Here is a 72,089-nt window from a genome sequence, read left to right on the forward strand (position 1 = left end):
CTAAAACTTGTAAAGTTTTCAGTTTCCTGATTGCATGTAAATCTGTCCTGTTTCTGTCTAATTTTAAGAAATTGTTCTATATTTGTTGTTCTCTCTCATAATTTAGCTAATTTTTAATGAACTGTCTTATGCTGCTCTCTTTGTTTTTATCTTAATTATTCTTGATGTTGATGTACTATTTTGATTTTGTACTATGATTTGTATGGTGTATGTACGTATTTGTTTTGATTATTTGTCTTATGTAAAGCGTCTTTGAGTATCTTGAAAAGCGCTATATAAATAAAATGTATTATTATTATTATTATTAATATAGCTGTGGTACAAGCATCTAAGCTTAGAGGGACTTTCCAACATGCTTGAGTTTAAACTGTTCCCAGTCCTTCATTTTTAGATCTATAAAAAGTGTTACTGCTCCAGCCTACAGACGACTGCATCAACAACATGCTGGGAAAGATCACGACTGGAAACCAGAGACACATGATGACATTTTTCAACATGGGCGTGATGTTACATGACATATTAATGAAGCAGTAACTTAAACCTAAAAGAAGTGTTATTACGGATGTATTCAATGTAATTTTTCTTTTACTTGTTACGTTAATACTTCATTTTATGTTTTTATCTAGTTTTGCCAACTTTATTAATTTCATTTGATTGTCATAAAATGACAGAAAGGAGGGAATGTGAAGGAAAATGTTAATTAATACATAACAAAGAATGCATTGCTTGCAATTAAGTGACCTACAAACCCTGTTGCTCAGTTTTACGACTTACAGATCCTGTAGTAGTTGTCTTCAAACAGTTCCTGTTTCCTATCTAAGTTACATCTGTCAACGTGTGAACTTTCCCACTGTCCCACAAGGACATACATTCTATGTATATAAGTGGATCATTCCCTTTCTCGGGATCGCACTGCTGAGGTTTCTACGTGAAAGGCTTGCCAGTGTGATCCTTATCTGCAGATAAGAATTAAACCTCTTTTCTACTTACAATCCAGTCTTCAAGGTATTTAATAAAGGGTTTTCCCACCACAATCCCAATCTGCCCTCTGTGCTAACTGACAAGCTTCCAGCTTTAGAAGGCACCACAAAAAGTGAATGGGTGGCTAAACACATTTCTGCTTTACATGCATCAATACGGAGAGCACTGCAGAAACAAATACGTCAAACAGATGAGAAATATGAGATGGGTGACAAAGTGTATTACAAGAGTGTGGATTGTCCAGAGTGGAAAGGACCAGAAGTTGTAATTGGTCAAGATGGTGCAGTGGTGTTTGTCAGACATGGGGGAACCTGTATTAGAGTACACCACTTCAGACTGAGAAAAGTGAATGCAGAGAATGAGGATTAATGTGTCATAGAGGATGATGCAGAAAGCGACACAAACATTCTGCAAAGACAAATGGCAGGATCTGTGGACAACAACATGGAGGGCATGGACACTGTAGCTGAGGCGCAGCAGAGTTTTAGGCAAAGTGAGTACACAGGAGCAACCACTGAGGTACAGCAGGACGCAGCACAGCACACAAATGACAACATAGATACATGCAGTGGTACAGAGCAGATAACTGATGTTCGACTTAAAACAGGACAAGTTATGAAATACAGAGATAGAGTTAGTGGAGTTTTACACACAGCAAAAGTCTTAGGACGGGCAGGCAAAGCAACAGGTAAATACAATAACTAGTACAATCTGCTGTTTCTAGAACCAAGTGATGTGGCAGGCAGCATGGGTTCAGTTGACATGACTAATGTAGAGAGCCTCCAAATAGAACATGCTGTAATTGATGTTAATGCCGCAGACATAAGTGAGGATGTATGGGTAACAAAAGATCTATCATTTGACCTCGCCAGACAAGAAGAGATCAAGCATTGGAGAGATAACAATGTGTTTGAGGAGGTTAGAGATGAGGGACAAAAATACATACAGTGGGGTCAAAAAGTATTTAGTCAGCCACTGATTGTGCAAGTTCTCCTACTTAGAAAGATGAGAGAGGTCTGTAATTTTCATCATAGGTACACTTCAACTATGAGAGACAAAATGAGAAAAGAAAATCCAGGAAATCACATTGTAGGATTTTTAAATAATTTATTCGTAAATTATGGTGGAAAATAAGTATTTGGTCAATAACAAACAAGCAAGATTTCTGGCTCTCACAGACCTGTAACTTCTTCTTTAAGAAGCTCTTCTGTCCTCCACTCATTACCTGTATTAATGGCACCTGTTTGACCTCGTTATCTGTATAAAAGACACCTGTCCACAGCCTTAAACAGTCAGACTCAAAACTTAACCATGGCCAAGACCAAAGAGCTGTCGAAGGACACCAGGAAGAAAATTGTAGACCTGCACCAGGCTGGGAAGAGTGAATCTACAATAGGCAAGCAGGTTGGTGTGAATAAATCAACTGTGGGAGCAATTGTAAGAAAATGGAAGACATACAAGACCATTGATAATCTCCCTTGGGGTCAAGATCTCATCCTGTGGGGTCAAAATGATCATGAGAACGGTGAGCAAAAATCCCAGAACTACACAGAGGGACCTGATGAATGACCTGCAGAGAGCTGGGACCAAGTAACAAAGGCTACCATCAGTAACACACTATGCCGAGAGGGACTCAAATCCTGCAGTGCCAGGCGTGTCCCCCTGCTTAAGCCAGTACATGTCCAGGCCCGTCTGAAGTTTGTCAGAGAGCATATGGATGATCCAGAAGAGGATTGGGAGAATATCATGTGGTCAGATGAAACCAAAATGGAACTTTTTGGTAAAAACTCAACTCGTCGTGTTTGTGGAGTCCGTGTTGCCCAGCGACAGCCCCAAAACATCACTGCTCTAGAGGAGATCTGCATGGTGGAATGGGCCAAAATACCAGCTACAGTGTGTGCAAACCTGGTGAAGACTTACAGAAAACGTTTGACCTCTGTCATTGCCAACAAAGGTTATGTTACAAAGTATTAAGTTGAACTTTTGTTATTGACCAAATACTTATTTTCCACCATAATTTACAAATAAATTCTTTAAAAATCCTACAATGTGATTTCCTGGATTTTTTTTTTCTCATTTTGTCTCTCATAGTTGAAGTGTACCTATGATGAAAATTACAGACCTCTCTCATCTTTCTAAGTAGGAGAACTTGCACAATCAGTGGCTGACTAAATACTTTTTGGCCCCACTGTATCTACCAAGGAGACACAAACTGGTCTAGTTCCAAAAGCACGGTTAGTGGCTAGAGGTTTTGAAGAGTTAGAAATGTCAGAGCTTCAAAAGGATTTACCCACATGTGCTTCAGAGTCACTTCGATTACTCTTGGCAGTTATTTGTCAAAGACAGTGGTCACTTCATTCCATGGACATAAAGTCTGCCTTTCTACAGGGAATATAGCTGTCACGTGACATTTACATCAAGCCTCCCCCTGAAGCTGACTGTAAAGGGACAATATGGAAGCTCAAAAAGTGTGTGTATGGTCTAGCAGATGCCTCATTGTACTGATACAATAGAGTAAAGGAAATAGTGCTGAGAGCATGAGGTAAAATTTCTAAAGTTGGCCCATCTGTTTTTTATTGGATAAAGATTGCACCATAACTTGCCTGTCATGTGGATGACTTCATATGGGGGGGCACACAAGGTTTCGCCACAACAGTAATACATCATCTGAGATCTGTTTTTCAAATTGGACGTAAAGGGAACTTCTGTTATGTGGGAATAGATTTTGTAACTGTTGACAGAAACGTACAAATACACCAAGAAAACTACATCCAACACATGCAACCCATACATATGAACCCACCACGAGCCCTGCAACAAGATTCATCCCTCTCAGGTCCAAGATAAGTCAGATTCTCTGGGTTGCAAGACAGAGCAGGCCAGATGTTATGTTTGATGCTAGCAACTTGGCGTCGAGCTTCAAAACTGCTACTGTGCAGACGGTTCATGAAGCAAACAGAATAGTGTGCAAATCCAAGAAGGTGGTTCTGAACTTCCAACACTTGGGCAGAGACAGTGCTCTTAAAATAATCGTGTTCAGTGATGCCTTATTTGGACATTTTTCAGATGGAGGCACTCAAGGAGGACACTTGATTGTTTTAATAGGAGAAGATGGAAAGTTTTCACCTCTTTCTTGGCAGTCTAAGAGAGTCAAGAGAATTATACGGAGCACACTTGCTGGTGAAACATTGTCAATGTCTGATGGAATTGATAACGCTATTTTTCTAACTACACTGTTCTCTGAACTCACTACTGGTGATGCTGAACATGCTCCACCAGTAATCTGTGTCACAGATAGTCATTCTCTTGTTGATGCACTGAAGTCCACAAAGTCAGTCTCGGAGAAAAGACTCCGTCTTGAGATAAGCAGCATCAAAGAATGTGTGCTATGGTATGGCACAAAAGAGCAACTTACAGACTGCCTAACCAAAAAGGGGGCATTAGCTTACAATTTACTTGCAATGAAAACTTGATTAAAAGGAATCAAACTACATAACTGTTTAAATACAATGTTATTTTTTTATATGCAGTATATCTTGATGTTTAAAAGGTTTAACTGTTTAACCGGAATTTATTGTTATTTCTTTTTTTTTTTTAAGAAATGAGGGAGTTTGATAAGTTCCATATTCATATAAAGTAAATGTTTTCTAGCACATCAGTACAAAAGAGAAGCTTTTATTGTGAAACTGCAGATGGAGTTTTTCTTTGACCCTGCACGGTTGACTGGGGGGGGGCGTTTATTATGTGAGAACGTTGTACTGGAAGTGTGCGGGCTGTAATAAAGTTGTGGAATAACTTTGATTGTTGGTCTTTTATCGAGTAACACAAAGAACCTACAGGTGTATAGAAAACTGTACATTTTGGCCTGTGAGAGAGGATTTGCCGTGAAAAGACACAGTGAGAGAAAAATAGAACAATGGCTGGTTATATTGGAAAACTGGACGCTTTTGATAGCTCAGCAGATAACTGGATGATGTATATTGAAAGAAAGTTCTCACAACAGTATTTTGAGGCAATGAAACTATGCAGAAACATTTGTGTCCTTAGCCCCTATTAATTGCGCAGCGTTTCTGATTCCACAAACTAAATTAAAGCAAGGGAGAATCTGTTTCAGTGTACGTGGCTGAACTAAGGAAATTTATCGGAACATTGTGACTTTGGTGATGGACTAAGTGACGTGTTAAGAGATCGCTTAGTATGTGGACTTTTGAATGAAAGTATTCAGAAAAGGCTGTTAACGGAGGATAGACTCAAATTTCAAAGAGCAGTGGAAATCGCTGTATCAATGGAAGCAGCTGCTAGAGATGCTACTGAGTTAGAGTCAGGAGTAAAAGTAAGCGTGCACAAAGTTACTCAAAACGAAATGGGACAGGACCAAGTGAACTGTGTTATCGGTATGGCAGAGGCTCACACACAGCTGCACAATGTCGCTTTAAAACAGAAACATGCAGGAAATGTAACAAAGTGGGACATATTCAAAGAGCTTGTCGGTCAGTGATAAACAAACAAACTGTTAAAGACAAAAATAAAATAACCAGACCAAATACCACCAAAAATACTGATATGCATGCAGTGGACCAGAATGTGAATGAAAATGATGAGGATGTTGGACTTGGTAGTCTAGACATTTACCAGGTAAAAACAGACAGGAGAGAACCAATATGGCTAACTCCAAAAGTGAATGGAAAAACACTGAGAATGAAGCTTGATACTGGTTCAGCTATATCAGTCATTTCACAGAAAGATTTTGAACAATATTTCAAGAATACAGCAATGAAACCATCTGACATCCAGCTAAAGGCATACACTGGGGAAAAGATAACACCTGTCGGCATTGTAACAGTGACTGTTAAATATAAAAACCAGCAGGCTATGTTAGATCTATATGTAGTCAGATCAAATGGACCAGCACTCTGGGGCCGTGACTGGTTGAGACAAATAAAACTTGATTGGAGATCCATTCATAGTATGTGCACCACATTCTCTACAGAGGTGTCTACTGAAAAATAACTACATAAAGTTTTGGATGATGCTGCCGATGTTTTTCAAAAAGGCATAGGTACACTCAAGCACATCAAGGGCAACATTGTTCTTAATGACAATGCTACACCAAGGTTCCGCAAAGCCAGACCCATTCCTTATTCTATCCGAGAGAAGGTGGAGAGAGAGTTGGATCGCATGGAATCTGAGCAAATCTTGTCAAAGGTAGACTGGAGCCCTTGTTTCAAAGAAAGATGCAACTGTCCGAGCATGCTGAGATTTTAAAGTTTCCATCAATCCCGTGCTGAAAGCGGAACAGTATCCACTTCCCAGAATCGACGATATCTTCACAGGACCTGACGTTGCTTCAGCACCTGCCCTGTGGCAGAGGGCAATGTTACTTAGGAACACAATGTTACTTAGATGACATCACTGTTACAGGTGAAAATGCAGAAAAACATCTCCAAAACCTGAAAACAGTACTAACAGAAATGTTAGTTTTTTTGGGGACTGGTATGATGGTCGATGTTTTGAAGCATGAAGGAACAGAGCAAAGTTCTAATGATCTGTTAAAAATGTGAGTGAAGGTGGGTGCCAGTTTTTTTGCCAGATTGCTGCAGTGCTTAAGGGTGGATGGAGAGATTCCGTCTGGCCCAGGAGCTTTTCTCACCTTTTGTTTCTTAAAGAGTCTGTTAACGTCCCGCTCGTTGATGGTTAAAGGAGCCGGGGACAGAGGTGAGAGAGCCAGGGTGGAGGAAGAGGATGAAGAATTAGCTGAGAAAGGCTGAGAATTGTCCTTATTGTATTCAAATCTGCAGTAGAACTCGTTCAGGTCGTTGGTGAGTTGACGGTCATTCAGGAGAAGGGGGGTCTTTCGCACCTTGTAGTTAGTGATCTCTTCGAGGCCCCTCCAGACTGAAGTTGGGTCGTTAGCAGCAATCTGGCTTTTCGGCTTTTCAGCTTTTCTGAATATTCCTTTTTTGCTGATCGGATACCTTTCTCCAGCTTGTATTTGGCCTCTTTGTAGAGAACTCTATCTCCACTCCTGAATGCTGACTCCTTTTCCCTCCGAAGCTGTCTGAGTTCAGCCGAAAACCATGCTTTATTGTTGCTGTATTTTACCCGTGTTGTAGTAGAAATACAGCTGTCCTCACAGAAACTGATGTATGATGCTACAGTGTCTGTATATTCATCCAAGCTGTCCGTCGCCTCCTCAAAGACAGACCAGTTTGTGGATTCAAAGCAGTCCTGTAGCAATTCAATGTCTTCACTGGTCCACTTCTTCACTGTTGTAATGACAGGCTTGTTAGTTTTGAGTCTCTGCCTGTATGTGGGAATGAGGTGATGGTCGGAATGTCCGAGAGCCGCACGCGTGACGGAGCGATAGGCATTTTTAATAGAGGTGTAGCAATGATCCAAAATGTTCCCTTCTCTTGTAGCACAGGTGACATGTTGCTTGTATTTCGGCATTTCTTTTGTAAGATTTGCGCTGTTAAAGTCTCCCAGGATGATGAGCAGTGAGTCCGGGTTCTCCCGTTCTACTTTCATTATCTGATCGGCCAGCAGTTTCTGCGCATCTCTCGTGCGCGCATCCGGCGGAATGTAAACAGCGACCAGAATGAATGAAGAAAACTCTCTGGGAGAGTAGTACAGTCTACAGTTAATGAAAAGTGATTCTAGATGAGGAGTGCATGATTTTAACAGTACCGTTGCATCTTTACACCAGCGTTCATTGATGTAAAAGCACAGTCCTCCTCCTCTTGTTTTGCCGCTGAGCTCCGCGTCTCTGTCCGCTCGGTGCAGCTGAAAGCCGGGGAGATGCAGTGCGCTATCCGGGGTCAGCTCCGAAAGCCAGGTCTCTGTAAAGCACAGTGCAGATGTATTTGAAAAGTCCCTGTTAGTTTGGTTGAGCAGGAGTAGTTCTTCCAGTTTGTTGTGCAGAGATCGCAGATTGGAGAGGAAAAAAGACGGTAACGGTGTTCGTACTCCACGTCGCCTCATCTTTACGAGCGCTCCGGCTCGTCTGCCTCTCCGCCGCTTTCTTGCCAGGTTGAGTAAAGCAAGCGCACCAGTTGTGAGGATTTCCAAAAACTCTGAAGGATTTTGAGAAAACTCCGGAATAAAAGTTGGTGAAACATTGTCTCTGAAGATCAGTAACTGTTCTTTGCTACAACTGACCGAGTTGACGCACAATAAATAACATTAACAAACAAAAACCAACACAAAACATAGAGAGCTCTCACCGAGGCAGCCATCTGCGGCGCCATCCTCAAATCTCAGCTTTTTTGTTGTTGTTATGATCCAGAGTTACCACTACAACTCGCATGTGATGCTTCACCATATGGAATTGGCGCAGTAATGTCACACTTTATGAGGTATGAAAGTGAACGCCCAATCGCCTTTGCATCCCGTTCCCTTACTGCAGCTGAGAAGAATATACATACACATACACATACACATACACATAGACCGCGAAGCGCCGAGTCTTGTTTGGGAAGTTAAACGATTCAATCAGTATCTGTATGGAAAAGAGTTTACCCTAGTAACAGATCATCAACCTCTTGTATCAATTTTTAATCCATGGCCATTATTTCTTGAAGGGCACAGTTACAAAAGAACACATCGTCATGCAAATGCAGATGGACTGTCTTGTTTACCTATGGGAAACGACATGCCTGAGAAAGTTACACTGGAGACCAATCCAGGTGATATGTTTTCTCTTTTGCAGATTGAAAGTTTGCCAGTAACAGCAGAGATGATAAGAAATGAGACTTCGACGAGATCCCACATTATCTCAGGTATACGTGGCAACACTAAATGGCTGGACTGAACAACAAAAATCCCAATTCAGTCAGTTCTATCAGCATTGTTCAGAGCTAAGTCTGGATAGTAGTTGCATCATGTGGGGACTCAGAGTTGTAATTCCCTCAAAGCTGAGAGCTAAAGTGTTGGAGGAACTACATTTAGAACATTTAGGCGTGGTAAAGATGAAGGCATTGGCCAGAAGCTTGTATGGTGGCCTGGTATAGACCAGCAGATAGAACACTCTACCATGCTTTGCTCAGGATGCCAGCATGTCCAAAAGATGCCAAAAACAGCACCCTTACACCCATGGGAATGGCCTGCACTTCCATGGCAGAGAATCCACATTGACTTTGCGGGACCATTCTTGGGCCACACTTTTCTGGTTGTGGTAGATGCATGTTCCAAGTGGCCAGAAGTCTTCATAATGTCTTCTACAAAAGCCAGTTGTACAGTAGAAGTACTGCGAGAGCTGTTCGCGAGAACTAGTGTTCCAGAACATCTAGTGAGTAACAATGGACCTCAATTCATTGCTGAAGAGTTCCAAATGTTTCTGAAAACAAATGGAATCCGACATTTGACATCAGCACCATATCACCCTGCGACTAATGGTTTAGCAGAACAATTTGTGCAGAGTCTGAAAAATGCACTTAAGGCCATGTCTGGAGAAAGCTTGACATTGAAGCAAAAGCTTGCTAACTTCTTGTTTGCATACAGAAATGCTGCTCATTTAACCACCCATGATTCACCTTCAATGTTGTTCCTAGGTCGTCCTCTACGTTCACATCTTGATATTCTAAGACCAAATCTTAGACAGACCATGCAAGGAAAACAGTTGCAACAGATTTCGAATCATTCAGGGAAAGAAATGCATAATTTCTTAGTTGGACAGACTGTTCTAGCCAGAGATTCTGGACTTCTGGAAAAATAACTGCACAAACAGGACCTCTTTCTTACACTGTTGAGGTGCAACCTGGAGACATCACATTGATCAACTCAGAAAATCATTGATGCCAGTGAATGAATCTGACTCATCTGAGGTTTTGACAGTACCGCCTGTTGTTTCTGAAGTTAGTGTTCCACCAGAGTCAAACACAACAACCGTGGTACCAACCTCAGTTTCACCACCTAAGTTGACTGAAAACGTTAGTCATGAAAGACGCTATCCTGTTAGAGAACGAAAGAAAAGAAAGAAAAGAGTATATGCTGCAAAATTGAATGCTAGTGTGCATTGTATCTTAGCAGGGAGGAGTGTTGTGTATTTGTATATTTATGTTAATTTGAATATTGAGACTTTTACTTTGGAAGTAATTGCCGTACTTGTAGATTGATTCACAGAGTTGAATGTTCACATGTGAAAGTGATTCAGTAAAAGAACAGCAGCAGCAATGCTATCTCCTTGTCCATGTTTATTTTTATTTATTGTGTTTGTGAAGGATTAAAAGTGAATCCATATAAAAGGGACAAACACAAAGTCCATAAAGACATGGGTGCTTCCTAAAACATAAGTTGATGCCTAATCAATCTCCTATGTTTTTTGGCCCATTACCTATAATTGTGTGTCACTTATTGCTCAGAATATCTCATTTTTGCTAGTAGGTTAGAAATTTAAAAATGATTGTAAGACCAAATTTGCTTTTAGGTCTGTTACTATTTTACTTTATTTCATGTAAATATCATAACAATGTGTCTATTATATTAATACCAGTGATAACACAGTTGGTAACACATCATCAATTCATAGTGATACTTAAGTAAGTCAAGATGTCTTACTTTACAGTAAGAAGGGAGGAATCAGGAATCAGGTAAAGGAAACAATGACAAAGGAGCCAATGTTAAATATTGGGATGCAGCAATGAATTGCTGAGTTGGGTGCGGAGAAAAGCTAAAAGCCTGCTTACAGCCCTGACCTCAATCTAAAGACTGTAGGGATCAGTTGAAATATCAGATGTGAGCTAGGTCTACTTGTTCGACATTAGTGCCAACATTTAATAAAACTGGCATAAATTTCCACAGACAAACTACTGAATATATGTGGAAAGTTTATTCAAATGAATGAAGGCTGTTGATGTGATGGTCCATCTTCAAATTAATATCCATGGTTTGGAAATGGGATGTTCAACAAGCTTAAGGTAAAGTGTCAATATGCTTTTGGCCATATAGTGTAATTTTCTCTGAAGCCTTTTACATTATATGGGCTTACTCATTAACATGGAGGAAAAAAGATAAATTTATGTTGTCTAAAAAAAAAAAATAATAAAAATAAATCTGTTTTTAAACCTCCACTGTCGCTGGTTAAGCTGTAGCATCATCCTCATGCTTAATGACCACCTTTGTCTGTTAAAAAATAATAAATAAATGAAACAACGAAATGTTAATTAACATTTACATCATAGTAAAGAAAATAACACACCAGTTTTTGGCATATCTGTGCAGGCGAGTTTTGAGAACAACAACTGGTAGTCAAATCAAGCCATGCCTGGTGCTTGGCCTCCTTTCCCTGGAACTCCTGCTGGACCCTGCTCATACAGAAAACACAAGTTTATTTTTTAAATTTGAATTAGTTGATTTACTATGACACAAAAACAATTGTGAAAACTTCCTTCCTTCTGTACCTCAAAGAAAGATTGGAAGGGATTTGCATATTTCTCCCTCTACAGAGCAAAATATCATTAAACAATTCAAGTAATCGGGAGGCATTTCAGTACGTAAAGGCCAAGGGCGCAAGCTTAAGCTAAACGCCCATGATCTTTGATCCCTCAGATGGCACTGCATCAGGAATAGCCAATATAACCACATGGGCAAGGGATTACTTTGGCAAACCTTTGTCAAGAACTACAATATGGAGTTACATGCACAAACTTAAAATGTTACTGTGCAAAGAAGAAGCCTTATGTTAACCATGTCCAGAAGCGGTGTCAACTTCTCTGGGCTCAGAGGCATCTTGGATGGACCATCACACAGTGTAAAAGTGTAAAGGGTCAGATGAATCAGCATTCCAGGCCTTTTTTGGAAAAAAATTGATGCTGTGTGTTTCGGACCAAAGACGAAAAGGACCATCCCGACTGTTATCAGTCCAAAAATAATTTACACTTCTGTGATGGCAGCATTATTGCTGAAAAGTACATTGAGATCTTAGAGCAACATATGCTGCCTTAAAGACGTCATCTTTTCCAAGGACGTCCATGCATTTTTCAACAAGACAATGCAAAACCACATGCTGCTAACATTACAAAGGCATGGCTGTGGAAGAAGAGAATACGGGTACTGTGTGGTGAAAAGGAATGGCAACATTACAAAGTGGTAAATGCTTTACTGTCCCAACTTTTTTTGGAATGTGTTGCAGGCCTAAAATGCAGGAATGGAGGTTTATTAATAAATGTAATGAAAACATGAAATATCTAAGGTTCATACTGTCTGCAATGAAATGAAAGTCAATGTAAGAAACAATGTAAGTTTTTTTATTATTTGCATTTGCATGCTGTGCCAACTTTTTCTTTGGCACAGCATTGGGGTTGTACTTTTCAGCAGTCATTGCCTTTAAGGTCACATAAGGCTTAACATAAGGCTTCTTTTTTGCACAGTAAAGTTTTAAGTGGCATTTGTACATGCAACTCTGTATTGTAGTACTTGACAAAGGTTTGCCAAAGTAATCCCTTGCCCATATGGTTATATCAGATATTGTTGAGTGGCGGTTCTTTATGCAGTGCCGTCTGAGGGATTGAAGATCACGGGCGTTCAGCCTAAGCTTGATATGCAAATCCCTTCCAATCTTTCTTTAAGGTTCATTGTTTTTAAACATTTCAAAAATGTTCTCACACATTTGTTGACAAACTGGAGATCCTCATAAAAGACTCAGCCTTTCCTGGATGCTGCTTTTGTACCAAACCATGATTACAATCACCTGTTGACATCACCTGTTTGGAGTCACATGATTATTTAGTTTTTTGACTAGCCCTAAATTGCCCCCATACCAACTTTTTTTAGAATGTGTTGCAGGCCTAAAATGCAGGTTCACACTGTCTGCAATTAAATAAAAGTCTAAGTAAATGTAAGGAACACTGCCTATTTATTTTATTTGCATTTTTCATACTGTCCCAATTGATCTGGGGTTGTAGGTAGATGGAGTAGTGCACATGTAGGGTCAGGGTCATTGCAGCTTGAATATCTGTTAATAAGTATAATGTAAAACCCCAAATTATAAAAAGTTGGGACAGTTTGAAAAATGCAAATAAATTGAAGTGGTAGATAACAAAAACTAAACAGTAAAATGAGGTAACAAAAACCAAAAAGTGATGTGATTTTAAATAGGTGATGTCAACAGGTGATTGTAATCATGATTTGGTACTAAAGCAGTATACACAAAAGTATAAAAAGAGTCTTAGGAAACTCTCAGCTTTAACACGTGCAAATTGTTACCCCCATAGAGACACCAGCAATCATAGTCACCTGCATTTCGGGAGCCAGGGTGCTTGATAAAAAAACAAAAAACTTAAAAGTGCTGGCTAATGCTAACCATAGATTTACAAACATTGTTATGGCAGTTGTAGCCTAGTGGTTAAGGTACTGGACTAGTAATCAAAAGGTCGTGGGCAGTTGTAGCCTAGTGGTTAAGCCCCACCACTGCCAGGTTGCCACTGTTGGGCCCTTGAGCAAGGCCCCTGACCCTTGATTGCTAAGACTGTATACTGTCACAGTACTGTAAGTCGCTTTGGATACAAGCATCTGCTAAATGCCAAAAATGTAAATGTAAATGTTATTCACATTGTAACTAGTGATGTGGTTTGAGGCAGTGTGAGGTTACGAAGAGTAATGTTAAAGAGGTGTGTGATTTAGCTAGGACGATGTCCGGGGCAGTATTATGCTCTGGCCCCTTACCAATCTGGCACAGTGGTGAAACCTACGGCAGTTTAGTGTAGCTGAACAGCTGAATGTCTAAATGGTACTCAGAAAACACAGTTGCTTTTATAGATAACTGGTCCACTTTTGAGGGAAGGCCTGGCCTTTTGAAGCGGGATGGTGCCCACCTTTTGCAGGAGGGTGCTGCTCTTATTTTTTGCAGCATAGATGACAGCTTTATGGTGTCAGTGACTATCCAGAGCTGAGACCAGGCAGCAGACAAACAGGCTAAACTGTTGAAAACAATTGTTTGTATATTCTTTTTGCTAATTATAACTTTAAATTTAAATTATTCTCCAGGCCACCCAAGGAGAATGGGTCCCTGCTGAGTCTGGTTCCTCTCAAGGTTTCTTTCTGTAATTTTAAGGGAGTTTTTTCTTGCCACTGTCACCCTTGGCTTGCTCAACAGAAGTTTTTGGTTTTGGAAGTTTTGGTGATCCTGGATTTTGTAAAGTTGCCTTAAGACAATGTCTTTTGTAAAAAGTGCTAATACAAAGCAGAAGAAGAGTCTTGCCTGCAGCCCTGACCTGTCCCCATAAAGAATGTGTGGAAAATGTTTTAATGAAAAATGCAGCATCAACCATGTAGGATCCATGTAATCAGACAACAGCAACCAAGGACTGCTAAGCAGCTGAAATCTAGTATAAAGCAAATTTCACTTACACTTACAAAGTAAATACTACAATTAGTACCCACAGTTTTAAATAAATTAAAAGTATCTTTAAAAAGAATATTTATCCAACACAGTGTAAACATACTTCTGTCACAACTTTTTTGAGGCTCCACATGCTAAACTTGCTTATATTTAGAAAATACAGTAGACCCTTGACCTACGAACCGTTTACCATACAAACATTTTGGGTTACGAGCGATGTTTTTCAACTTAACGTACGAACAAATTTCGGATTTCGAACCAAAATTCTCGAAACACGTGACATCACGAACAAGTTGACTCCGACCGTCTCTCTCTCTCTCTCTATATATATATACAGTGAGTGAACATTCTGACAATAGACGGTGTTTTTTCGGTGTTTTCTTTATATTTTGTAAAATTCTATATTAAAATGGCCCAAAGAATGTGCAGAGAAAGCGTAGTGGTGAGAAAATGAATCTATTACTATTTGGTGTGTTGTATAATTACTCCTGCCAGTAGCTGTCACCGTGTATCAGACAGAGGGGACAGTGAGTGAGAGAGAAGTTATTCTTTCGTGCAATTACGCCTACAGAATACAACACTATTAAAATAAAGAAGAAAATAATAGAGAAATATGAGGGTTATTGTTGTTTCTGGTAAATACATTTTATAAAAAAGAAGGAAAGGTTTATTATGGTGTATGATACAGCACAAGTACTGTACTGAAATATGATGCGAGTTTTTTTTATGTACAGTACAGTACTGTGTATTGTTGCTTATTATTGTTTATTACAGTAATGTCTGTTCTATAATTTGAGATTTAAGGGAAAATATACTTGTATTTATAACAAAAAAGACCATTTAAGACATTAGAAAGGTTAGGTAAGGGGGTGGTTTGGGAGGTCTGGCACGGATTAATTCCATTTACATTATTTCTTATGGGAAAAATAGGTTTAACTAACGAACATTTTGACTTAAGAACAGCCCTTTGGAACCAATTAAATTCATAAGTCAAGGGTCCACTGTACAATTAAATTGGTTATTAGGCCACTGAATAACATTAAAAGATTGCCCATTGCCATTCAGTGTAGTTTTGACTGTATGCTTTTGCTCTATGCCAGGTTATTTGGTGAACTGATGAACTGCATAATCTGGCCCTCAACTCTTGCTGCCACCACCATGTTTCACTGTAAAGTTGTTATTAACCAGGTGATGTACACGGCATGTTTTTGACCAGGCAAAGTGAATGCTGTACTGCTCAAAAAAACTTATTGGCTTACCAAACCTGGAAATGTTTTTCTTACATTGCCAGAGTCTGTTACATGCTGTTTAGCAAATTCAACAGTCTTAACTGTTTTGCCTGTACGTTGTCTATCCAACAGATTTTGCTATCTCAACTCAAGACATTTGCAGTTCTTTTTGCAGCTCTTTTTTTTTTGCAGATTTTGTCCAGGATGCAAAAACCTTACTGCATGATGGTTTAAAGTTATGGCAAACTTTTTCCATTTTAAAATGATTGTGATCACTGTGGTTTTGGGAAAACCCAATGCCATAGATATTGTTTTATATCTTTGTCATGACCTATTCCTTACCATCATGGACATTAACTAGCAGTTCCATGTACTTTTTAGCCTTGCTTCTGTTCAGACATGCAATGTAAATAGCTTGTTATTACAGACCTTATAGACCCATGTGTGTGCCTATATCAAATTATTTCTCATTGCAACTGGTAGACTCCACATTTGAAGGATAATATAGCAAAGGGGCTGAAAACTTCTGTGAACTTACAGGTAAAGTAATATTAGGCCTGGAAAGGAAAGTTTTCCGGTGTGACACGTGTATTATGGGGGCATTGTGGCTTTCAGTTTCTATCAGAATTGAAGTATCTGAGAGTCTCTCTGTGTACAGATTTTCTATGGAACTTTAGAGCTAATGCTGTTTGCTAATGCCCCCAATTTATGACTACATCAGAAGATATAGCCCATCCATTTGTTAGGTCTATCAGTATAGTACAGACTGTTCACAAAATAACTAAAAATTAAGTGAAATATAATCCACAACTGTTGCACTCAGGTGGTGCAGTGGTGTAACATTATACATGTCCACATAAACACAATTTGAGGGAGGAAGGTCAGATGGGGTCTCTTCACACTGCTGCTGCAATATGTGATCTCCAGGACTGGTCTGGGCTCTTATGTGTGTAAAGGGGTAATCACATGGAGCGTAGCATTTCTCCATATGTAGAGCATGTGGTGATTTGGCTTTGCTTAATCAGATCTGGGTTTGTACAAGCGGAAGCTGATTAATAATTGGTAATTGAAAATGGCTAGACTGAAAGTTATAAAGGGGGGGGGGGGGGGTCCAGAAAAAATGATAATACACAACAAGCACAAATTAAAGATTATCTAATGTAAATAGAACATTCACCAGAGTTTAGTTAAAAGGAAAAACATGAAATTACAGCTTGAAATTATAGTTTGTATGCAAAACTACCTGATACCGGAAAATATTCATCTTACATTATTTTGAATGTAGGCAACTCAAGTTTAAAGTAATGTGAGCAGAAGCTGTCCATCTTGGATAGTAGTGTTGCCATTTTTTCCAATTTGCTTTCCTGTAAAACAAACAAACAAAAAAAAAGTATAAAAACATTCTCTGATCAGCCTTCAGACATCAAAAAAGAAGGATGAAATATATTTTACATTTCTTTGCAAATCTTAGTGTTGAACATCAGATATGGAAGTTCTTGGCTATATAATATCATACACTGGCATGAGTTCATAAGCATACTCTGCCAAAGATAAATATTTACTCAATAATGCAGTGCAAAAGCACTTTATGTGAAGGCTAATCATGCATGTTTAGCCTCTGGCAGTAAGACTCCAAGCACTGTGCTAGCATGCCATCTGGCTTGAAAATGCTCTTGAAAGGTGTAATAACAATCAATAGGATGACTTTTATTTCGAAGGTGAAGATTCAGAGGCAATGGGTTTTGTGTAGTGTAGCTTTATGCATCCTTCACTCAAAGGGTTGCCATAAGGTTGGAAGCATATCATTGATTTTATAGAATTGATTTTATAAACCTGTTAGCAATGGTTTGTCGCTGAAGATCCTGAACCTAATAATTAGAGGAGATGTCCACATACGTTTGTCTATATTGTAAATACTCAAGGTCTTAGAGCACTGTAGGCAAGGTGTTTCAGTGCTGAAATGGCCCATACTGGTTAAAAAGCAAAGTGTAGAAATATCACAGTGGGGACATATATTTGAATGATTCTGATCAGTAGATTTGCAGCTGGAATTGGTTAATAGTTTGCACTTTTGACACCATGATTTCATGCTCCTTTAGTGCAACAGACTGCAAAAAGTGATTTAGTATAGTAGTTTCAGAGCAATCTATTTCTTTTAAATGTTTTATTTTTAATAGATATAGGTCATTGCTCTACTATTTCAAAAAAGTTACAATTGTTTGAATGCAAAAATTGTTAGTTCATTTATACTTGATTACAGTTTTGCCATCACCATGCTTTGTCTGCCAAATGCAATGTCTTTGCAGTCTCTTTGTTTTGTAGATTAAAAACCTACCTTATTCATAACTACTTGGACATTTGGACCTGCATTACTGAATGAATTATGAGTTAGCTGAAATTGTTTATTGGTCCTGTTATCTTACAAACCCATGGTTAGTTTTCTTTGCTTAAATAAGATGCAAGCAACATGTTACTGTTTTACAACTGCTTGTAGCATCTGTTTAGGATATTGGTGCTATTTAGGGTTAGATAGAAGTTTTTTTTGCCACCACCTTTGTATTTAGACATTGTTAGCTGATTTTAATAATAAAAAAACATATATATATATATATATATATATATATATATATATATATATTTATATACTACTTAAAGCTTGCTTTTTAATAAAAAGTTAAGTCCTATATAAAACTTGAATTCTATTAAAAGAAAAACCATAATAATCGGCCCAAAAGTTGACTTTCTGAATTTGTATACATGGCTAGTTTATCAATGACTTAAAATGTTTGAATACTAGTAAAGTAAGAGAGCAAATCTTTGCTAATTATACGCTGTACATTGCTATATAATGAAATGGGTGCACAGCAATAAAGTGTTGGCTGCAGATGACCCATACTGTGTACAATGGCAATTCTTGCTCTAGATTATTAGATAAATAAACCTTTAAACAAAATATCAGACAAAGCTGGCAGTTCTCACTGTGATTTTGCACAAGGTGCAATGTAAGAAAATACTCTGACTATGGGGACATCACACACACGCTCACACACTCGCACAACTAAATGGAATTAGAAGTAGCTACTGGTTTGTTTTTGGAGGAGGAAGTACATGGAAAGAAAATGTTTAACTTTAACACATAATCGCAGGAATTAATCAGAACTTGGGCACTGGTGCTATGTGAAACTAACATTATGTGCTGTGGCACCATGCTGCCACAGGCTTATAAAATTGCTGAAATAATACTTACCAGTTTGTAAAGGTTATTATATACTTTATTTTATTTGTTGTATGATTTTAAATATAATGAATGAAAGCTAATAAAGTCAGCATTTTTCAGAATGTTGTGGCACAGACCAAGTGGATAAATACAATACTAATGTAATTTGTGGCTATAATAACAAATTCTTTTAATAACACTTTTTGGCAAATAATCAATGACTTGCTATGATTTTAAGTTCAAATATACATTTCTGTAAACAGTTATTTCTTTGCATCTCTCTTTTTGTGAATGGATTTTCTTTTTATACAGCTGGTGTGGTGTGACAAACTAAACTGTTAGAAGGCTAATACCATGTACCAGTCCCTTTTGTTTCGTCATGAAAAGATGGGTAAAACTAATTTAAATTTAAATGACTAAAACTTCAGACAAAACTAAGGATTAAACATGAATATAAAATCATGAATACATAAATTAACCAATTTGTAAAATGTCTTAAAATGTGTATGTGATTGAAATAAAAGCTAGGATTAGATAAGGTCAAAAAGTATTAAAGATTGTACTGTACAATACAGTGGTACCTAGAAACTCAACATCAGTTGGTTGTGGGAGTGGCGTTGAGTTTAAAATGCGTTGAATTTCAAGGTTTTTTTTCACATAAGGATGTATGGGAAACCTGTTAACGCGTTTCATGTTGTTTTAATGTGGCAAATGTTGTTTAAAATCACCATACCAAATTTTTAGTTTCTAACTCATTCTGATCTGAAGTTATTAAAGTAGAAGTAAAGAGTCCATGTTGGTCTCCAAAGGTCTCCAAAGTTTTCCAACACACAAAACAAGTTATATTGCAGAAACAAATATGTAAGATGAATTATATGTACTTTATAGTGTCATTATTCAATACATTTGTGCCTTTTTGGCTCTAAAGCTCTGTCAGACTCTGTCTATACACATTAAATTTACCCCTCCCCATTTCTTGCTTTAAAAAGCAAACTGAATCACTGAGTAAAAACAAGGCAGAAACGACTCTTTACAAATGATTCATTCATTGGAATCGAATCCGAAGAGCTGTGCTCTTATCTATGGTAAAGATTCATTCCTTTTGCTCAATCTATTTCATTAGGGTGTTGGTGCATTTGTTTAAAAGATTCTGTCGTGGTTCAGCCCTTGAAATACAGCTTTATAAACCAATCAGAGCCTCTAAATTGAGATTTTTTGTGGAATTTCACTTGTTTCTCTAATCCAAAGCCAGATATGCTCATTCTTTTTTGATTTATCCAATGTGTGTCATTTAGGTGAGTTGGCAATGAAGAACACTCTCTTATTGGCTGTAGAGGTATAAGTGACAGCTTAGTTAACAAATGACCAGTTTCAGCTTTTAAACGTGAAAGCAGAGAGAATAAATTATTTAAAACGTTTTTTGTTAGTTAGGTGAAAAAACACAGTTGGAAATGGATTCATATATTCTGGAAATATTCTGGAAACATACAAGATGGCCGCCAAGAAGAAAAATTAGTGGATAATATCCCTAATTGAACAACACATGGATATAGATTTGGTGAAGCTCTGGTAAGCAACGGTTATGATTTTATGCTGCTGTGTGGTTGATCTGGGTCGCGGTGCTGGGTAAAAGCAGTTTAGGGTAAAAGTCAAGTTTAAAGGTACAAAGATAATTTGTTTCAAAGATTTCGAGTTTAGGGGACGTCAAATTACAAGGTACCATTGTATTTAGATTTAACAGATCTGGCAGTAGTTATGCCTTATAGTTATGTAGTATAATTCTAAACAAAAGTGAGCTTTTAATAAATGAATGTCAAACCATTTTTATACAAACATCAATGTTCCTCACTTACTACAACTCTATTTTTATATTAATTTTAAATAAAGATCAATAAATATGTGATAATTTTATATTGGAGATAAATTAATCTATGAACATCTCATATAATTTCATTTATTAATACAAACATCAATGTTTCCCATTTACTACAAACCTTTTTTTATTTTTTAGTTATTTTATTTGAATTTACAGTTAAGATCAATAAATGTATGATCATTGTACATCTGTATATACTGTATATATATATATATATATACTGTATATATACAGTATATACAATATAATGATAACTAACTAACACATTGTAAATATACTGTTAAATGGTTTATGACTTTAAAACATGTTAAACTGTAAAGGCGTGGCACAATATGACAGTCTGGTTAAAGCTCAAGTTAGTTGATTTTGCAATTATATTTGAAATTTAGCAAGCTAGTATCTGCCTGATGTTTAAAAAACAAAAAGGCGCTATACAGTCAAACCGCCTACACTAAAAAGCTCACTTTTGTTTAGAATTACATCACTGAACGTTAAAGTTAAACTGAAGCCAGATTCTCTGCACTACGCTGCTCTGCCTTAGCGTGAGCTTCTTGCTTCTTTTGCTGCAATATTCATAAAGATAAAAAATGATAGAGGTGCCCCCTAGCACTTCCGTTATAGGATTTGTATTTGTGTTTTCCTTAATTTCGTTGCGTTCTCCCTTAATGTAATTGTGTTCCACCTTAAAGCATTAGTGTTGTCTCTTAATATATTTGCGTTCTCCCTTAATGTTTTTGTGTTGTCCTTTATGTTTTTGCGTTGTCAGCTTTTGTTTGTTTTGTAAATGTTATTGTGTTTTGACTCAGCGGGCCACCTTAAATTAGCCTATAAATGTGGTTTGATGATTAAAAAGCCCAGTTATTTCCTGTTCCTTGTTTACAATAGCAAAGACAAGAGAGCTGTCTGAACAGACCAGAAATGCTATGCTAAAGACCTTGGCATGTCGGCTTCAACAATTTGAAATGTTATTAAGCAGTTTGCTACTCGTAGAACAATCATAGAGCAGTCATGAACCTTCCAGGAAGTAATGGAGAGAGAAACATTTACGAGAGAACACTACAAAAGGTGCTTTAAAATGTGGCAAAGAAATCACTTACAACATCCACAGAATTTCAGGCTGAGATGAAGACATTTCATCCTTCCGAGAAAATTTATTATTGACAAATGAAATCAATGTAATTTTAATTTATTTTTGCAACTCTACAAAAACATGGGTGAATTAGACCTAGGTGTAAATAAGTCTGAATAAAACAGTAAGTAATGTCCAGTGTTCTGGAATGGAATTCAGACTTACTGTAACCTTGCCCTGAATTAAAAAAGAAATATATAATAAAAATATTAATAAATAAATTGCTTGCTTTTATTTCTGTTTTTGATGAGGAGCATGTGTTGTCTGTGATTCTTAGATTAGACCTGCTGAAGATATTCTGCACCTGCTTCCAAACCCTGGCATGGACTTACACATTGCATCCAAGTTGGCATTTGTTAAAAGAAAGGTGCAGCAGGTGAGGGAAGGTGAAGGATGAAGTAATCAAAACTAATTAGATGACATTGATTTGATTAATGCATTTTCTACTCACTATATTTCTTTCCTTTTATATCATTTAAAACTTACTAACATGGATTAACCAAGACATTAAAACCACCTCCTTGTTTCTACATTGTCTATTTTATCAGCTCCACTTACCATATAGAAGCACTTTGTAGCTCTACAATTACTGACTGTAGTCCATCTGTTTCTCTGCATGCTTTGTTTTATGCCCTTTTATGCTATTCTTCAATGGTCAGGACCCCCACAGGACCACTACAGAGTAGGTATTATTTGGGTGGTGGATCATTCTCAGCACTGCAGTGACAGTGACATGGTGGTGGTGTGTTAGTGTGTGTTCTGCTGGTGGATCAGACACAGCAGCGCTGTTTTTAAGCACATCACTGTCACTGCTGGCCTGAGAATAGTCCACCAACCAAAAATATCCAGCCAACAGTGCCCCATAGGCAGTGTCCTGTGACCACTGATGAAGGTCTAGAAGATGACTAATTCAAACTCAAACATCTACAAGGTGTACCAACTAGGTAGGAGTGTCTAATAGAGTGGACAGTGAGTGGACATGGTATTTAATAACTCCAGCAGCGCTGCTGTGTCTGATCCACTCATACCAGCACAACACACACTAACACATCACCACCACATCATTGTCACTGCAGTGCTGAGAATGATCCACCACCTATATAATACCTGCTCTGTGGTGGTCCTTTGGGGGTCCTGACTATTGAAGAACAGGGTGGTATGAGGCTAACAGAGCATGCAGAGAAATAGAAGGACTACAGTCAGTAATTGTAAAACTACAAAGTGCTTATGGTAAGTGGAGCTGATAAAATGGACAGTGAGTGTAGAAACAAGGAGGTGGTTTTAATGTTATGGCTGATCGGTGTATCTCATTTATGGCACATTGCATTTAATGAATACAAACCCCCCTTTTTCTAGAAGTGTGGTTCTACCTTTTCTTTTAAACATGCTGTGGCATCATCAGTGCCAGAGCAGCAAGCTTCCACTACACATCTGATTTTAAACAGGATGGTTGTCAGCACTGGCAATGAGACCGATGTGTGTTTCACTCCAAACTGGAACAAATATCTGGACACACACAGAGACAGACACACACAGAACAATATATTAATCATAATACTTTAGTTTTTTCTTTTGATCCCATTCTTTTGGCATCTTCTTGCCAACTGATAATAATTCATCATAATTTTGTTGACTGTAATACCAGTACTGATACAAAACAGGAAACGTCTTTTTGCTTGGATCCCTTGCTTGGATTTACCACATCATTTTGGTCTGCCCACATCTGATTATATACATATATATATACAGTATATATATATCAGTGGCGGCTGTTGGTCTTTCAAAGAGGGGAAGCTCATTGTCGGCTTACATCATAAAATTTGTCAATTTATTTACACATAAATTCTGCCCTCTGTTCCTTTTACAAGAAAATGGCCTGAAATGGGTTGTAGTTGGTCTTTCGACTTCACTCGCAAAATCTGCGATGGGACTAAAGCTCCTAGTGATTAAGTGACTAATGAAGTGTATTGCTTTGGCAATACGAATGTCCCTATTTGTCATGCCAATAAAGCTTCTTTTGAGTTTGAGTTTGAGAAGTGACGGTGTAGCGCTCAAACGAGCTGTCAATCAAAACGGGATTCAGCCTTTCCACTGATCTTCCAATCATCTTGCAGAAGCTCAGCGTCCAGACCCGCCCACAGCCCCATTCATCCCCAGAGACGCTCAGCGTCCGGGGGCGTACAAAATCGAGGCATTTATCCAATGACTGGCGAGTTTCGGATGCAGTCCCATAGAAATGAAGAGACGCTCAGCTTCTGCGGGCAAATGCATTGACGCTACGGGAATGTATGAGTTAAGTTAAGAAAATCGAGTCGATTTGTGATAATTAGCTGATTCTGAACGAACTCGTCTTCGAGATATACGTGTTCTAACGCATTTGTAGTCAATGAAATGTTAACACAACTGTACATATTTGACCATTTAATTTTGGACATTTTAAAGGAAGCTGAGCTTTCCTTGCAGTCTTAGAGAAATCGCCACTGATATACAGTGGGGGAAATAAGTATTTGATCCCCTGCTGATTTTGTAAGTTTACCCCCTTACAAAGACTTGAACAGTCTATAATTTTTATGGAAGGTTTATTTTAACAGAGAGAGACAGAATATCATCAAAAAATCCAGAAAAAAAAAAATTAAATAAAAGTTATAAATTAATTTGTATTTAATTAAGGGAAATAAGTATTTGATCCCCTACCAACCAGCAAGAATTCTGACCCCCACAGACCGGTTATGTGCACAAAAGGCACACAAATTAGTCCTGTCCCTGTATAAAAGACACCTGTCACAGAATCAGTTTCTTTTGTTCAAATCTCTCGACCACCGTGGGCAAGACCAAAGAGCTATCAAAGGACGTCAGGGACAAGATTGTAGACCTGCACAAGGCTGGAATGGGCTACAAGACCATCAGCAAGAAGCTTGGTGAGAAAGAGACCACTGTTGGCACGATCATTCGAAAATGGAAGAAATACAAGATCACAGTCAATCACCCTCGCTCTGGAGCTCCATGCAAGATCTCACCTGGTGGGGTAAGAATGATTCTGAGAAAGGTGAGGTCAGTCCACCTTCTGAATTACACGGGAGGAGCTTGTCAATGATCTCAAGGGAGCTGGGAGCAGAGAAATGCTGGATATGACCCCAAGAACACCATCCCCACTGGGCATTTCTCTGCCTCCAAACACGGCGAGTGGAGTTGATGCCAAAGAGCTCAATTTTGGTCTCATCTGACCATATCACATTCTCCCAAGCTTTCTCTTAATCATTCAGGTGTTCATTGGCAAACTTCAGACGGGCCTGTACATGAGCCTTCTTGAGCAGAGGGACTTTGCGGGCACTGCAGGATCTCAATCCATTACGGCGAAGTGTGTTACTAATGGTTTTCTTGGTGACTCTGCTCCCAGCTCCCTTGAGATCATTGACAAGCTCCTCCCGTGTAATTCTGGGCTGACCTCACCTTTCTCAGAATCATTCTTACCCCACCAGGTGAGATCTTGCATGGAGCTCCAGAGCAAGGGTGATTGACTGTGATCTTGTATTTCTTCCATTTTCGAATGATCGTGCCAACAGTGGTCTCTTTCTCACCAAGCTTCTTGCTGATGGTCTTGTAGCTCATTCCAGCCTTGTGCAGGTCTACAATCTTGTCCCTGACGTCCTTTGATAGCTCTTTGGTCTTGCCCATGGTGGTCGAGAGATTTGAACAAAAGAAACTGATTCTGTGACAGGTGTCTTTTATACAGGGACAGGACTAATTTGTGTGCCTTTTGTGCACATAACCGGTCTGTGGGGGTCAAAATTCTTGCTGGTTGGTAGGGGATCAAATACTTATTTCCCTTAATTAAATACAAATTAATTTATAACTTTTTTTTTTCTGGATTTTTTGATGATATTCTGTCTCTCTCTGTTAAAATAAACCTTCCATAAAAATTATAGACTGTCCAAGTCTTTGTAAGGGGGTAAACTTACAAAATCAGCAGGGGATCAAATACTTATTTCCCCCACTGTATATATATATATATATATATATATATATATATATATATATATACAGTATATACAGTATATATATACAGTGTATCACAAAAGTGAGTACACCCCTCACATTTCTGCAAATATTTGATTATATCTTTTCATGGGACAACACTATAGACATGAAACTTGGATATAACTTAGAGTAGTCAGTGTACAGCTTGTATAGCAGTGTAGATTTACTGTCTTCTGAAAATAACTCAACACACAGCCATTAATGTCTAAATAGCTGGCAACATAAGTGAGTACACCCCACAGTGAACATGTCCAAATTGTGCCCAAATGTGTCGTTGTCCCTCCCTGGTGTCATGTGTCAAGGTCCCAGGTGTAAATGGGGAGCAGGGCTGTTAAATTTGGTGTTTTGGGTACAATTATCTCATACTGGCCACTGGATATTCAACATGGCACCTCATGGCAAAGAACTCTCTGAGGATGTGAGAAATAGAATTGTTGCTCTCCACAAAGATGGCCTGGGCTATAAGAAGATTGCTAACACCCTGAAACTGAGCTACAGCATGGTGGCCAAGGTCATACAGCGGTTTTCCAGGACAGGTTCCACTCGGAACAGGCTTCGCCAGGGTCGACCAAAGAAGTTGAGTCCACGTGTTCGGCGTCATATCCAGAGGCTGGCTTTAAAAAATAGACACATGAGTGCTGCCAGCATTGCTGCAGAGGTTGAAGACGTGGGAGGTCAGCCTGTCAGTGCTCAGACCATACGCCGCACACTGCATCAACTCAGTCTGCATGGTCGTCATCCCAGAAGGAAGCTGACGCACAAGAAAGCCCGCAAACAGTTTGCTGAAGACAAGCAGTCCAAGAACATGGATTACTGGAATGCCCTGTGGTCTGACGAGACCAAGATAAACTTGTTTGGCTCAGATGGTGTCCAGCACCCTGGTGAGAAGTACCAAGACAACTGTATCTTGCCTACAGTCAAGCATGGTGGTGGTAGCATCATGGTCTTGGGCTGCATAAGTGTTGCTGGCACTGGGGAGCTGCCGTTCATTGAGGGAAACATGAATTCCAACATGTACTGTGACATTCTGAAACAGAGCATGATCCCCTCCCTTCGGAAGCTGAAGGTAAAGGTGATGGACTAAACCCAATTGAGCACCTGTGGCGCATCCTCAAGTGGAAGGTGGAGGAGTTCAAGGTGTCTAACATCCACCAGCTCCGTGATGTCATCATGGAGGAGTGGAAGAGGATTCCAGTAGCAACCTGTGCAGCTCTGGTGAATTCCATGCCCAGGAGGGTTAAGGCAGTGCTGGATAATAATGGTGGTCACACAAAATATTGACACTTTGGGCACAATTTGGACATGTTCACTGTGGGGTGTACTCACTTATGTTGCCAGCCATTTAGACATTAATGGCTGTGTGTTGAGTTATTTTCAGAAGACAGTAAATCTACACTGCTATACAAGTTGTACACTGACTACTCTAAGTTATATCCAAGTTTTATTTCTATAGTGTTGTCCCATGAAAAGATATAATAAAATATTTGCAGAAATGTGAGGTGTGTACTCACTTTTGTGATACACTGTATATATATATAACGACCGCAAACACAACCTCCAAGATGACAACTGCCTTGCTGAGGAAGCTGAAGGTAAAGGTGATGGACTAAACCCAATTGAGCACCTGTGGCGCATCCTCAAGTGGAAGGTGGAGGAGTTCAAGGTGTCTAACATCCACCAGCTCTGTGATGTCATCATGGAGGAGTGGAAGAGGATTCCAGTAGCAACCTGTGCAGCTCTGGTGAATTCCATGCCCAAGAGGGTTAAGGCAGTGCTGGATAATAATGGTGGTCACACAAAATATTGACACATTTGGGCACAATTTGGACATGTTCACTGTGGGGTGTACTCACTTATGTTGCCAGCCATTTAGACATTAATGGCTGTGTGTTGAGTTATTTTCAGAAGACAGTAAATCTACACTGCTATACAAGTTGTACACTGACTACTCTAAGTTATATCCAAGTTTCATGTCTATAGTGTTGTCCCATGAAAAGATATAATCAAATATTTGCAGAAATGTGAGGGGTGTACTCACTTTTGTGATACACTGTATATATATATAGCCTCCTAGTGTTCCTGAGCTCCCAGAGACTGTAGACTATGTTTATGTGCCATGCCCACCTCTCTGGGAGCACTCGGGTTGTGAGCAGCATTTTGCAAGGCCAGACTGGAAATGCATTGAAAGACCTTGTGCTTCTGTGAATGGCACTCTAAGCAGTCCTCCAAAATATGCAGCTAGTCTACAGTCATGAGATAGGTAGCATTTATATAAAATGGTCATTGTGAAATTAGGATCTACATTCCAAAATTTAAGAAAAAGTATGGATACAGAGTAAGCAATTTTTTATCAATTTACTCTATAGAAATAATTGGAATAATAACCGCTCTGAGGTGGATCGAAGAAGTCAAACCAATTAGATCAGTTATATGTACTGACTCACTGGCAGTTTTAATAAGCTTTGAAACAGGAAAATCAGTAAGAGAGGATTTGGTTATCGAAGCTAGACATATTTTATTGAATCTGAAGAATCTTGGAATAATAGTTCAGTTTTGTTGGGTTCCAGCACATGTTGGTATTAAAGGAAATGAAGTGGCTGACAAATTAGCTAAAAAAGCGCTAGAAAAAGAACATATAGGAATTAATATTCCAATAGGGAAGGGGGAAGCCAAAACTAAAATTTAATCTGAAGTTCTGCTGAAATGGCAAAATAAATAGAAAGCAGAATATAATGCCAGGCAATATCATACAATCCAGGAAAAGGTATGGGGGAAAAGGACAACATCACTAGGCCTCAACAGAAGGGAAGAGATTGTATATAGTAGATTAAGGTTGGGTCACACAGGTCTTAATAGCACACTACGGTTAATAGGGAAAGGCAATGGGTTATGTAATGTAATGTCATGTCCAAGAAGATGTACGTAGATCATGTCTTATTTAGCTGCAATAAATACACAGAATATAGACACCAATGGCAAGAAAGGGAGGCAGGGAATGGAATAGAAAATATTCTTAAAGAAGAAGGGATGCAGTATGACAGAATAAAATCATTTGTTATTTTCCTTAATGATACAGGTTTAATTAAAAGGATCTAAGACCTAGAAAAACATAGCCTGCACCAAAGAGATGTCACCTGCCAGTAAACCAAGAAGAAGAAGAAGAAGAAGAAGAAGAAGGCTCAGTGGAGGTTATTTTGCTTTGTTTTTTGTGACTCTCTGGGTTTGGTTTGGATTTGCTCCTTGTTTGCCTAGTATGCCTTGTTTGCCTTGTTAGCCCAGTTTGCTTTGTTAGCCTAGTTAGCCTAGTATGCTTTGTTAGCCTAGTTAGCCTGGGTTGCCTTGTTTGCCTTGATATTCTAATTCGCCTTGTTAGACTAGTTTGCCTTTTTAGCCTAGTTCGCCTTGTTCACCTAGTTAGCCTTATTTGGCCTTGTTTAGCTGTGTTTAGTTATGTTTAGTCTTGTTTAGCCTTGTTTAGTTATGTTTAGTCTTGTTTAGCCTTGTTTGATTAAGTTAGGCTTGTTAGCCTTGTTTAACCTTGTTTAGCTGTGTTTCACCTTGTTTAGTCCTGTTCACTTTTTGTCTTGTCTTTTGTTATTATTAAATATTAGTTTTTGTTACATCTCTGCGTGTGTGTCCGCCCTTTTGTCTAGTCCTAGCCCCTGCCGTGCCTATTGGAGACGCTCCACACAGCAAAGCGCCCACTGCAGCGTATGCCCAGCATCCAGTGCCTGCTGGGGATGCTCATGTTCCCCCAGTACCCACTGCAGATGTGGTCAGGGTGCCAGTGCCCACTCAGAGCCAGTGCTCGTGACCATCCCATGTCCACTTTAGAAGCCGTCTCTGACTTTCCTAAGGGTAAATCAGCAGTTCAGAAGACCATAGATGCTGTGTTGGTAGTTTCGGGCTCTTCAGCCACCCAGTCAGAGTCAAGCAGTTCCAAGTTTTCACCAGGCTTCAAGCAGCTGATTCAAGACGCCTCTCCAGGCTCCAAGCAGCTGATTCAAGACACCTCTCCAGGCTCCAAGCAGCTGATTCAAGACACCTCTCCAGGCTCCAAGCAGCTGATTTAGAACGCCTCTCCAGGCTCCAAGCAGCTGATTCAAGACACCTCTCCAGGCTCCAAGCAGCTGACTCCAGACTCCTCTTCAGGCTCCAAGCAGCTGATTCCGGATGCCTCTCCAGTGTTCTTGCAGCTGACTCCGGATGCCTCTCCAATGTTCTTGCAGCTGATTTCGGACGCCTCTCCAGGGTCCTCGCAGCTGATTCCGGACGCCTTTCCAGGGTCCTTGCAGCTGACTCCGGACACCTCTCCAGGGTCCTCGCAGCTGACTCCGGACGCCTCTCCAGGGTCCTTGCAGCTGACTCCGGACACCTGTGCGCATGCGCGGAGCCATGCATGCAGCCGGTTACAGTAGTTCCCGTTCGTGTTTACTTTCGTTTTTCTTTTTAACTTTATTTATCTTTTTTAATATTTTATTTATTTAAGGCAACTTAGTGAAGCTGTGCCCTCTCGAAACATGCTAGTAGAGAGAGTCTTGGTCTGTTTTTTTGCCGTAAAAATGCTTATTTCAATCTCCTGGTCCGCCGCTGCGCAGCAACATGTTAAAGGATATAAGCCGTGTCTCCCCTCTCTCATCATCGGCAACGTGGGATCACTGGCTAATAAAATGGACGAGCTTACAGCATTATCCAGGAGTCAGAAGGAGTACCGGGAGTGTAGTTTAATGTGCTTTTCGGCGACATGGCTACACCAGGACATTTCGGATGACAACGTTTCCATTGAGGGCTTTCAGACTATTCGGGCTGACCGGGACTGCACTAAGAGCGGTAAGCGCAGGGGAGGAGGGCTCGCTGTGCTGGTTCATAATCGTTGGTGTAACCCTGGTCACATTACCATCAAGGCACATGCCTGTTGCCCGGACATTGAGCTGTTGGCTGTTGGACTCAGGCCATATTATCTACCGCGAGAGTTCTCACATGTTATTATTGTGGCTGTTTACGTCCCCCCTCTGCCAACCCGACATCGGTGTGTGAAGTCATTCACTCCAAACTCAACACCCGACGCGTCTCCAAACTCAACACCCGACTGCATTCATCGCGATATCAGGTGACTTCAACCATGTCACTATGGCCAAGGTACTACCAAACTTCACTCAGTATGTGGACTGTCCTACCAGAGAAGAAAGAACACTGGACCTGCTGTATGCTAATGTTAAGGAGGCATACAGCTGTTCCCCTCTCCCCCCTCTGGGGGGGTCAGACAACAACTTGGTGAACCTCAGGCCCCGTTATGTGCCGCTGGTAAAGAGTCAGCCTGTGACAACGAGGACAGTAAGGAGATGGTCTGAGGGTACGTACGAGGCACTGCAGGACTGTTTCGAGGCTACAGACTGGCCGGCACTCTGTGAGCCACACGGAGAGGACATCGACGGGCTCACAGAGTGCATCACTGACTACATTAACTTCTGTGTAGACTCCACTGTACCAACCAGGACTGTTAAGTGTTACCCAAGTAACAAGCCATGGGTAACAAAGGACATTAAAGCTCTCCTTAACAATAAGAAGAGGGCCTTTAGAGCTGGAGACAGGGAGGAGGTGAGAACGATGCAGAAGGAACTTAAGACAACTATCAGGGAGGCTACTACCAAACTTCACTCAGTATGTGGACTGTCCTACCAGAGAAGAAAGAACACTGGACCTGCTGTATGCTAATGTTAAGGAGGCATACAGCTGTTCCCCTCTCCCCCCTCTGGGGGGGTCAGACAACAACTTGGTGAACCTCAGGCCCCGTTATGTGCCGCTGGTAAAGAGTCAGCCTGTGACAACGAGGACAGTAAGGAGATGGTCTGAGGGTACGTACGAGGCACTGCAGGACTGTTTCGAGGCTACAGACTGGCCGGCACTCTGTGAGCCACACGGAGAGGACATCGACGGGCTCACAGAGTGCATCACTGACTACATTAACTTCTGTGTAGACTCCACTGTACCAACCAGGACTGTTAAGTGTTACCCAAGTAACAAGCCATGGGTAACAAAGGACATTAAAGCTCTCCTTAACAATAAGAAGAGGGCCTTTAGAGCTGGAGACAGGGAGGAGGTGAGAACGATGCAGAAGGAACTTAAGACAACTATCAGGGAGGCTAAAAACACATATAGGAGGAAGCTGGAGGGGAAACTCCAGCAAAACAACATGAGGGAGGTCTGGAGTGGAATGAGGACCATCACCGGCTTCAGGTCCAGCAACAACAGAGGAGCAGAGGGCAGCGTGGACAGGGCCAATGAGCTAAATCTGTTCTTTAACAGATTTGACACTACAAGCTCTGTCCTCCCCAGTCCTGATTCTTCTGCTGCTGGTCCTCAGCAGCCCACTATACTCACCCTCCCTCCTCCTCCAGGAAGTCTGCCCCCCCTCCTGTGATCGTCCACCTCACACCTCCACCCCTCCTCCACCCGACACCTCTACAGTGAGCCTCACTTCTGACCAGGTGAGAAAACAATTAAAGAGACTCCAAACAAACAAGGCTGCAGGACCTGATGGGGTCCCCCCCTCCGGCCCATAGTCCAGTCACTTCTGGACCCCCTCCAGTTCACCTATCAGCCCCGTCTGGGAGTAGAGGATGCCATCATCTACCTGCTCAACTGAGTCTACACTCACCTGGACAAGCCAGCCAGCACTGTGAGGGTCATGTTATTTGACTTCTCCAGTGCATTCAACACCATTCGGCCTGCTCTTCTGGGTGACAAACTGACAGTAATGCAAGTAGACGCCCCCCTCGTGTCCTGGATTGTTGACTACCTAACTGGTAGACCACAGTATGTACGCCTGCAGCACTGTGTGTCGGATAGAGTGATTAGCAACACTGGAGCTCCGCAGGGAACGGTCCTCTCTCCCTTCCTCTTTACCCTCTACACCACGGACTTCAGCTACTGCACAGAGAACTGTCACCTACAGAAGTTTTCTGATGACTCTGCAATAGTTGGATGTATCAGAAGGGATGATGAGGATGAGTACAGGGCAACGGTGAAGGACTTTGTCACGTGGTGCAAGCTGAACCACCTGCAGCTCAATGTGACAAAGACAAAGGAACTGGTGGTGGACCTGAGGAGGGACAAGGCTACACCTCTACAGTGACCCCTGTGTCTATCAGGAGGGTCAGTGTGGACATTGTGGAGGACTACAAATATCTGGGAGTGCACATTGACAATAAACTGGACTGGGCTAAGAACACTGATGCCCTCTACAGGAAGGGCCAAAGTCGGCTCTATTTTTTGAGGCGCCTGAGGTCCTTCAACATCTGCCGGACTATGCTCAAGATCTTCTATGAGTCTGTGGTAGCGAGTGCTATCCTCTATGCTGTTGCATGCTGGGGAAGCAGGCTGAGGGTGGCAGATGCCAACAGACTCAACAAATTGATCCGCAAGGCCGGTGATGTCGTGGGTGTGGAGCTGGACTCTCTTATAGCAGTATCGGAGAGGAGGACGCTGTCTAAGCTGCAGGCTATTATGAACAATGGCTCCCACCCACTTTATGCCACAGTGATGAGTCAAAGGAGCACATTCAGTGCAAGACTCATTCTCCCAAAATGCACCACAGAGCGCCACAGGAAGTCTTTTCTGCCTGTGGCCATCAGACTCTATAATTCAAGCCCCACCACCACCAAGTTGCCACTGTTGGGTCCCTGAGCAAGGCCCTTAACCCTCAGTTAAGGATAAAAGCGTCTGCTAAATGCTGTAAATGTAATTCCTCCCTTAATATGTGACTCTATGGTTCACCTGTGCAATATTCAGTGCAATTTTTGTATTCATATGTGCAATAATAATAATGATAATAATTAATTATTTAATTATGTGTAAATAAGTTTTTTTTTTTTTTTCTTCTTCTTAGTTTTTAGCTAGTAGAGTGTTTATTTTTCTACATAAGTGGGTGCTACTGTAAGAACTGCAATTTCCCTCTGATATCAATAAAGTATTCTGATTCTGATTCTCTCCAGGGTCCTCGCAGCTGATTCCGGACGCCTCTCCAGGGTTCTCGCAGCTGACTCCGGACGCCTCTCCAGGGTCCTCGCAGCTGATTCCGGACGCCTCTCCAGGGTTCTCACAGCTGATTCCGGACACCTCTCCAGGGTCCTCGCAGCTGATTCCGGACTCCTCTCCAGTGTCCTCGCAGCTGATTCACGAAGTTTCTCCAGGGTTCTCGCAGCTGATTCCGGACGCCTCTCCAGGGTCCTCGCAGCTGATTCCGGACGCCTCTCCAGTGTTCTCGCAGCTGATTCACGAAGTTTCTCCAGGGTTCTCACAGCTGATTTCGGACGCCTCTCCAGGGTCCTTGCAGCTGATTCAAGAAGTTTCTCCAGGGTCCTTGCAGCTGATTTCGGACACCTCTCCAGGGTCCTCGCAGCTGACTCCGGACGCCTCTCCAGGGTCCTTGCAGCTGATTCATGAAGTTTCTCTTGGGTTCTCGCAGCTGATTACGGACGCCTCTCGAGAGTCCTCGCAGCTGATTCAAGAAGTTTTTCCAGGGTCCTCGCAGCTGACTCCGGACGCCTCTCCAGGGTCCTCGCAGCTGACTCCGGACGCCTCTCCAGGGTCCTCGCAGCTGACTCCATACGCCTCTCCAGTGTTCTCGCAGCTGATTCACAAAGTTTCTTCAGGGTTCTCACAGCTGATTCACGAAGTTTCTCCAGGGTTCTCGCAGCTGATTCCGGACGCCTCTCCAGGGTCCTTGCAGCTGACTCCGGACGCCTCTCCAGTGTTCTCGCAGCTGATTCACAAAGTTTCTTCAGGGTTCTCTCAGCTGATTCACAAAGTTTCTCCAGGGTTCTCGCAGCTGATTCCGGACACCTCTCCAGGGTCCTCGCAGCTGACTCTTGACTCCTTGCAGCTGATTCTATGTTCCATGACGGTGCCTCCAGTTGGTGCTCCAGGTCTCAAGTTGGCACTCCTAGATGGTGCTCCAGGCCTTGTGTTTGCACCCCCAGAGACTGCACCAGGTTTCTTGTCTGTGCCCGCAGATGGTGCTTCCAGCTTCACGTCTGCGCCCACAGCCTGTGCTCCAATCCTTGTGTTAGCACCCCCAGATGGTGCTCTAGGTATCTTGTCTGCACCCTCAAACGGTGCTTCAGTCCTCAAGTGGGCAGCCCTAGAAGGAGCTTCAGGCAGGCTCCTCGTCAGCGCCCCCAGATGGCGCTTCAGGTATCTTGTTGGCGCCCCCAGACGGCGCTTTAGTTTTCTTGTTGGCGCTCCCAGACGGCGCCTCAGGTCTCTCGTTGGCACTCCAGGTCTCTCGTTGGCGCTCCCAGACGGCGCTTCAGGTCTCTCATTGGCACTCCCAGACGGCACTTCAGGTCTCTCGTTGGCGCTCCCAGACGGTGCCTCAGGTCTCTCGTTGGCGCTCCCAGATGGCGCTTCATGTCTCAAGTCGGCACCCCAACTTGGTGCCTCAGGCTCCTCATTGGCGCCCCCTGAAGGCGCTCAAGGTCTCTTGTCTGTGCTCTGTGCTTTGAATCTCCTGTCAACAATCTGTTTTCAAACACTTTTATCAAGCCTGCCTCAGGACATTCTGAATGACTTTAACTTTGCCCCTCAGGGTCCGGGACCTCCTTTTGGTTTTGTTTTGTTTGGGCACACCAGGAGGCGTGCCATTGGAGAGGGGCTTCTGTCACGACTCCAGCCTCCCAGTGTTCCTGAGCTCCCAGAGACTGTAGACTATGTTTATGTGCCATGCCCACCTCTCTGGGAGCGCTCTCACTGAGCCCTGAGCCAACGCCCCCTTTTTCATTGGTTCTCTTGGCCAATTAACTCCAGCTGTTCCTCATTTGAGGCGTATAAGAGCTGGGGGAAGGCTCAGTGGAGGTTATTTTGCTTTGTTTTTTGTGACTCTCTGGGTTTGGTTTGGATTTGCTCCTTGTTCGCCTTGTTCACCTAGTTCGCCTTATTTGGCCTTGTTTAGCTGTGTTTAGTTATGTTTAGTCCTGTTTAACCTTGTTTAGCTGTGTTTCACCTTGTTTAGTCCTGTTCACTTTGTTTTGTCTTTTGTTATTAATAAATATTAGTTTTTGTTACATCTCTGCGTGTGTGTCCGCCCTTTGGTGTAGACCTAGCCCCACGTGACAATATATATAAATTAATAAATATATATAAATAAATATATATAAATACAGTGTATCACAAAAGTGAGTACACCCCTCACATTTCTGCAGATATTTAAGTATATCTTTTCATGGGACAACACTGACAAAATGACACTTTGACACAATGAAAAGTAGTCTGTGTGCAGCTTATATAACAGTGTAAATTTATTCTTCCCTCAAAATAACTCAATATACAGCCATTAATGTCTAAACCACCGGCAACAAAAGTGAGTACACCCCTTAGTGAAAGTTCCTGAAGTGTCAATATTTTGTGTGGCCACCATTATTTCCCAGAACTGCCTTAACTCTCCTGGGCGTGGAGTTTACCAGAGCTTCACAGGTTGCCACTGGAATGCTTTTCCACTCCTCCATGACGACATCACGGAGCTGGCGGATATTCGAGACTTTGCGCTCCTCCACCTTCCGCTTGAGGATGCCCCAAAGATGTTCTATTGGGTTTAGGTCTGGAGACATGCTTGGCCAGTCCATCACCTTTACCCTCAGCCTCTTCAATAAAGCAGTGGTCGTCTTAGAGGTGTGTTTGGGGTAATTATCATGCTGGAACACTGCCCTGCGACCCAGTTTCCGGAGGGAGGGGATCATGCTCTGCTTCAGTATTTCACAGTACATATTGGAGTTCATGTGTCCCTCAATGAAATGTAACTCCCCAACACCTGCTGCACTCATGCAGCCCCAGACCATGGCATTCCCACCACCATGCTTGACTGTAGGCATGACACACTTATCTTTGTACTCCTCACCTGATTGCCGCCACACATGCTTGAGACCATCTGAACCAAACAAATTAATCTTGGTCTCATCAGACCATAGGACATGGTTCCAGTAATCCATGTCCTTTGTTGACATGTCTTCAGCAAACTGTTTGCGGGCTTTCTTGTGTAGAGACTTCAGAAGAGGCTTCCTTCTGGGGTGACAGCCATGCAGACCAATTTGATGTAGTGTGCGGCGTATGGTCTGAGCACTGACAGGCTGACCCCCCACCTTTTCAATCTCTGCAGCAATGCTGACAGCACTCCTGCGCCTATCTTTCAAAGACAGCGGTTGGATGTGACGCTGAGCACGTGCACTCAGCTTCTTTGGACGACCAACGCGAGGTCTGTTCTGAGTGGACCCTGCTCTTTTAAAACGCTGGATGATCTTGGCCACTGTGCTGCAGCTCAGTTTCAGGGTGTTGGCAATCTTCTTGTAGCCTTGGCCATCTTCATGTAGCGCAACAATTCGTCTTTTAAGATCCTCAGAGAGTTCTTTGCCATGAGGTGCCATGTTGGAACTTTCAGTGACCAGTATGAGAGAGTGTGAGAGCTGTACTACTAAATTGAACACACCTGCTCCCTATGCACACCTGAGACCTAGTAACACTAACAAATCACATGACATTTTGGAGGGAAAATGACAAGCAGTGCTCAATTTGGACATTTAGGGGTGTAGTCTCTTAGGGGTGTACTCACTTTTGTTGCCGGTGGTTTAGACATTAATGGCTGTATATTGAGTTATTTTGAGGGAAGAATAAATTTACACTGTTATATAAGCTGCACACAGACTACTTTTCATTGTGTCAAAGTGTCATTTTGTCAGTGTTGTCCCATGAAAAGATATACTTAAATATCTGCAGAAATGTGAGGGGTGTACTCACTTTTGTGATACACTGTATGTATATATATATATATATATACAAAAATATTTATATATATTTATATATATATATATACACGTGATTTAATTTTGACCCACTGCTCCTGCAAATTAAGCATATTTACCTTCTTTTGTAAGAAACCAGTCATGTTTCAGCTTCTTTTTTTTATTTTACCTGCTCATCTCTTCAGATTTAGTTTACTGAATAATGAGATTTGTTTTTCTTCTATGTCTTAGGTCAATACTAAATTTTATTTTCCTAGCAGAGCAGTTTTACATAGGATTTAGAAAAAGAAATGATTGTGGTTCAGTTTATTGCTTGCATTGTTGCTTTTAGGTCACCCTGCAAATGACCTAAAAACCTTTCAAATGACTGCAAATTACTTCTTTATCATTAGTGTAAAAGCACATTGCAGAATATCTTATGGTACACCTGTAGAAGGACAATGTATGGTTACTGTATGGTACTAACAGTAATTTTTTACAAATTTTAATAAATTTGTCTCTAAGAACTTATCCCTTTTTTTTTTTTTTACATCTAAAACTTAATTTTTTTTTATGCAACCAATACATATATACAAGTATTATTATTCTGACAGAATTATTTGTTAATTCTATCTATCTATCTATCTATCTATCTATCTATCTATCTATCTATCTATCTATCTATCTATCTATCTATCTATCTATCTATCTATCTTTCTTTTTTTATATCTAATAACAAAACATTAGAGGTTAAATACCCCCCCCCCCCCACTATACATAGCAGACGGAAAATCAATATTCTGCTCAAGACTTTTTGTTCCATACTTTAACTGCATTTTTATATGCTCCCTATTTAATTTTAGCTTTGTATTTTAAATTGTGTTTGACACTGTTTAACAAAAGTTGATTTTAATATTTCTCTTAATTTTTTTCTTATTTTATTCACCCATTTATCTGGTCTTTTATCAGATAAAAAACACTGAAAGGTTTATTTCAGTTTTTGGTTTTCAAAAATCTTTTTTGTTGCAAAACATTTTAAATGTGAGATAAAAGCCATGGACTTTAAAAGAAATATTTTATAAAATTGTTTCTAGTGACTTACTGATTTCAGTGCAAGAGCTGCTATTCAGCCCTAGTCAATAGATGGAGTAATTGACTTAAGCATGAGCATAATTAATTTATTTACACTAAGCAGCACTTAGTCAAGGAAGAAGTTGTGTTCACACGTTTACGTTCACTGTTAGCTCAGTGTGGGATGTTTTTAACTTTTGTGTTGTTACAAAAACTATACTGAGAAATCAGTGTGCAGTCACAGCACAGCTTGTAACAGATTTTCATACTCTTTGCATTTAGAGACCAATAAAGTACATAATATAGGTACTTACGTAATAAAATGTTTGACATTTTTTTACACTTGATGTTAAACGTGAATTGACTCTACTGTTTATTTTTTCCACACAGAATATTTGAAAGAACAAAAACATTGAAATATTATAAATGCACAAATGATTCCAGACATAAAATGCCATTTACCCAGTTCTGTATGATTTTAAGTTGACTTGGTTGTTACACACATTGGAGAGAAACCTCAGGAAAATGGCAAAGCCTCGCTGCTGATACTTCTGCATGCAAAAAAGACAACACCACCAGCATTAGCACTATTTCATTCAATTTCTTCATCAAAACATGATCGCCACTATCATCATAACTATTACTGTGTCTTTTTGGGTTAGCTGTCTCTGTTTCAAAGTTTAAACATTTTCTCAAATATTCTATAAAGCTTTCCTGATGATCACTTTTAGCAGATTATGCGTTTTTCTTTCCTGTATAAAACCTTTTTTTCTTTTTTTTGCAATTACACAAACTAATTACACAAGTAGTTTCAGTTATTAGGGAGCCTACATGTTCGGTTGCAAGATTAAGTTTGTGAAAAATACCTAGATTTTTGCATAAATTGCTCATATAAACATAGATTTTTTCCTTGTTCCAGAAATAGTTAAAACAGTTGGAAAATAAAATAAAATAAAAATAAAAACAATGTTTCTGACAGTAAATTTGACTTGTATTTCACTGCAGACAGTATGAAACCAAGATATTTTATGTTTCTGCATTTCAGGGCTGCAACACATTCCAAAAAAGTAGGGACGGTAAAGAATTTACTACTTTGTAATGTTCTTCTCACATTTAAATTATGTTTTGGCACCAAGGATACCAAGCAATTAAGTGTCCAGCAGCAATAACATCTGGAGGCTTGAGTATATCACCCTTGTCTAGCAGCTGGCAACCAAATAAGCAGTGTCAATCAACTTCACAGAATCGTCTTGACAGCAAAGCTCAAGGAAAGGTGCTAAGCAGCTTGGAGCCTGGCATAGCATGGAGCTAACAGCATTAATCAGAGCCTGTACTCCCCAAACCTCAATGCTCTATAAAACTGCTCCAGCTCCAGAGACAGCTGCCACACACCCGATTGCGCTAGCTTAAGCTATAGCAATTCAGACTGATGCACCTGTCGAACTGGTCCTTCTTCATAAACCGGGGCAACCGAATATATGACCACCATTTCTAATAGACCCCGGATGACTCGATAGACCTAGGATTTCCAATAATCTTATTTCGGCCCAGTACATAATTTCTTAAATAGACCTGCTACTGTAAACCCTGCCAGTACACATAGGACCTGGTACACACGTATACCTCTTTTAAAACCATGATAATTTCCTCAGGGCTCTCTCTTACAGTTAAGGTCTATACTTGCTCCCACCATGCAGGTTTGATACCATTTTCTCTAACATTGTCCCCAGTACCTCCATTTTGTGTCAAGGCAAGTCTCTCATTCTCTGCTTGGAGCTGCCCCACCTGCTCCTGCAGCCTCTGTAGCTCCCCATCCATGAGTAGACTCCTAGCCAATGGGGTTCTCTCCGTTAGGATGCTAGCTGCTGTTCTCTACCACACACAACCACGCTGATGCTGCTCTAATTTTCAACTACACCTTAATTATTGACAGGAAGACAACGTCAATATAAAATTTTGCTGACTACGCTAGAATGTGGTGTCCCCTATTTTCTTAGAGAGAGTACCAGACTACGCCACCTAGAGCAAAGGTACTTAGCAGCTTGAAGTCTGGTGTAGCATAAAGCTAACAGCATTAATCAGAAGCTGCTGAATGCTTGTACTCCCCAAAGTAGCCCTGCTACTTAGCTATATGCTTCTTGTACGCAGTCACCATGTACCAACTAAAATGCCGGGCAGCAAATGCTAAGCGGGACTCATCTGTGCCCGTCCATCCACACCTCAACGCTCTATAAAACTGCTCCAGCTCCAGAGACCGCTGCCACACACACGCTTGTGCTAGCTTAAGTTAGCAGCAGTGTACCAGGACAGTTCATAGGACCTTGAGGTGTCTGTATAAATGCCCTGCCCTTGGACCCCAGCTGGTTCAATAACTGCCTGCTCCCGACTTAATTAAAATGTACACCCCCAAAACAAAAAAAGAGGAAAGTATATTCTGCAGGCTACAATCATTAAGATTGATATTCCACCCAGCCACATTCCCTTGGACAACTCCATCCAAGCAACAGCAATCCAATTAACTAACATTTACAGAGAAACATCAACGTAATGTTAGCATCCCACCAAAATACATCTTGACCACAAAAACCCTTGATAAATTGGCAAAATAGCCACCCCCCCATATATACTACTTGGGGATTTCTAAAGGCACAATTTGCTTTGAAGGAGACAGAGCACAAAGCCAAAAGTGAAACTCACTCACTCACTTTCTCAACCGCTTATCCAATTAGGGTCGGGGGGGTGCTGCCTATCCCAGCTTTTCAATGGGTGCAAGGCACACAGAAACACCATGGGCCCCGGCCAGTCCATCGCAGGGCAGACACACATACACACACACACGCACACATACACACACCCATTCACCTATAGGGCAATTCAGTGTCTCCAATTAACCTGACTGCATGTTTTTGGACTGTGGGAGAAAAACGGAGCTCCCGGAGGAAACCCACGCAGACACGGGGAGAACATGCAAACTTCACACAGAAAGAACCCAGACCACCCCGACTGGGAATCGAACCCAGGATCTTCTTGTCGTGAGGCAACAGTGCTACCCACCGAGCCACTGTGCCACCCAAAAGGGAAACTAATAGAATAATTAATTAGTGCATACAATCTAATAATGAATATACCAGCCCACACATACCTCCACCCAGGTCATGGTTCATACTTCACCATTACCGTAACAATATGTAAACCAGACCTCATTTTACAATTTGCATGGAAAGTGTGGGGAGACTTATAAGAAAGTGATCATTTTACCATCCTTATAACTCCAAAAACTCAAATGATACAGACCCCCAACAATGGAGACTGAGCAAGGTGGACTGTAAACACAGCAAAAACAGAGTCGACAGTATTTTGTAAACATCATCACAAGTACCCCAACCACAAAAATTGCAGTGTTCCTTACATTTACTATGACTTTTATTTGATTTATTTGTTTGAACCCAAGATATTTCATGTTTTGTCTGCTCAACCTTATTTCATTTATTAATAAACATCCATTCCTGCATTTCAGGCCTGCAACACATTCCAAAAAAAGTTGGGACTGGGGCAATTTAGGGCTAGTAATGAGGTCAAAAAACTAAATAATGATGGGATTTCAAACAGGTGATGTCAACAGGTGATTGTAATCATGGTTTGGTACAAAAGCAGCATCCGGGAAAGGCTGAGTCTTTGATGAGCAAGATGGCCAGAGGATCTCCAGTTTGTCAACAAATGTGTGAGAAAATGATTAAAATGTTTACAAACAATGAACCTTAAAAAATGGGAAGGGATTTGCATATTTCTCCCTCTACAGTGCATAATATCATTAAACCATTCAAGGAATCAGGAGGAATTTTAGTGTGTAAAGGCCAAATGCGCAAGCTGAAGCTGAACGCCGATGATCTTCGATCCCTCAGACGGCACTGCATCTGTCATCTGACCAAAGATGAAAAGGACCATCCAGACTGTTATTAGCAACAAGTCCAAAAGCCAGGGTTTGTCATGGTATGGGGTTGTGTCAGTGCCCTTGGCAAAGGTCATTGACACTTAAGTGATGGCAGCATTAATGCAAAAAAGTACATTGAGATCTTAGAGCAATATATGCTGCCTTCAAGACGTCATCTTTTCCAGGGACGTCCATGCATTTTTCAACAAGACAATGCAAAACCACATGCTGCACACATTACAAAGGCATGGCTGCAAAAGAAGAGGGTACACATGTACTGGACTGGCCTGCCTACAGTCCTGACCTTATCCCAAATAGAGAATTTTGAAGGGAAAAATGCAACAATGACGACCCCGTACTGTTGAACATCTTAAGACGTGTTTGCAGGAAGAATGAGACAAAATAAAAGCTAAAACACTAAATTGCTTGATATCCTCGGTGCCAAAACATCTTTTAAGTTGGTGAAAAGGAATGGCAACATTACAAAGTGGTAAATGCTTTACCATCCCAAATTTTTTTGGAATGTGTTGCAGACCTGAAATGCAGGAATGAAGGTTTATTCATAAATGAAATGAAGTTCACCAGACAAAACTTGAAATATCTCAGGTTCATCCTGTCTTCAGTCAAATAAAAGTCAAAGTAAATGTAAGAAACTACTATTTTATTATTTGCTTTTTCCATGCTGTCCCAACTTTTTCTGATTTGGGGTTGTAAAATGTAAAGATGGAATGGGCACTAGTGACAATTAGATAGCAGAATGCCTCTCTAATGCTTTCAAAAAGACTTTATCTGGGAACTAATCACCAGTTTCAAACCCTCCAGAAACAAATGTAAAACAATAAAATTATTTTTTTTATCTAGCAATACAAAATCGTGTAACCAGAATTCTACTCCAAAGGAACTACAGCTTTTACTAAATAAGGCTTGCAACACAGTGACTTGGCCTGATAATATACGTTATCAGCTGTTATAGCAGTTGCCTACAACAGGGTTTTTTAAACCGTCGCGAGCCGAATAAAATGGGTCACAGAAAATTATGTTACATCTTGTAAACCACAGTGCAACCATAGAGTAAGATGCATTGGTTGTGTTGCCTGGGTCGCGTGAATAGTCATAGACAAAAAGTGTGTTGCTTGAAAAAAAGTTAAAAAAAACCCTGGCCTACAACTTCCAAAACCTTACTTTTAAAAATGTACAATGATATATGGAATTCTAGGAACATTTCATACAGACTGGAAAGAAGCAACAGTTATCCCCAAACTGTTATAGCCAAACTGAGAAAAGACCATAAAGATTCTAACAAGTACAGGCCCATAGCCCTGAATAGTTGTCTATGTAAAACAGTGGAGCACATGGTAAAAAACTGACTTGTGTGGTAGCTAGAATATAATCAAAATATATATATGGCTTCTGAAAAGGGAGAATTAGCTAAATATGGACTTTTATTTGAGATGCTCACTTCAGAAAAGATAATGCTGTATTTGTGTTCTTTGCCCTAAAAAAAAGCTATGATATGACCTGGAGGTATGGCATAGTGAAAAATTTACATCAAGCAGGTTTTATGGGGCGAATCCCAACCTTTGTAGCGGGCTTTCTAGAAAACAAAAGAAAACAAAAGTCAGAATCAGTAACACATACTCAGATCACCGCAATCAAGAAATGGGAATTCCACAGGGTAGTATACTATCAGTCACCTTTTTTAACCTCAAAATCAATAGTGCAATCAAGGAGATTTCAATAAGTTGATGATTTATGCATTGGGTACAGAGGGAGATTTATGTTGAATACCCCAATTACAACTCAGTATCAACAATGGTTTAAAAAAATTCAACAGTAGTCAGGGTCTGTCATGGTATGGGGCTGTGTCAATGCCCTTGGCAAAGGTAATAATACAAAGCACCACTACAACCCAGACCTCATCTCAGTTAAAGCACCTAACAAAAAAGTCTCTAGTCAGAATGTTCATCGCTGGTGGCCTAAATAATTAATTAATGTGCTCAGTAAGGGCATGAAAAATGTGTGTATTGTTGTAATGTAAATTATTTTAGGTAATTTCAAAGGGGTCAAAAATTTTATTATATACAGTATTAAATTGTAAACATTTTTGTTTGGTAAATTACTTATCAGACAGTTCAATAACCATGTTATCTTATCACATTATAACACTTATATAGAACACTTAAAGTCTTGACAGAGCTCGCTATTTATGCATGTAATAATTAAAAGTTACTAAACCCCACTAGGTGAGCTTTGAACCAAGTGTTAATAGTGAAAAACTATGCTTTAACCTCAAGCTAATTTTAAATGACCTGTTAGTCATGCTGTAATTTTAAGTAAATAGCATTAACACAAACGATGCATAATACTTAAAACTTAAATGTAATAAGAGTGCCTTTTGGCTGATTCCCTAATATGTTTTGGCCAATATTTCATATTTCATTGTGTTGCAATGTAAATTTTTTTCATCAGTATCAACTAAACTAAAAAAGTCAATAACAGTTGCTTGGAATCTAATGAATCCAATTCTAATCATTTTTTCATCTAAATAACAGCAGAGCCTGTTAGGGGCCTGTTTACCCCCTATTCTAGTTCTTGACCTTGGATATTACTTAGTTACTTATTACTTCCTTGGATATTTTGATTGCATTGTGAAAATATCAGTAAGCTTATTTTATATCAAAACTATGTTTAGACTTCTACTCATTTGTCATCCTTAAAGCACTTCTGAGTCAATGTTCTGTCAACAGATCAGAAAAAGATACAAAACTTGAGCCTTTCGCTATATCTCACCAACTCAGTGTTTGAAAAAAAATAACAGCGTCTGTTTTGGGGTGACTTTGCTGAGTCTAACATACTGTGAAAAGACTTAAAATTTAAGTTGGCCCATTCAAACCTAACAGAACTGGAGCAGTTTGCCCAGAAAGGGTTAAACAAATTATAATTTTTAAAAAAGTGAACAAATCTCATTCAGAGCTACAGAAATGTCGTTTTTGCAATTGTTGCCTAATAAACATGAGCCAAAAATATTTTAATAGTACCAATATTTTGGTTCATTTTTATTACATTAAATGAAAATGCCATTAACTTGCCAGCCTAATGTTTAAGTAATACTTTATCTAAAACATTAAATCAATACATAATACAAATACCTGCCAATTATAAAAAGTATTAATAGAAAAACACAAAGTTGAATCAGTTCATCTGGACACAAGATTGTTGTAGAGATACGTTTCGTCACTCAATCCGAATGACTTCTTCAGTCTGAGCTGGTGTTGAATACCCCGACCTTATATGCAGTTGATTTGCATAACGACCGATCACCACCCATTGCATAACAATGGAACTGGTGATCAGGTCCATATGAAATTCACAATGACCATTAATTACAATGGCTGTGTGTGTCTTTCACACATGATTGGGGTAAAGCTCCTATTACGGCGTTGTATGATGGTGAGAGATGTACTCTCAGGCCCCCTCCCCGGTTCAGGGATGGTCGTTCCCTCTTCACGTAAATGGCCTCTTTGACTCCACGTTCAAACCAGCGTTCCTCCTTGTCAAGGATCTGCACATCTTCATCATTAAATGAGTGGCCGCTGGCTTGCAGGTGGGTGTAAACCGCAGAGTCCTGGCCAGAAGAGGTCGATCTTCTATGTTGGGCCATCCGTTTCGCCAGTGGCTGTTTAGTTTCCCCGATGTACAGTTCCCGACAATCCTCCCGGCACCTAACAGCATACACTACGTTACTCTGTTTGTGTCGAGGAACCCGGTCCTTAGAGTGAACTAATTTCTGGCGTAGCGTGTTCTGGGGTTTGAAAGCAACTGAAACACGGTGTTTGGAGAATATCCGTCTTAATTGTTCCGATACTCCCGCCACATACGGAATCACCACTGGTTTGCGCTTTGACCGCGGTTGTTCTTCTCCTCCCTTCGATCCACTGGAGCTGTGTTTGGGCATTTTTCCCGCTTTTACGAATGCCCAGTTGGGATAACCACATTCACCCAGGGCCTTCTTGACATGAGATTTCTCTCTATCCTTGGCCGTAGTGTCTGTGGGGATGCTGTTCGCCCGGTGGTGCAGCGTCCTGATGACTCCTAGTTTGTGCTCCAAAGGATGATGGGAGTCAAACCTTAAGTACTGGTCCGTGTGCGTTGGTTTGCGGTAAACATTTACTTTCAACCGTCCTTCATCTTTACTAGCAATTTCACAGTCTAAGAAGGCTAAAACGTTGTCGCTTGCATCCTCCCTTGTGAACTTTATGTGTTTGTCCACAGAGTTGATGTGGTCCGTGAAATGTGGTACTTCCTCTGATTTTATTTTAACCCAGGTGTTGTCCACATATCTGAACCAATGACTCGGTGGTGTCCCTGAGTAGGTCCTTAGTGCCTTCTTTTCCACTTCCTCCATGTACAGGTTTGCAACAATAGGTGAGACTGGGGACCCCATAACACACCCATGTTTCTGTTTGTAGAACTGTCCTCTGTACGAGAAGTAGGTGGACTGAAGACACAGTTCTAGGAGTGTGCACACCTGGTCCATGGTAAGGGTGGTCCTAGTGCTCCGGGTGGGGTCGCCTTGTAGTTTCCTACGGACCACCTCCACTGCCTCAGCAACCAGAATGCATGTGAAGAGGGATGTAACATCATACGAGACCATTGTTTCCTCCGTCTCAATGATGACGCCCTTCACCTTGTCCACAAAATCCATGGTGTTCTGAATGTGGTGTTCCGTGCTACCTACCAACAGGTTGAGAATCGATGCTAGAAACTTAGAAAAGTCACAGAGTTAATCATACAAACAATGGGTCGTAAAGGTACATCCTGTTTGTGTATCTTAGGTAACCCATACAGACTAGGTGTAGCCTCCCCCGGATATAATTTGTAGTACAAAGCCCTGTCAATAGCATTGTTCTGTTCTAAAACTTTCAGACAATCTATCACCTTTTTCTTGTAGCTACTACCTGGATCTCGTTTCAGCAGCTCATAAGTGTTAGTGTCACTAAGTAACAACATCACTTTCTCATGATAGTCTATCTGGTTTAATAGAACAGTACATCTACCTTTGTCAGCAGGAAGTATGATGATGTTATTGTCCTTACTAAGTGTAGTAAGTGCATACCTCTCGTCTCCGCTGATGTTGGATGGCGGTGGCTTTGCATTACTCAGGCAAGCTGACACTTTCATCCGCAACTGTTCCGCTTCCAGGTCGGAGATGTTGTTGTTGCGGATTGCTGATTCTGTGGCTGTGATCAGTTCCACTAGTGGGACTTGCTTTGGTGTAACAGCGAAATTCAACCCCTTAGCCAAGATGTCTTTCTCCGCTTGTGTGAGTTGTCTGTCCGACAAGACACAACAGCCATTGTAATTAATGGTCATTGTGAATTTCATATGGACCTGATTACCAGTTCCATTGTTGTGCAATGGGTGGTGATCGGTCGTTATGCAAATCAACTGCATATAAGGTCGGGGTATTCAACACCAGCTCAGACTGAAGAAGTCATTCGGATTGAGTGACGAAACGTATCTCTACAACAAACTTGTGTCTGGAAAATCATTTTGACATTTACATAAAGTATTAATGTCAAAATTCCTATGTCAATAGGAATTAACAAATCACAGATTCTTCTTTTTTATTGCTTTTTGCAAAATGTCCTAAATTTTGCAAATAGGGTTTGTAAACACACAGTAAACTAGTACACGAGACTGAAATGACCTACATGTTTAAACTTCAATTGTATGGTTCAAAGGCAAATGTCTACTCTACAAGAGCTGTGTGGCAAAGGTGGTTTTTCAACTTTCACATTAGTTACCAGGTCAGCCCTCACCCTTTTTGGATTAGCTTTAGCACCACTGATTTGGATTATTGCTATGTCATAGCCTGCATTTACTCTCTTATCTCAGTTGGTGGTTTATGTGTGGACAGTCCTGGTAGCACAACTTAAGATCAGAACAAGCCTCTGGCCTCATATGTGGAGCCCCTAAAATGATTTAACATTTTTCCAAACATTTATTTAATGGTGAAAGGCTTAGATCTCATACCAACTACCACTTTTGTATTTGACAAGCCAGTATCCACATGATTATGGATGCAGATGTGAAAATACTCGTAGACAGACATTGCTCCCTTTTCAGATTTCCCCTGTCTGGCTAGGACATTATTGGCTGTGACTCAAGGGATTAGACTGTGCAGGTTACATTTTATTACCCAATTCAGTGCCTCCTGAATGGGCACTTTTTAGTAGTAACAATTTTTTTTTTAAATGGGTGCATGCACGGAACGTGTCATTACCCTAGTGCATTATAGTTTTCCATTCAGGAATTATTTAAGATATTCTCCTTGCAGTGTGTAACGTTGGCTAGAGATGTTCTAACCCCATTTTTGACATAGCAAAAGTATCCATTTTAAGTATATTTTAGAAAATTCTGATTCCATCCTTGCAGTGATTAGAAATGAAATGTCTCACGTATGATGACTGCATGATCACAAACCAAAGTCAAACAACAATGCATCAGAAGACTGGCTCCAAGGACATGCCAAATTTAATTAGATGATGATCCAACAATTCAGGACAGTAAGACAATATTCATTAGCTGAATCACATTGGAATTTAGAAATCACCGTAAAGGTCAGATGTAGTGCAGACTGATTATGACATTATGCAGCCCAATACCAGACTGTTGCAGTGATGCTATTTAACACTAACAGTGATGCTATTTAAAGGTACATATAGGCAAAGGTACACACAGGTGTTCTGACCCCACCACCACTTGGAGGTGAATTGGAACATTAAATTCTAGATAGATTTTTGCCCAACATCAGAGCCCTTGACCTCACAAATGCTCTTTTTCATTTTTTCCTTTTAGAGAGGTGTTAGATATCATAAAAAAGAGCTGCTAAGGTGAAATTAATAGAATATATTGAATATTATCTTTCTTTCTTGATATAAAAATTTAGTTGAGATTTGGTTTCGATACATAGATGATTGTCAGTCCTGCCCTGCATGATGCATGCCTTCTCATTAACCCAATAGGAATCCAATTCAACTAATTGCAGCTAAAATCAGCAGCTGTGCCTAATTAAAAAGAGATTTCTGAAGAGCCATGTGCTTATTAGTTCAGTTGGAGCTGCGACCTGCTGGTGGACTGAGTAGCTGGCCAAAGTGGCAACCCAAAACAAGCCTAGAAATTGCCATGTATACTTAACGCCTATTTCCACACTGTGTTTGTGTTGTTTTTAGTCTGCTAGAGAAACAAAATAGTATTTGACCAGAAGAGTGTTTGAAATAATCCAAAACATCTGCCACATTTGCTGTGGCCTATATAAATGCAAATGTAATTGGTTAATACCCATCTTCTTAGCATTTTGACACTTGGTGGTACAAGGGATGCAATTTAGAACTAGCATGTAACTACCAGATTACAGTCAGTAGGCTAGATTGTTGCTTAGCTTACATTTGTTACTTTTTTTTATTATATTTTATGTATTTGCTTATTAGTAGATAAATTGTTTACACAAAAACATTCTTATTGCAAACACTGGCACACAGTTAGCAGTATATATTCAAGTTTACACAGTTTAGAAATATTCCACAATAAGCAGAATTGGTGAATTGGTAACAGGTGAGATATGAATGGAGGATCCACCATAGGTTCAGTTTGTGCCTCACCACTTTTGTGCCAAACATTGTGAGAGAATTGCCAAACAGTCAAAAAAACATCTCTCAATGCATGATTGCAAATAATTTAAATCTTTCACCATATACCATACATAATATCATACAAAAGAATCAGAACATCCAAAGAAAAACCATGTAGAATTTGTGTGATCTTCAAGTCCTCAGATGGCATGTCATGAGAAAGTCATGCGACTGTAATATACATAACCACCAGGGGTCAGAAGTACTTTGTAGAACCATTGTCAATGAATGCTGACACTGCATCAAGAAATGCCATCTGAAATTATTACGCAAAGATAAAGCCATTAATTATTTTCTAAAGAAAGAGGTCTCTGGGCCCAAACCCATCTAAGATGTACATAAAGATGAATGGAAACATGTTCCATCTTGTTTTTGAGAAAAAATGTATGGCACATCATAATTAGCAGAGAGTCATGGCAAGTGTTGCATCAAACAGGAATGAAAAAAATCCACTTTTAAAACTGTAAAAAATAGTATCCCTAATTCTAAAACAATTCAATTAATAAGTGTAATATTAATAGAAAATCACAGAGGTAAAAATGCCTTTATCCCAACTACTTATATTGACACATTTCTATGTACTTACAGCTGTTACAGTTTTGAAGAAATAACAAATCTCAGATTCAAGTTTCACTGCATTTTACAATATTTCACTGCATTTTTAAAATTTGACAGCGAAATCTGGTTTGTACAGTTTGTTTTATTATTCCGTCAATATGACTCATCAGCTGTATAAAATCTTTTAAACCAGCTGGACTTAAAATATAAATTTGTCTGATGGAACTGGTAAGAACATGTGGCTAACAACACTTTTCACTTATTTACACAAATTTAAATATAAATTAAATTAAGCTATTACAGGCATAAAACCTTGCCCCTGTTTACTATCTGTAAGGCATTCTCTTCTCATGTCCCTCTGTAAAAACATGCCAGTTGGTGCACTGGCTACCCTGTATGGCTTCTAGGTATACCAGTGTATATTTAAGCATGATACCATGTGATGGATGGGCTAGGCTTTATTCTTATCAAAATGAATAAAGAATTTTGGTTTTACTTACTCATGATGATTTTACTCACTTAGCAGAATATACTGCTACTTAATTCAGGTTTTTATTTTAAATAAAGCAAGTATAAATATAGGTTCCTTTATTTATTATCTTTAGATAAAAAAAAAAAGATCCATCTTTTCCTAAATCAAGTTCTGCTGGCTATCAGCTCAGCATCCAGGAGAGAGGTAGCTAAACCTGAGAAACTGCTATCCACAGTGATGGCAAATCCCCTTTATTCATGCATTCATCTTTACTGACAGCTTCATCCTGGTCACAGTGGGTCTGCCTCTAGGCAGAGTGTCAATCCATCACAGAGCAAGACACAGTTACAGATTCACTCACTCACACCTGGAGACAATTTAGGCCTTGTTTGGCTGCATTTTCTCAGTCTTTGCCTCCCATCCACAGTAAAGAGTGCTTAAAAATCAAGCTATTGCTGTTTTGTACTATATATATATATATATATATATATATATACAGTGTATCACAAAAGTGAGTACACCCCTCACATTTCTGCAAATATTTCATTATATCTTTTCATGGGACAACACTATAGACATGAAACTTGGATATAACTTAGAGTAGTCAGTGTACAGCTTGTATAGCAGTGTAGATTTACTGTCTTCTGAAAATAACTCAACACACAGCCATTAATGTCTAAATAGCTGGTAACATAAGTGAGTACACCCCACAGTGAACATGTCCAAATTGTGCCCAAATGTGTCGTTGTCCCTCCCTGGTGTCATGTGTCAAGGTCCCAGGTGTAAATGGGGAGCAGGGCTGTTAAATTTGGTGTTTTGGGTACAATTCTCTCATACTGGCCACTGGATATTCAACATGGCACCTCATGGCAAAGAACTCTCTGAGGATGTGAGAAATAGAATTGTTGCTCTCCACAAAGATGGCCTGGGCTATAAGAAGATTGCTAACACCCTGAAACTGAGCTACAGCATGGTGGCCAAGGTCATACAGCGGTTTTCCAGGACAGCTTCCACTCGGAACAGGCTTCGCCAGGGTCGCCCAAAGAAGTTGAGTCCACGTGTTCGGCGTCATATCCAGAGGTTGGCTTTAAAAAATAGACACATGAGTGCTGCCAGCATTGCTGCAGAGGTTGAAGACGTGGGAGGTCAGCCTGTCAGTGCTCAGACCATACGCCGCACACTGCATCAACTCGGTCTGCATGGTCGTCATCCCAGAAGGAAGCTGACGCACAAGAAAGCCAGCAAACAGTTTGCTGAAGACAAGCAGTCCAAGAACATGGATTACTGGAATGCCCTGTGGTCTGACGAGACCAAGATAAACTTGTTTGGCTCAGATGGTGTCCAGCATGTGTGGCGGCGCCCTGGTGAGAAGTACCAAGACAACTGTATCTTGCCTACAGTCAAGCATGGTGGTGGTAGCATCATGGTCTTGGGCTGAATGAGTGTTGCTGGCACTGGGGAGCTGCAGTTCATTGAGGGAAACATGAATTCCAACATGTACTGTGACATTCTGAAACAGAGCATGATCCCCTCCCTTCGAAAACTGGGCCTCATGGCAGTTTTCCAACAGGATAACGACCCCAAACACAACCTCCAAGATGACAACTGCCTTGCTGAGGAAGCTGAAGGTAAAGGTGATGGACTAAACCCAATTGAGCACCTGTGGCGCATCCTCAAGTGGAAGGTGGAGGAGTTCAAGGTGTCTAACATCCACCAGCTCCGTGATGTCATCATGGAGGAGTGGAAGAGGATTCCAGTAGCAACCTGTGCAGCTCTGGTGAATTCCATGCCCAGGAGGGTTAAGGCAGTGCTGGATAATAATGGTGGTCACACAAAATATTGACACTTTAGGCACAATTTGGACATGTTCACTGTGGGGTGTACTCACTTATGTTGCCAGCTATTTAGACATTAATGGCTGTGTGTTGAGTTATTTTCAGAAGACAGTAAATCTACACTGCTATACAAGCTGTACACTGACTACTCTAAGTTATATCCAAGTTTCATGTCTATAGTGTTGTCCCATGAAAAGATATAATGAAATATTTGCAGAAATGTGAGGGGTGTACTCACTTTTGTGATACACTGTATATATATATATATATATATATATATAGTTGTATTCAAAATAATAGCAGTCCAACATCACTAACCAGATCAATCACTGTTTTTGGTAGAAATTATATTTATACATGGCAAAAAATGTACTAGTAGGTGTAGTAGAGTAATAAAAAACCAACAGACCCAACAGTCATGACATGCATGCTGCTGATTCTGTGTAATTGAATAATTAACTAAGAGGGGCGTGTTCAAAATAATAGCAGTGTGAAGTTCAATTAGTGAGGTCATTCATTCTGTGAAAAAATGGGTGTCAAACAGGTGGCCCTTATTAAAGTATAAAAGCAGCAGATGTTGTACATGCTGGTTATAGTGCATTTCTCTCTAAAAAAAACCAGACATTGTTCCAGACATTGTTCAGAAGAACAGCGTGCTTTGATTAAAAAGTTTATTGGAGAAGGAAAAAGATACAAAGAAGTGCAGAAAATTATAGGCTGCTAGGCTAAAATGATCTCAAATGCTTTAAAATGGCAACCAAAACCTATTTATCGCGTACCAGGGATCATGGATCAGTTTCAATACATCAAAATACTTGAAGAGGTCATGTTGCCTCATGCCGAAGAGGAAATGCCCTTGAAATGGGTGTTTCAACAAGACAATGAGCCCAAACACACCAGTAAGCGCTCAACATCTTGGTTCCAGACCAACAAGATTAACGTTATGGAGTGGCCAGCCCAATCTCCGGATCTTAATCCAATAGAGAACTTGTGGGGTGACATCAAAAATGCTGTTTCTGAGGCAAAACCAAGAAATGCAGAGGAATTGTGAAATGTGGTCCAATCGTCCTGGGCTGGAATACCTGTTCACAGGTGCCAGAAGTTGGTTGACTCCATGAAACACAGATGTGAAGCAGTTCTCAGAAACAATGGTTATACAACTAAATATTAGTTTAGTGAATTACAGGAATGCTAAATTTTGAAGCATTTTTCAGTTCACACAGTAAATGTTTGAGTTTGTAAAGAAAAATGCAGACACTGCTATTTTTTGAACACCCTAATATTCCCTTTTTTCACTTTCTGTAAGGTAATAACAAATTTGGTCAATTTTAATTCATGTTTTGATTTGGAATAGAATGTGCCATGTTCTCAGTGCATTTGTGTGTATGAAAATAAAAGCTATATTATAAGAACTTTGAGCTTTATTCACTTTTTTAAACACACTGCTATTACTTTGAACACAACTGTATATACACACTTGAGGACAAAATTATTAGCCCCCCCTATGAAGAATTCATTGTTTTAAATGTATTTCCCGAGTGCTGTTAAATAGAGCAAATAACTTTCAAACATCCCAGTTTTATTTTAAATGATTACATCATTTCACTTTGCCCACAGAATTGAAATTATTTCACAAAAAAACAAAAACTACCACGATCAAAATTATTAGCCTCCCTGATGCTAATAGTCAATTGTGTATCCTTTTTGCTGGATAACACCCCGCAGTCGTTTGCTGTAGTTTTCAACAAGTCTCTGACACATCTCCTGAGGAATCCCAGCCCATTCTTCTTTGGCAAATCTCTCAAGCTCCTCCAGATTTGATGGCCTTCTGGCATGAACCTTCTTCTTCAGTTCACCCCACAGATTTTCAATGGGATTCAAGTCAGGGCTTTGTGCAGGCCAGTCAATAACATTCACTTTGGTCTTCTGGAGGTAGTTCTTCACCAGGAGCGATCTATGTATAGGGCAGTTGTAGCCTAGCGGTTAAGATACTGGACTAGTAAGCAGAAGGTTGCTGGGTTAAACCTTACCACTGCCAGGCTGCCACTGTTGGGCCCTTGAGCAAGGCCCTTAACCCTCAATTGCCTAGACTGCATAATGTAAGTCGCTTTGGATAAAAGTATCTGCTAAATGCTGAAAATGTAAATGTATGTTTTGGGTCATTGTCATGTTGGAAGAGAAAGCGACGACCCAGACCAAGTTTTGCTGCTGACTGCTTAAGGTTTTCTTTCAAAATCTTCACATATCCTTCTTTCTTTATGATTCCTTCCACCTTGACAAGATTCCCAGGTCCAGATGCACTAAAGCATCCCCACAGCATAATACTCCCACCACCGTGTTTCACTGTGGGGATGGTGTTCTTTGGGTTATAAGCCTCTCCCTTTTTCCTCCAAACATAAGCAATGTCTCTATGGCCAAAGAGCTCTAGTTTTGTCTCATCTGACCAAAAGACATGCTTCCAGTATGCATAATATTTCTCCAGGTTGTCCTTAGCGAACTTCAGTCTGGCTTGAAGGTGTGTTTTCTGCAGGAGTGGAGTTTTTCTTGGTCTGCAACCTCGCAGTTCATTCCTGTGCAGGGCTCTAGTGATTGTCTTTTTTGAGACAACAATTCCTGACTTGGCTAAGCCATTCACTAGTGTCTTGGTATTTGTTCTGGGGTCTTTAGACACATCTCTATGGGTGTGTTCGAAAAGCTAGGAAGCTCTCTACATAGGCAGTATTTGACGTCATCCTGTGCGCGCTCCTGAGAAGGAGGCTGTTCGAAATCCTAGATGCCTTAATATCCTCACTACTGAGGCATCTTAATATTTCAATGTTATTTTGGCTCAAGAACGAGTGAGCATCCGACGCTGCCTTAGTGATCAAGGCAATCCTAGAATTCATTGTGGGTCGGGTGCTCTTCTCTCACAGAAAAATAAACATGGCTGACGGTGCGGACAAACGAATGGAGTTATTTTCAAACATAAATAAAATATTACTGATTTTTAACTTGTATAAACTTGTACCGAGTGTTTTTATTTGCAAGTTCGGGCTTGTCAGGAAATTTAACCGTTATCGCTACATGAAGGGAGGCTATATTGACATGTTAGCATGCTGTGCTACCTCAATCCATTGGTTTTAATGGCAAGATGCTAAATGCGAAACCCGATGTTATCGCTGTCTAAGTAGTGTGTTCGAATAACCTGCCTTATAAGTCGATGACTTATTAGAATCCTCTCTACTGAGGCAGCTGCCTATGTAGACAGTAAGACAGCAAGGCAGCTCCCTAGGTTTTCAAACACACCCTATATAGTATGTTTTCCTTCCAGGGTCTTTGAAATCTTGCGCTTCCTACCTCTGCCAGGCTTGTTCTGTATTGTGTGGCTCTCTTTGAATTTCTTAATAATACTTCTCACTCCAGTTCTTGACACTTGGAAATGCTGTGATAACTTTGTATATCCTTCTTCTGCTTTGTAAGCATCAATGATTCTTTTTCTCAAGTCTAAACTGATTTCTTTTGTTTTTGGCATGATGCTTTCTCAAGTGACAGCTCAAACGCTTACTGAGGCTTTTATACTGTGTGTAAATTGGGAGATAACCCTCAGCTATGACTTGATTTAACGAGCTTTCATCATTACAAAGTTAAAGCACACCATTGCACAGCAGTGGTTTGTGCTATGGCTCAATAAAAAAGTCAGTTCTTAAGGGGGCTAATAATATTGACCCCAAAAATAATATTGATCTTCAAAAATTGAAGATTTTTGTTTCTTTTGAAATAGTTCTGTTATAGTATGCAAATAAAAATAATTTATGCTTTCTAAAGAAAACTAGTACGTTTAGAAATGCTATGTTAAAAAAGCCTTGCTCTGTTATAAAAGGACTTCAATTTCATAGGGGGGGCTAATAATTTTGTCCTCAAGTGTATATACAACCCCAAATCAGAAAAAGTTGGGATAGCATGGAAATTGCAAATAAAATAAAAATGCAGTGTGTTCCTTACATTTACTTTCACTTTTATTTGATTGCTGACAGTTTAAACCCAAGATATTTCACATTTTGTCTGCTCAACTTCATTTTATTTGTTAATTTACCTCCATTCCTGCATTTCAGGCCTGCAACACATTCCAAAAAAAGTTGGGACGGGGGCAATTTAGGGCTAGTAATGAGGTGAAAAAACTAAATACTGATGTGATTCCAAACTGGTGATGTCAACAGGTGATGGTAATCATGGTTAATGCAGAAAAGTACATTGAGATCTTAGAGCAACAAATGCTGCCTTCAAGACATCATCTTTTTCAGGGATGTCTATGCATTTTTCAACAAGACAATGCGTAACCACATGCTGCACACATTACAAAGACATGGCTGTGGAAGAAGAGGGTACGGGTACTGGACTGGCCTGCTTGCAGTCCTGACCTGTCCCCAATAGAGAATGTGTGAAGAATTTTGAAATGAAAATGCTTAACTTGTCTGCCTTTGACCACACACGCCAGCTACAAACCTTTTTTCTGTCCCAGTTATCCCACAGTGTACTTGGAGCTGATGCAGTTTATGGAAAGAGTCCCCTCTTCTTGCACTTCCAGCACACTATCTTTGCTGGCAGCGGGTAATCTAATTCGATATTTTTCTCCACTAGAAGTAATTTGTCTTTAACATATCACCTCAAAGCAAAGCACCCTACCAAAACTATCTGTTTGGGGCCTCGTCAATTTACATTACAGGAGTGTGGTACTCGTTGATGAATAACAAAACCTGTAAATGAGAAGGTAACTACTTCTTTGGTTAATTGGATAGCTAGAAACTACTGCCCAGTTTACATAGTAGAAGATGATGGACTGAAAGACATCATTCAAATTCCATCTGGGGACATCTCTTATAATCTACCATCAAGAGGAACCGTTGTTCCAAGAATGCACACTTTGTATGAAAGCGAGAGGGCACAAAGGATGGACATGCTTAAGCAAACAAAGTGTGTCGCTCTCACAGGGGACCACTGGACTTCTGTAAGCAATGATAACTACTTGGGCGTCACTGCACACTTCACTGATGAAAAATGGAATCTGCAGTCATTTGCACAAACTGAAAGTAAAACAGAAACTCGAAACTATGCAGAGGCATGCGTTGATCATTTTCTGGATGTCGCAAAAGAATGGAATACCACAGGAAATTTAACTACACCTGGAACTGACAGCGCTTGCAACATAGTTGCAGCCGCTAGGTTACTTTCATTTAAACACTTGCCCTGCGCGGCCCACACTCTGCAAAGAACGATCACGGTTTCGCATTGCAATAGTGGACTCAAAAGTATTCTGGCTAAATGATGCAAGATTGTCAGATTGTCAGCAAATGCACATGAAATAAGAGAAAAGCAAGTTTCACATGGACAGAAGCAAGAATCACTCGTTCAGGAGGTTGCAACAAGTTAAAATTCTACCCTATAAGATGGTGAAGCGAGTGCAGCTAAACAAATCTCGACTGACCAAAAACTGCAGTGTTGCCATGTTGAGTGGACAGGAGCTTGCCAAACTGCAAAAGCTATGTGTCTGTTTTAGCTCTTTTTGTCTTTTGTATAAGTGGTGGATAAAGTACCTGAAAGCCATACTTAAGTAAAAGTACAATGCATGTACTGTATATAAGTCAATGTAAATGTAAGAAACACTGTGTCTTTTTATTTCATTTTCTATACTGTCCCAACTCTTTTCTGATTTGGGTTGTACATTCAAGTCATAGATATATCCCAATATATATCCCACTGAATTTTGGTAAAATTTATTTGAAGCAAAACTATAGAGAGTTTAACAAAATGTATAGCGCTTTTAAAGACGTGCATTTTCCTAAATACCATGAATCTCTGCCTATGTAATACAGAAGTTACCTAAAGAAATATTTGTCAGCAGGTGAGTGTTTCAACATTTGATTGACTTATTTCCAACAAAATTTTGTAAAACACATCTGTGATTTGAATCGAAAATGTTAGCTAGATATCTAAACGATCTTAATGCTAATTATTATTAATAAGAAAACTTTGATGCTGCAGCTTTACCTATCATTAATCCTTCTTAACTTACATCAATGTGTTTCTTGAGATTGGATGGGGAGTTCTGATATGAAAAAACCGATATGAAAAAACTTTCACTCCTACATATAAAAACATTTCTTGTAAATATGGCCACAGGTGTTCTTGTCTGTCACTACCATCATACCATCGGCTTCCATCATAATAAAGGTGTAATTTTTGGGGCTAATTTTAAAATTTACTGCAGCTGCCAACAGGTTTTCATTACAAACAGTACAAAATAAAAAAATATTTGTCTTGTAAATGTGTACTGATGCAGATGTTAAATAGCTGATGACAGAGAGTTTGGAAAGGAGTCCCGAAAAGTCATGAGAAAAAAAAGAGAAGAAGACTGAACAGAAAATAGCACATATCAAATTCAGTCCTATTAGTGTTAACTGTATTACTTTTAAATGTTCATGACAGGGATCTTAAATTATTATAAGAATGAATTGTTTTAATAATAATAATAATAATTACCTTAAAAAATAATATGGCAATGAGTATATAGTTAAATAACAGTTAACAAAACAAGAATATGTATTGAGACACAAGCAATCCTGATAACATAATTTAGAATAGTTTTAAGAACAATTGAGTTCTCTTGACAAATGTCCACATGTACAGTACTATTCAACCTCCAGTACTTTTTGCGTTGATAACCTCTAAGTGCCAACAAGCTTCTTACACATCTGTTGTGTAATATTTGACCATTTCTCTTGCATAAAAGCTTTAACATCTTTGACATTTGATTGCTTTTACATTACCATTGCTTTCTTCAAATCCCAACAAAGATTTTCTTTTAACCAAACTTTGATTGACTTGGAAGTGTGCTTGGAAGTGTGCAAGGTTCCATTTTACCACAAAAGACATAACATTTCTTCTCAAAATGCCTTCAGTAAATTTCAGTGAATCTATAATGCCACTCACACGATCAAGATTACCTGCAGCAGAAAAACACATTCCCATGTCATCACTGAAACCTTTTTGAAACATTTGCCATATCCAAATTCATTACTCGTTACTACAAAATAAAATGCAAGAAATTTGGTAGCTAAATGATGTAAGACACACCTGGGCATTGCAGTTTATGCCAAGTTCAGTTTACTTTCCAAGTCGTCAGGTTGCTGTACAGTTCACACTACATGACTGGATCTATTGTAATCAGTAGTCTTTCAAGTCGGTGTGTATTTTACACTACACGATCTATCACCTACTGGAATCGCAGGCGAGATTCCCTGGTCTACCACATCCGAAAATGCACGTCAACAAGTAGCGAGTGATCAAAGTTTGTGCAATAATGTGCAGCGTAAAAACAAAGAGGAAAAATTAATTAATCTGAGTGGATTTGTCTATGCAAACAGCATGGATTGTTCTATAGTGAGTAGGAGGTTAATAAATATATTTTGTAATGCAGCGTTGGTGTTTTGTAGAGAACAGTAAGGTCAGAAATACTGTAAAACTTGTGTGTGCCGGTGTATTCTGATATCAACTATATTAAGCCCCTGTACCACCTTTTACACACCTTCCCTGCGTTTTCCCTCACACCGTATCTTGTGTTCTCATTGGCTGTTCAACATAGCACTCATTGCCAGTCGGCCAACTCAGATCAGATATCTGACATGCTATAAATCTCGATTCGGTCGCAGAGCGCTTGGTTGTTGAGTAGTTCACACATAGCGATTGAAAGACGAGTTTCGATCGCAGAGCAAACGCCAAGTTGCTCCTAAGCCGGCAAATCTAGCGCCGACCAGTCGCCGAGTGAAAATCAGGGCAAAATTTGTGTAGTGTGAACTAGGCATTAGCTAGCAAAACTTCAGATTGGAGTGCTCTGCATCATTCAAGTTCTTGTATGTCTCTGAGGGTTTAGTACCATAGTGCTGATTCAAATTGTAACCCTTAAAGACAGCAATTTGTTCTTCACAAACTAAATACATGGCTCTACATCCGACTTCAGTAAATAAATATTTAGACATTCATGTTTTGTTAAAAACTCTACTACACAGTTTCAATCACACTCACAGTTCTATTCACCAACAATTACTGTGAAGCTGGATACTTTTACAAGTAGATTCAATTACTGCCATGGCCTCTTCTACTAAATCTAAAAAGGCAATGTATCTCAATGCAGTTTGCACAAAATGTGCTGCAATATTGCACAGCTGAGATTTGAACTTAGAACACATCAGACCGATGTGCCACCTGAGCACACTGATTTTAATATTGACAAAAGAGCAAACATAATACAAATATTTAAAAAATAGGTTAGCAGCAGCATTCCTAATTAATTTTAAAGTTTGTTTCTATGTTTCCTATTTCTTTCTAAACCCTAAATTGTGTTTCCCCTATGAAGTTCCAGGCTGACCATACACTAATTAGATTCTTGAGTTTCCCAACTACAAGGAGAAGATGGATGAAGCTGCCATTAGTTTCTGCCATTAGCTGCCATGAAATTTACCTTGGAGTTCCTAACAAAACCCTTTCTAAATGGCTTTCAACTCCTGCATTTATGTTAGCTTTCAGCAATCTGTATTTCAGTTATTTCATTTATTTATTCACATTTAGTAACTACTTTGTCCTGAAATAAGTTGGGGTTGATTTAGAACCTAAAATACTGAAACATTCAAAACATCTCCAAAACATTGTTCCCAAGAATACATTAGACAATATGCCAGTCTTCTTGTCATCTATGACCATTCCTTAATATCTTGTTAATGATTTTCAATAGTAATCCTTTAATTAATTTTGTTTTTGCTGTTTTTTTTTCCTTTTCCCCTCTAACCTATTTATTTCTAGTTTTCTTTTTTACTACAATTTTTCTGTGACTGGCAGAGATCCCATTTTGGCAGCGGTAGTTAGCAGAAATTCCATCTGACAAAAGGAAGATAATAAATAAATAATACATTTTAAAAATTATGCTATTTATTTATTCGTTTGTCTGTTTCTTTTTGGCAGGTTTTCTGTCTGTGTGGATCTCAGGGTATCTCTCATCCATACCATTAGATAGATTGGATAACCCTTAATTGTAAGTTACCAAAGCAAATGACTGAATAAGATTGTTGTGGTAGTTGTGCTGATGAGCCAAAACATTCGGACAACGCCCAAAATGTGCATACCAGTGACTGTTTTGTGATCTATCAAATGTTGTGCTGACTTGTTGTTACTCATATAATTACTTGTGTTGCATGCAGCAGATATGGGCAGCATAACAACTGAGTGACTTTGATAGGGGCCAGATTATTATAGCTAGACGACTGGGTTAAATTATCTCCCAAACAGCAAGTACCCACAAGCAGCTGTGGTACCCACCAACAGTGGTCCAAGGAGAGACAAGCCATAATTGACCTGCCACGACTCACTGATACCAGAGATCATAAAGTCTGTGGTGTGTGGGATGGACCAACAGAGCTGCTACTGGAGCTCAAATTGCAGAAAATGTGAATACTGAGGTAAATGTGCCACAACACACAATGTATTGAAACTTATAAAAGCTGTATCAAAAAGTATATGCTAACGTCTCCATAGCTCCAGAGTCTCAGGTTCGATTCTTAACTTTTTACTGTCTGTGTGGATTTTGCATGTCCTTTTTTTCCGTGTCTTCTTTCTTCCTACATCCCAAACATATTACACCAGGAGGTATGGCTGCTCTACACTGTTCTTAAGTGTTTTGTCTGGTCAACTTTATAAGGAGGTATTTTATAGTTGCACACAGTGATCAGAGAGGATAGGCTCAAAAATGTACTGTCGTCCAAGGATTTATTCCGTTACTAAAGATAAATGTATAATCATTCTAAACCCATTTTAAAACCTGCATGTGTCTGATTAGCATCTAAGGATGCCTCTAGTCAACTTTAATATTTCACTCATCCGGATGTTTTCTGAGGATCTCTTTACACTTATCTACTTATGAGCAATCACTATGGTATCATTAAGCAGCTGCAGTTCCTCCAGGATCAATCAAAAGGCAGCTGGACAGCAAAAAAGCTAAATATTTTTTTTAACTAGCTGGACAGCAAAAAAGCTAAATATTTTTTTTAACTACACTGAAGCTAGCAGCTAAAAAGTTTACATATGAAAGTTGCATATTTTTTGTGATCATCTCAGCTGTTTGGTAGAGGCTCATAAAAAAATACTGTGTGCACTAGTTAAACAAATTGTAATTGTTTGTTGTTGGTGAAGTCCTAAGAAACTAAGAAATGCAAAGAAATAAACATTCTTGGTGAGACCATTAAAATAATGTATAATATGGCCAAAAATACAACCCCAAATCAGTTTCTTACATTTACTTTGACTTAGACAATGTTATGATATGGCTGTTTTGTTACTACAGTGGTGATATAATCTTGAGAATCTTCCTTGAAAGGATAGGAAGGAGCTGGGAATTTTGATTTATACCCTAATGGCAATTTGGCAATTAAAAAAAGGGCAGTACGTCAAGAAAAGTGACATGATTTAGGGTCTCTGGCGTTGCTGATTAGGTTATTACTGCTGTAGTAGATGTTAAATTATCTCTTTACTTTGTCTTGACACTCTGATGTTACTCAGGCTAATTTTGTCTTACTCTGTCATTGTCACCATAATATTTTTTTTCTTTTGCTGCCAAGTCTGTATTACAAAATCTGAAGTTAAGGGTTTGTACATCTGTATTTGTTTTATTTTATTTACATTATTTTTTTTTTCTCATTTATGGCTGTATAAATGCATGTTAAAACAAAAATTTAGGTGTATTGGCTACAGTGTGGAGAACTGTTTGGACATTTTTATTGCAGTTTTGGAGGCAGCACAGTGGATCTGTAGGTAGCACTGTTGGTTACACCAAGAAGGTCCTGGGTTTGATTTCCAAGTGGAGCCGTCCAGGTCTTTTCTGTGTATAGTCCAGGTGCTCCAGTTTCCTTTCACAGTCCAAATATAGTCAGGTTAACTAAAGATACAGAAAGCCCCATAGGTATAAATGTATGTGTGTTCGCCCTACGATGGACTGGCGACCTGTCCAGGGAGTTTCCTGCCTTTTGCCCAGTAAATCTCATTATTTCTGATTAATGCGTCTAAACTTTGTGTGTATCTTTAGAAGCATTTCTAAACTACGATTCCTTAGTAGGTTTATTCATTGTTTCTACGCTTTTGGAACTTATTGATGCAACACTTGTTTAGTCATGTTGGATTGTTTGTAGACAAAAATGCCTTTTACAGTTTTGAATCAAAGAAACTAATTGATTTGGATAAAAAGGTTCTTTTCAACATTTAAAACGTCATACCACAATGACACCTGGTGGCAAATAGTGGTCATATTTATATTCCTGTTTTAATCATAACACTGTAAAAATTTGTTAGTGCTACAAAATATATGTTTAGCTAAACTGTTGGATAAATGTGCAGAAACAAATTAGGCATAAGTTGAAAAGTCTCTTAGGGTGCAAACACATTTGAAAGAAATGATTCACCTTTTCCAACCATATATTTTTGGTTAAAATTTTAGTTTTAAATCAACAGCCTCTGCTAACTTGCAAACAAAGCTTTGCCATGTTGAATTTTCATGACCTAAAATAATTTTTTGCATCCAGTTGTCACTTTGCACTTTTTTGAATTTTAATTTTTTTATTTTCTATTTTTCCCACTTATTTCCCCCCCAATTTTCTACCCTAATCTAGTCGTGTCCATTTACCCTGAATGCATCCTCTATACTGATTCGACCCTTCACTGATGACTGAGGATGCCTCTCAACTGACATACCGGCACGCACAGTCAGTACACACTGCATTTTTCACCTGCACGAGTCGAGTTCATACACTGACGGGCACTGTGTACGGAGGGCCACACCCCCATCGGCATTATTCCTCAGCCCTGTGCAGGCACCATCAGTCAGCCAGCAGGAGCCACAGTTGCACCAGTTATGAGGACCTATGATCCGACTTTTTACCCCTTTTTACCCCTAACAGCCAATCGTTGTTCATGCAACCACCCAGCCCAGTCGAAAGGCAGAGCTGAGATTCGATACGATGTATTCTAAACCCCAACACTGGTGTGCTAGCATACTTCACCGCTGCGCCACCTGAGCGAGTCTGACGCATGCCCTTTTTTAACACGTGAACTCGTGAAGCCTCCAGCTGCCTCTGTACACTGTTCAGTGTATTCCAACTCATATGGAGGATCATCAATGCTCTTTGTATTCCTGTGCAGCATATGCAGGTGTCTTGACAATACACTAGAAGTTACAGTTGCAACATAATGTAAATTTCCATTTGACTGTCTGTCAGGTATGGGCAATTGTGTCTGTTAAGTGCTTATATTGGGTGCTTGTTACATTGGCACTTAAAATTTACGTCTTTGTAGGTGGGGGTATCATATTGAACTGCTGCACTTTTAGAGCAAGGTTTCAAAACACACTTCTTTTATTAAAGTTGACATGCATTTTTGATTCAGGATTCGAATCTCCAGCAGTGCTATTGACTGGTCGGGCATCAACATAGAATCAGAATCACTTTATTTCGCCAGGTATGTTACACATATGAGGAATTTGTTTTGGTGATACTTAAGCAATAGAACACGAGAGGGAGTGTGTTATCGCAAATAACATCACGACTGTGATTCGGTCGCAGATCATCACAGCCGTGATGTTATTCGCGATAACACACAACCTCAAGTGTTCTATTGCTTTTATACAACAGTTTTTACAAAATAAATAAAGAAAATTAATCAAAGAAGCCCTGAATTTCATAATAAATATGCTTTAATATTGACAATACCTTCCGCCAAAAAGTAGTTCCACAACAAATATAAAGTTTAACACTACAAAGCAGACATCCCAAGTTGCAAAAACTCATTCAGGGAGAAGAACAACAAGAAGAAAAAGTCAAGAACCTCCGAAGAGAAAAAAAAGAAATAAAAAACAGCTTGCACACACCAAAGGATATGGGTGAGAACAGAACAAACACATTAATGTTCCCTACATAGTGCACTAGATTGTGTATCGGATAACGCATTCATGTTCACTACATAGTGCACTATATAGTGAATTAGACAATTGATTTATGTTCCCTACACAGTGCGCTAGATTGTATATCAGATAACGGATTTAAAACGCGATCGGGAAAAAAAAGTCTTTGTCGCCTGCGTGCGCGTTTGTGTGCATGAAGCTTGTCGTTACTGGCAACGCGTCAGCGGAGTAATACCATTGTGGTGTGAAAAGACCGTGCTGTTATCACGAATATCAGCACGGTTAGAGCGCTTCTCAACCAATCAGATTGTAAAATCGGAACTACCTGTTGTATAAACATAATTGTACACATAATACACATGTATGACATGTAGCATGTCTGTGTGCTGTCTGGTCTGTTAAATAAGTATTAACCAAGGGAGCAACTGTGGTTAACAATTGTTACAGCTCCTGGAAAAAAGCTGTTAGCATGTCTGGTTGTGTTCGTTTTTATTGTCCTGAGTCTTCTGCCAGACGGAAGTGTTTGAAAAAGGTGATGTCCAGAATGAGAGGGGTCTGCTGTAATTTTGCCAGCGCGCTTCAGCACTCTGCTGTAGTAGATGTCCTGAAGTGTTGACATATTTAGATGTGTTTGAGGGGAGATGGCTGAGGCTCCATGATAGATTGTCATACTTTCTGGGATGTGTTACTGCCTTTTGCCCAGTGAAACCAAACCTTCCATGACCCTAACCAGTAAAAACATCAAATCAAATGAATAATATAAAACTAAAGAAGCAGACAGTTGCAAAGAAAAAAATAGTGTTTTCTGCAATTATGTTGACTTTTATTTGATCGCGGAAAGTATGAACCCAAGATAGTCTATTTAAAAAAAAAAAAAAAAAAAAAAAACTTCGGGCAAAAGTTTCGGGCATCCGAAACTACAGTATACCCACTGTAAAGCATGCTGTTGGTTTTGATGCCTTCCTTCAGTGACTGTCTGTAAGAGTTATGGCAGGTGAGTATGTGTTGGGGGGTTGAATGAATGTGAGAGTGAGTAATGCCCTGGAATTGAAAAGCATTTTTTTCTTTATTTGTGCCCAATGTTGCTATATGGTGCCAAGCTCACCATTACAAATGGCATGATAAAGTGTATGGGAAAAATAAATTAATGAATACAATATACAAAAATGTAAAACAAATTATTATTATTAGTCAAAACACTCACAATTACGTAAGACTAAAACAAACACAGAATATTACAAATTTGACCTAAAATTAGTTAAAGGAATTGCACCTGGATGACACATTTTTAACTGACAGTTGTACATCCTCTGAGTATGTTTGGAATGTTGAAAATATTCCTGTATTTTGTATCTGATGCTCCATTTGGGCAGAGTTTTGACCATTGTCTGTGGTTTTCTATCATGACTATGTATTACCCCCAGGTTACTCTGCCTGCCTGTTATCAAACTCTCGCTATGATTTTTACAGTGATTTACTGATTAACCCAAATAATTGCTACACAATAAGCTTTTGTTCTGCTACATTGCAGTGGATGAGTACTTTAAAATATTTTTCATTACATTAAATCACCAGGCTCAAGCATTTCAAAATAAAATGATTGCTATTTACATATAATTTAGGAAGAATAATGTAAGTAATTTACTACTGACTGCAGTGTCCAGTTCTGATGCCTGTGTTCCTATAGGTGCCACAAAAGTGTTTGATGTACTGTTTGTTCCAACACATTCACCCCTTCACCAATATTTAAATAAATTGTGATTTGAGCCACAGTAACCCTGCTGTTGGTCCATACCAGACATGCAATAGCTTCATGTCCTCTGACATCAATGAGTCACTTCCCAACAACTTGTTGGCGGCTCTTAGTTTGTCCCCCCTTAGACCAAAGTCAGTTAGTTAGAAAGTCAGGTACTCACCACGATCAGTACTCACCACAGTCAAAACTTACCATGAGTACCTGCAAGCACCACTTGCTGTTTTTTAAAAACTTCAACCCAGTCAGATGGCCATAAAGATTTTACACTTAATGTCACTTAGCTTTTTATGGCTGCCATATTCGCTGTATGTAGCATGTGTATTACAAGTAACAGGAGTCAGAATTGACTTAATAGAGATTTTGGGAAATGGTTCCAAATGTTATGTCTCTTTAGTTACACTGGAAAACCCTGGGTGCAAGGTAGGTATACCCTGGACATGCTGCCATCTAGACAAAATCACTTATTATTATTATTATTATTATTATTATAGTGTGACACATCCATACAGACACCCCTCAACTGATACATTTAAATATATATATTTATTACATTTAGGTACACATTTTATAGATTTATTAATTTTTAAATGGTATTTGTACTTTTTTAATGGATTGGCTGACCAACAAATTTTGAATTTGATGCCTGCAACACACTGAAAAAGTCAGTCAGTTCAAAAACAATATTTCTCAATGCAAGATGTGAAGAATCTTGTTGGGCAAGTAGCAAGGTGCTACTGTGATGTGTACATATAACCACACAGGCTCAATCACCAAGCAGCGAATGATAAAACCCTTGGTCTGGCTAGTAGCTACATATAGAAGCTACATAAAAGAACATAAAAGAAGCAGGAAGAAAAATGCATTCAGGCTTTTGAAAACAAGTGCATCAGAATACTGCTGAAAATCTCATGCCGGAAGACGATGACCACTAAGCAATTTTACAAGAGTGCCAGAACAAAAGAGCTACTGAACAACTTCAAGTCACAAGTTTTGTTACTTATAGTTATATGTGAACATTTTTGCAGGGGTGTCCAAACTTTTGTATAGACTATATACGGCATTCTGTGTAAAGAAAATTAGTTTTTGATTTAAAAAAATTTACATACAGAGTTAAAAGTTACTGTGAATCAAATTAGGACAAGCGCAAAACGTTTTTTTTTTTTTTACATAAAAAAAGTATTTTTTAAAGAACATGTAGCCTCAAATACAAATAAAACAGAATGTTAGCCATTGGCAGTAGAGTGGAGAAAGTGCAACTAAATTAAATCTATTATTTATGTGTCAAAAGAAAACCACTGTCGGCACAGGGAGATGCTCTATTGTCTTCAGGTTTTGCCACTATAATTTTAATATCTCTGTTAAACAGTTTCAACAAAGGATACAAGAAACATTTAGTTGCTGCATCTGGAATTCCACCTTACAAAAATGAAATGTGGTGTAGTTCAACTATTTTTTTCATAGTGACAAGTCAAGCCAAATTTCTTTGTTTAGCGCATTTTACAATAGACATTGTCTCAATGCAACTTTACAGAATCTAGGACCGACAGACCAAAAACCCCTGTTGAGCAAGCCAAGGGCAACAGTGGCAAGGAAAAACTCCCTTTAAAATTATAGGAAGACACCTTGAGAGGAACCAGACTCAGCAGAGACCCCCATCCTCCTGGAGATTAAGTTAAATGAATTAGACATACACAAATCATATATCATACACACAAAATGAATTTAAACTAAAAGTTATAATTAGAGAAAAGAATGGAGTTCTTCATTAATCAGTCCAGTCTATGATAAAGTCTGTGGTGAGTTCTGGATATTTTCAATGCAAACACACCAGGTTCCTGTTATATCTAGCAGTCTTTAACCTCAGGTGGGTAAACTACTTTGAGGTAAACAACAGAAAATGAAGTTAAAATGTATAATCATTAAGAGTAAAATGTCAGTTTTGCAGAGAGTAGCATGAGACTCCGGCACCCCTAATTTTTATAGCATAACTTAAAGGAAAAGATAGCAGGTAACAGTCATTAGGGCTTTCACAGGATGTCAGCTCCCAACAAAAACTGGATTTACATAAGTTTCACAGCGGACCATTTTTCCATGAGATCTTAAACTACAGGGCATTGCCTTGACAACTTCTATTCTTAAACAGGTAAAAGAAAAAAAATTATCACCAATAACCTTCTCATCGTTTTTCTTTTTTACTTCCTTCAGCAAACTACTTTCTCCTTGCTCTCACCAGAAGGCAGTGGTGGCAGGTAGTTCACTTCAGCCCTCTTTTTGATGCCTTCTTTTCAGTAAGCTAACCTCCAGCTCTGAAAAGGCTAGTTGACAACAATGTTGCAGGTCTGAGAGTTAGGATGAGCAGTTGAGTTATTACAATATTTAGTGTACTCTTGTCTTGTACTTCTTCAATGGATCTCAAAGTGAAAAACTTGCCAACAAAATCCATGTCTTGATACATCAAATGAAATGCCTCTGAAATATAAAAAAGTTTCTTGAAAAACATCAGTAAGGTCCTGAAGTGTACTGGGCATGCCTGAAGGTAGAACCAGTTTGCGAATGTCATCATTTCAACAGGAAGAAGCTGCATTAGAAACAAATAAATAAATAACTCAACCAGAAATAACTCCTACTTACAAATTAGTGCAGCAACTTTTTACTTATACATAAAAAAGAAGGCAAATGTGGTGTTTTAAGGCTACCAATCATCTTCCTGCTAGTGTGTTTGTAGCCAAATGATACAATTGGAACACACCAACATTTTAACTGGATAGATGGTGCCTAAATAGCACACATTATTAGCAATATGCACTTCCATAACAGTAGGAATCTGGTCTTCACCAAGTCTTTTAGCTCACTCTTTAGTATTTCTACAGAGACCTCTGTTGTTTTTGTAACTGACAGTGACTGTTTGACAGCATGCAATTCATGGTTTGCAATTATGAGCTGGTACTTATTTGCAGGGGACAGCAAGATATTTCTGAAACAGCCTGTTTGCCTGACAATTCTCTTGAAAAAGCTGTGTTTAGCCTCAAATCTTGTTGTCCACTGTCAGCTGTGTAATGTAACAAAGAAATAATACTTAATACTTAAGTAATTTTGGAGTATCTGTACTTTACTAGAGTTTTTACATTTCTGTTAACTTTCAATTTTACTCCACTACATTTCCTAAATAAAATGTATACTTTTACTCTGATATATTTGCCCCCTGCAAATTTGTTACTCGTTACTACAAAATAAAACGGCAAGAAATTTGGTAGCTAAAAGATGTATGATGTGTGACAAATTTGTGATACAATATTGTACATGGACCTGGATTTGATTCCCAGGGGGAGCGGTCCGGGTTCCTTCTGTGTGGTTAAAAGTATAGTACTGTTAATAATTTTGCAAACATATAATAGAATTACAATACGTTGTTTAAAAGGTCCATGCGGGCAATAGCAAAGTATAGATAGAAGCATTAGCAAAAAACTTTAACATTATGTGACATCTTGACCGATTGGTAGACCATGTATTTTTTTTTATTATTTTTTTTTACAAAATATTACACCTCTTCACACATTTTTTTATATTTTAAATACATCATTCTGTTTAGAAACCCCCAGGAAACTATTAAAAAAATTACTTTTCTTCGAAAATTTTACAAAAAAAGATCCAACTTTTCATTAATAATTTTTCAGCTGCTAGTTCAAGTTGACATATAAGTTAGAAATTGTGTTTTCTTAAAATAAGTGTCCCAAATTATTTAAATAGAGCTTATTTTTATCTAACTATTTAGACTCAAAGTAAGCTCAACCAAATGGTTGTGCAGACCATTGAAGGACTAGAAGTGCCATAAGTTTTGTTAAACTCTCCTGAGTTTTGCTTCAAGTTAATTCAGTGGTTATAGGTTATTGGGATATATCTATGACTTAAATGTACAACCCAAAGCAGAAAAAAAAAGTTGGGACTGTATAGAAAATGCAAATAAAAAAGATGCAGCGTTTCTTAAATTTACATTGACTCTTATTTCATTGCAGATATAAACCAAGATATTTTTTATGTTTTCTCTGGTTAGCTTTATTTCAACTGTTAATACACAACACATCCCAAAAAAGTTGGGATGGGGCAATTTAGGCCTAGTAATGAGGTAAAAAAAAAAAACTAAATAATGATGTGATTTCAAACAGGTAATGTCAGCAGTAGTTGTTTGGCACAAATCATGTTCAGAGGGAAGAAATAAAATTTATTT

General features: G+C 39.5%; 1 protein-coding gene and 1 pseudogene across 1 annotated transcript; both read right to left on the bottom strand.

Moving 5' to 3' along the window:
- Positions 1 to 11,058: 11,058 nt before the first annotated feature.
- gc (GC vitamin D binding protein) lies at positions 11,059 to 40,466 on the bottom strand. The gene is made up of 7 exons (XM_063018329.1): positions 40,329 to 40,466; positions 39,111 to 39,199; positions 27,945 to 28,049; positions 23,139 to 23,274; positions 16,816 to 16,910; positions 11,177 to 11,282; positions 11,059 to 11,100 (listed from the first exon to the last, which is right to left on the bottom strand). Exons 1-7 carry the CDS (start codon positions 40,464 to 40,466, stop codon positions 11,059 to 11,061), a joined length of 711 nt encoding a protein of 236 aa, XP_062874399.1.
- A 4,826-nt stretch (positions 40,467 to 45,292) lies between these two features.
- LOC134335735 (uncharacterized) lies at positions 45,293 to 47,952 on the bottom strand (annotated as a pseudogene).
- Between the last annotated feature and the right edge of the window lie 24,137 nt (positions 47,953 to 72,089).

The sequence above is a fragment of the Trichomycterus rosablanca genome, chromosome 21 (assembly GCF_030014385.1).
Source record: "Trichomycterus rosablanca isolate fTriRos1 chromosome 21, fTriRos1.hap1, whole genome shotgun sequence".
Lineage (NCBI taxonomy): Eukaryota > Metazoa > Chordata > Actinopteri > Siluriformes > Trichomycteridae > Trichomycterus > Trichomycterus rosablanca.

Excerpts from the sequence above, each read along its gene's own strand:
- gc (XM_063018329.1), bottom strand. The coding sequence starts at position 40,466 with ATGGATGGGGAGCTACAGAGGCTGCAGGAGCAGGTGGGGCAGCTCCAA. Across the intron at positions 28,050-39,110 it reads TTAAAATCATACAGAACTGG|ACTAGCTGCATATTTTGGAG; the intron begins GTAAATGGCATT and ends TCATGACTGTAG. Across the intron at positions 16,911-23,138 it reads CAGCATGTTTAAAAGAAAAG|GAAAGCAAATTGGAAAAAAT; the intron begins GTAGAACCACAC and ends TTTGTTTTACAG.